At 37.3% G+C, this 72,089-nt stretch overlaps 2 protein-coding genes across 2 annotated transcripts; both read right to left on the reverse strand.

Annotated features, from left to right (window-relative positions):
• Positions 1–18,321: 18,321 nt before the first annotated feature.
• LOC113724337 (uncharacterized) lies at positions 18,322–20,445 on the reverse strand. The gene has a single exon (XM_027247246.2). The coding sequence runs from the start codon at positions 20,443–20,445 to the stop codon at positions 18,322–18,324; it is 2,124 nt and encodes a 707-aa protein (XP_027103047.2).
• Positions 20,446–22,703: 2,258 nt separating this feature from the next.
• On the reverse strand, positions 22,704–28,970 carry LOC113727288 (peroxidase 12-like). The gene is made up of 3 exons (XM_027251357.2): positions 28,694–28,970; positions 28,059–28,253; positions 22,704–23,541 (listed from the first exon to the last, which is right to left on the reverse strand). Exons 1-3 carry the CDS (start codon positions 28,949–28,951, stop codon positions 22,924–22,926), a joined length of 1,071 nt encoding a protein of 356 aa, XP_027107158.1. The 5' UTR covers positions 28,952–28,970; the 3' UTR covers positions 22,704–22,923.
• Between the last annotated feature and the right edge of the window lie 43,119 nt (positions 28,971–72,089).

The raw sequence follows: 72,089 nt of genomic DNA on the forward strand, positions 1-72,089 counted from the left end.
ACATGCGCTCATAGCAAATTAACAAGACAAGAAAATCACAAATGTCATTCACTTATTCTCATGTCATTCAAAGGAGAGCACTTAAGCAAATAATAGCATTTTCTCAAGTCATGCATAATCAAATAACATGCATTGGAACACTCATCAATCAATTGCAACCTTTCACTTTAACCCTGGTTTGTCTTCTTGAACTCTCTTGAGTCCTGTGGTCATATATTATGTGAGGACTCGTAAATTATTTTACTTTTATTTATTTTATCGATTTATTCACTTATTTATTGATTTACCCAAAAGAGTTATTTTTATGTTTAAGTACTCAAGTATTAGTTAGTAATACTATTATTACAAGAATTTCTTAGAAATTTCACTTTATCACGCACAAATCGGAAGTACGCGTTTTCGCGCGCTCGATTAATTGAGGGACTTTGGACATTTATTTTTAGACTATTAATAATGAATAATAATAGTGTTAATGGAAGTGCATTAGAGGTTTAGTGCACAAGTGAAACAAACCCGAGAGGAAACGGGCACGAAACGCACGCGCACGCGCACTATTGGAGAGTTGACTTTTGTGCACCTTAGAACCAACTACCAAGCTTACTCTAGAAGCTTTTGATCAGCTCAACACTCTCTCTTTTCTCTCTCAAACAGCCAGCCACACCAAGGAGGAGAAGGAACCAAAACTTCTTCATCATCTCACTCAATCTTTCACCAAATCACTTCAAATTCATACCACAACTTGTAAACAACTTGGAGATCATCTTGGACTAGGAGAGGAGCTTCATTCTCACGGTTTTCTTGGAGCTCTAAGGACCGAAAATTCTGAGTTCATCATCTAAGGAGGTAGCAAATCATCTAACCCTTGAAACTTGATTATTGTAAGTTAGATTAGACTTAGGAGTTTGTATCTTCATGTGGATAGCTTTAGATGGTTGAAAATCACTTGAGTGGGCTCTATGAAATCCCACAATGGACTTGATGATCTGATTTGAGGAGTCTGGATGTTATTTGTGTTGATTAAGTGTTAATCCAGCAGAGATAAGTGGAAAAAGTAAAAAGAAAATCAAAGTGATGCATGAAGAAGGGCCGAATCTGCCCTGTTCTTGTCCAACCTTTGGTGCGATTTTTTTGTGGTTAAATTGACTTGATTTTGATGTAGATATGTTGCATAGGTTGTATGGAAAGTTCCATCAAAAATCACGTGATTGGTTGGCCAAAAGTTGAAATTTCGAAATGGTTTCAAAGCTGGAAAATGTGTCCAGAGTTACTCTGGCAGCGAAATTCAAACGGTCATAACTCTTTGCTCCAACGTCAAAATCGAGTGCTGTTGCGGCATTTGAAACTAGATATTTTCAATTTTATAATGGTACGAAATACATCCCCTAATTCGAGTTGAGTGAGCCATACTAGCTCTTCAAAGTTACCTGTCCTGTTTCACGGGTGTGTTAGAGAGACGGTGAGGTGCTGGAACTTGTTGCTTGAATTTGAGCTAGCTATGGACTGAATCTTAAAACATTTTCTCCTGAAAAATTGTATCCCTATAAATGTAGTTTCCAACACAACCAACCACACCCAATTCCAAGTTGAATTGAGTGAGTTGTGGCTGAATTACAGACCTACTTTAAAGAAAGAAAACCCTAATTTTGGGCTAGCCAATGGCTTATCTTGAATGGGACTTGTTATTTTGAAACTCTTGGTGTTAATTGCCTGTCAAACATATTTTTGATATTTTTTAGACCTTGTCTTCATAAATGAAACAGATTTGAGTCGATTCCATTGGCCAAAAGTTAGAAAATAAAAAGGGGGGAAAACGGAAGTACAAGGCAGATTTGCCTTGGAAATTCTTAGAACTTTAGTGGCTTTATTAACTGATCTTCCATGAGAATTTTTGCATGAAATTTGACATAGGAATATCCCTTATATGGTAGGGTAATACCACCAAATTTGGTGCCATTCCAAGTCCATTTCAATGCCCAACTGAAATCCCAAATTTTATGTTTCAAATCTGGAAGATCCTTGTTCAGTGAGAAATTTTCAGCAACTTTGAGCTGCTATATCATGGCGCTCAAAACTCCAATTCTCATTTCCTTTGTTGTGTTTTAAACTTTGATTATAACTCTAATTGAGTTCCAAATTTCAGAGGCTAGTTCGCATTTTGTGAATTTTTCCGAATTTCCAAAGTTTGCCAAAAAAACCAACCCCGAATCTGTCCGGGGAGTCCATATCAGCAAATTTAAGCTGAATTTTGAGTGTCTTCCATTTTGAATCATGAAAAAGTGCCTTCTAGGAACTTTTAGTACTTTGAAAGTAATTTCTAACGGTACCAAGTTTTTCAATTTTGGACCTACAGAGAGTGAGACGTGATTTTTCAAAGATCGCATCTCAAATCTGAAATGTCCGAACTTAAAGGAAATTGAGTTTTAGAACTCTCTATTTTCCTTCGAGATTGCTTGACCGTTTACACTTGATTTTAAAGATGAAAATCATTTTTTTCTTGTATTATTAAACCCCACTTTTGAGTCTCGATTTATGAGTAATTAAGGCTCATTTTCATGATATTTTTCTAGATTGTATAAGTGTGCAACCTTCCATGATAATTGGGGTTTTTAAGTGATAGTTTATTATTAATTGCTCAGGCATTCAAGAGAACCTTCAAGAGGATCCCACGGTGGACGTCTGAACCCTCAAGTGGGTACTACTTCTTTGTTTTTGATTGGTAAGTGTCAAGTGCGTGAAATACGTGTTACGTGTTAATTGTTATTGATAATCGAATATTTTGAAAATGTTGAGTCAAGTGTGTACTTTACCGCACTTGTTATCATTTGAATGAATCATAATTGAATTGATTGAAATGTACTGAATGAATTGAATGGAATGAATGATTGAAATATATTGAATCATTGAATGAATGAAATGGTATGCTATGGCTGCATACGTCATTAGAGTGAATCTTTTCGACTCATAAACGTTAATTGGGGGACGCCCAAATTCTCATTGGCCAACCTTGGACTCGAGCCGGCACGGGTTTGGTCGGGCTCCTTGGCGAGCCATGAGAAAATATAAGCTTGACCTATTGAGAGACATACTCGAGCAGTTTCACCTCAAATAAATGATAGCGGGCCCGGTACAGGGGTATGTAACGGTGAACGGGGACATGACAAGTGAAGTTCTACGGACTATAACTTACCTGATTGATGGAGTGTCAACTCGTGGAGGTTTTTTTTTATCATACAAGTGAAAAATAGCTCCTGAGAGCTCCTATATTCTTGAATTGTTTCTATTTACTTTTCTAACTCGAATTATTATTTACTTAAATATTGTTGTTTTACTCGTTAAATGGAATTGTTACTTGAACAACGTGCTTGCATGTGTGTTTTCTTGATCTCACGAGCAATTGCTTACCCCGTAGATTTGTTTTCCTTAACAGGAATGTACATGGAATGAAACTTGGAGAAACCCTTTGGATGCACTTTTATATTAGGGTTTCCAATGGAACTGACTAGACATTTTGGCTGTCATATATTTTGAGAATTGATGTACCTTTTGGGAATCTGATGTAAGAATTGGATAATTGTTGTATTTTGAACTGGTGGTGTAAGACTTGGACATTCAGTTATGGAAGCGACTTTTCTTTATTAGACTTGTATTAATTGTTATGCATCGTTAAGTTGGAATCGATTGGTTTTGAATCCTGGCGAGAGTTGGCCAGGCGTTCCGCGGATACCCTTTGTGATGTGTGCACGGACCTTGGCCCACGCAATGGCCCAATCCGAGTTCCATTGGGCCCAGCCACATGTGCACGAGCCAAGCAATTCAGGGAATCACTCCAAGCCCTTGTACGGAATGTTCAAGACCAACAAGGAGTTCATCGAGACATTGAAGGCTTAGAAGGTGATAACCCAATTGTCTACACGATGATCCAAGCCCATGAAGAGAGCCCGTGAAGAGCCAAGTGGGCTATGGCCGATTAGGCCTTAGTGTTAGGAGTCTTAAGTTTAGATTAGTCCTTTTGTTAGCCATGGATTCGGCCCACCTTTGTCTAAGGATGGCCGAACCACTAGGCCCTTCTTTATTGAGTCCATGGATCGGCCCACCTTGTCCAAGGAGTGGCCGACCATCTAGCTTTTCGATATTAGGGTTTAGGGTTTCATTAGTATTTGCCTATATAAAGGCTTGCTTTGTAAGGTTTAAGGAAGCCGTTTATGATAATAAACTTGTTCTTGTTTCTCTTGGATGGAGAGTACAATTCCGTTACTTGCATTGGCAAGGGTTCTTGAGCAATCTCGTGATCGTCCTTGATTGTTCCACCGACCTATTCCCCTGGAGTATTCACCTTCATCGGAGTGTCGTCTACCACCTACGTCAAATCGTGTTGTCCGTTTGACTCTAGGTTCCGCAACCCAAGCGTTGGACAACCTCGCTAGATCCTTGGGCAAACGTGCTACGTGTCTCGAACCGTGGATCGAGGAACGTATCAGTTGGTATCAGAGCTTTGGTGGAGGTATCTTCCGTTATATCCGTAGTTTTTGTCTTAGTTTTCCTTATTTCCGCTGCACTTGTTTCAAAAAAAAAAAAAATTCTGGTCATTGTTTGTTGTTGAAGTCGAGTCCAAATCTGTCCGTTTGTGCTTGCCTTGTTAAAAAAAAAAAAAAAAAGTCACTGTTCATCATACTGTTCACAGTCACTGTTCATCGTACTGTTCACCGCACTGTTCATCGTACTGTTCACCGCACTGTTCACGGTACTGTTCATCCGAACACAAAATCTTTTGGTGTGTTATCTCCTTTGTGTTTGTGTCTAGTTTGTTGATAATTTCTGTCCACAACTTGTTCTTGCGTTGGAGTCGTTGGTTGTTGTGTCATTGGTTCTATCCGTTGTGTGTCACGTCGTTGCTCGAAAATCTGTCCGAACTTGGTTGTGTCTTGCATCTTCATTTCTGCCGTGCATGTTTCTTTGTTGTGTCAAATCTGCCCGGAATTTTGTTGGTCTTCGTGAGTCCAATTTCTATCCATTCATCCGTAGTTGTTGTGAACAATCTGTCCGCAAGTTGTTTCGTGGGATTGAGTCGTTTGTTGCATCGAAATTTCTGGTCGTTGGTGTTCCAACATTGCTACCAAATTCTGTCCAAGTCGTTAGTCATAGCCGAAGGCAACAAGAAAACAAGAGGGCGACGGCTAGGGTTTCCTTGTGGCGGCTAGGGCTCCCTTTGTGCGGCTAGGATTCATTTGTGCGGCTAGGGTTTCATTTGCGCTAGGGTTTCTTTGTTTTCACTAGGAACACTCTCCTACATTCTCTTATCCATTTTAGGAACACTCTCCTATATTCTCTCCTATATTTTGGGGCACTCTCCTACATTCTCTCCTACATTTTAGGAACACTTTCCTAAATTCTCTCATCCATTTTTAGGAAACTTTCCTAATTTTTTTTGAAACTTTCCTAAACTCTCTCATCCATTTTTTTTGGATACTTTCCTAAATTCTCTCATCCACTTTTAGGAAATCTTCCTAAACTCTCCCATCCATTTTTAGGAAATTTGCCTAAAATTCTCTCATCCATTTTTAGGACCTTTCCTATATTCTCTCATCCACTTTAGGAACCTTTCCTATATTCTCTCATCCACTTTAGGAAACTCTCCTATATTTTCTCCTAGTTGTAGGAACACTTCCCTACACTTTCTCCTACATCTTCGTGATTACTCTTGAGGAAGAAGTTGGTGCCAATTACTGGATTTTTACGGCATTTCTCAATTACTCGGTCCAACAAGTAAGGAATTTTGGTAAGCTTATTTGAGTGCTTTGAGTGATATACGAGTGATGAGCACATACACGAGAGCTTGTGTGTTGTGAGGAAAATTCCTTTGCTCTACTAACCGTTTTGCAGGTCACATAGTCATGCCCACCGGAGTTGCATCTCGCTCATACAATCAAGAATTCGTGGAGACCGAACCTTTCAAGAGGAGATGTCCCAAGCGAAGTACCTCCAGGTATAAACAAGATTGTGATGAGTATGAGAAGGAGCAAAGAAGTTTGCGCCGAACGTCTAAATCAAGGTCAACCTCAAGCAAACAAGCTTCATCTCCAAAGTGCCTTGACAATCAAGGCAAGGCGTTCGAGAACTCTCAAATTGAGGCAAAGCTTCGTGAATCAAAGGATAAATTCCTAAGTCAGACTAAAGCATTGATTGATGATATGATGGAAAGACTTAGCCAAGTGCTGGATTCACACCTGGAGCAACTTAACCATGTGCCAACTAGTGGTAATAAAGGGAAAATTCATCCTAGTCCCTCGTTGATTGGAGAGCCAAATATGAATGAGTTACAACTGAGCCATGAACATGAGCTAGACAATGAAGATCAAACCTCATGTACAATGCGTGAGCAATGGTCTGAGAAGAATGGAGTGGAAAAAGACAAGAATAATTTGGCCTTAGTGAAGAGTAAAAAGGAGAAGTTGGCCGTGTTTACAAAGGCTGAAAGTGTGACCATTTTGTTTGCTAACCAGCTAACATGTGTTTTGTTTAGTACCTCTTCTTTTGTGCAGGTTACACAAAGTCAAGTACAGTTGGTCATGGCATGTTCCATTCCGAAGTCACTTGGACACTTTGCGAGCTTCCATGGAGTTTGTCTCCTAGGAGCTAAATCTCTTTGGTATCAATCCATGGAACAACCTGCATTCAAACCTGTCCGCGTCATTGGAGGAGTCATTCAAGCCCATTATTTTGATGAGAAGTATTGTAAAACTGTCCAAAATGTTCCCACAACGACTAAAGAGTTGCAACCTGATTTCATGCTTGTTCCAGCTACGTGTTGCACGAATGCATGTGATTCGTATGGGGTAGACTTCACTTCATTCCTGCTGCTCATGTTGGGTGATGCCCGCAAGGGTGTCAATCAAGATCCGAGTGCTGTTCTTACCTCACTGGTTCGTGTTTCTATGGATGTACAACACGGGTGGCTCAGTGTCCCACCTCCAAAGTGGCAAGTTGCGCCGATTCAGTGCCTAGGGCTGAATTACACCACCTTGCACAACCAGGTTCGAGGCTTTTCTAGTTTCAATGAACATCGTTATGAAGTGCATGTGAATGTCCGGGTGCGAAGGCTAATTAGCGAGCTTTGGGTTGCAACCTGGAACGTTAACAAGCCTTATACACGTTCCTTCCTACCTTGGAGAATGTCTTTGTTTGAGAACCCCTTGAAGCTAACTAAGAGACATGTGCACCAAATTATCTTAATCATAACATATGCAGGTATCCTTCAATCTAAGAGGGCCAATATGTGGAGACTTAGGTGTCACACTACCCAGTCTCATTAGTATCATTCATCTCCATCCAGATTTGAGGACAAATCCTTCTCAAGAGGAGGGGACTGATGTGTGCACGGACCTTGGCCCACGCAATGGCCAATCCGAGTTCCATTGGGCCCAGTCACATGTGCACGAGCCAAGCAATTCAGGGAATCACTCCAAGCCCTTGTACGGAATGTTCAAGACCAACAAGGAGTTCATCGAGACATTGAAGGCTTAGAAGGTGATAACCCAATTGTCTACACGATGATCCAAGCCCATGAAGAGAGCCCGTGAAGAGCCAAGTGGGCTATGGCCGATTAGGCCTTAGTGTTAGGAGTCTTAAGTTTAGATTAGTCCTTTTGTTAGCCATGGATTCGGCCCACCTTTGTCTAAGGATGGCCGAACCACTAGGCCCTTCTTTATTGAGTCCATGGATCGGCCCACCTTGTCCAAGGAGTGGCCGACCATCTAGCTTTTCGATATTAGGGTTTAGGGTTTCATTAGTATTTGCCTATATAAAGGCTTGCTTTGTAAGGTTTAAGGAAGCCGTTTTATGATAATAAACTTGTTCTTGTTTCTCTTGGATGGAGAGTACAATTCCGTTACTTGCATTGGCAAGGGTTCTTGAGCAATCTCGTGATCGTCCTTGATTGTTCCACCGACCTATTCCCCTGGAGTATTCACCTTCATCGGAGTGTCGTCTACCACCTACGTCAAATCGTGTTGTCCGTTTGACTCTAGGTTCCGCAACCCAAGCGTTGGACAACCTCGCTAGATCCTTGGGCAAACGTGCTACGTGTCTCGAACCGTGGATCGAGGAACGTATCACTTTGGTTCGCCTTAGAGAGAAGTGGGGGCGTCACATATTATATTAAAAGACTAGCAATACAAAGTCAAAATACATGAAGAAATTGTGGTTTCAAAACTTCATTTAGAAAATGCATCAATTTACAAGTTTTATATCCGTATAACCTATCAAAATATAATATTTTCTTGTTGCAATCGAGGAGAAAACCTCATGTGCTTACTAAATCAACGTTGCAAAAGTCATTTGGAGCACAAGAGCATCGATTATAGTCAAACATATGAAGAAATTAGAACAAGACTTTCAAAATACAAAGTTGGAAATTGTCTGACCTAAAATGATTTGAAGAAAGTCATTTCCTTTCATTTAAACCTCAATTCCACTCATAAAATCAAGCTCAAAATGGTTTAACAACTCCAACTTATAGTTGGAAATAGAAGCAAGAACAAGTTTAGAAAACAGAATTTTCTCCAGTTTTACGCGACACTATTTGAGAAATCGGATCGCAAGCTTCTTAAGTCCAAAATTTATAAATTTTATACCATTCGAAAATAGACTCAAAGGACTACAATTTTTTGGAATACATATTTGTAAGATTCTGTCCATAAATCAGTCAAATTCTAGTCTCAAGTTGTTGCTTCATCAAGTAGAAAAACAGAGCAGGTGTGAAAATTCAGTCAACTTTGGAAAATCTTAGATATTCATATCAAATGAAAAAATTCTAAAATTTTCACGGTAGAATGTACTCCGAATCTAGTTTCAAACGCAATAAGAAGAACTCAATTTGGATTTTTTTACACTAAGATATAACAGATTTTTCAAGACTGCTCAGAGTCTCCTGCAGGAAAATTTTCAGCAACACTTCTCCTTATTTTCTTAACTTTTCCATCCAAACTCAACACCAATATTTATAGCAATCCAATCTCAAACACAACCACAAGTTATAGGATCTAAAGTACACTTGTTTAAGGCCACAAAACCATCCAATATAGCCAATTTCTAGTTCAAGAATCAACCACAACAAAGCTGGAATTTATAACCCTAGGTTGAAATTTTCCTCTACAATTGAAATTTTCTATAATCAAGCCTAAATAACATATAAAAGCTAGCAAATTCACATAGCAAAACTATTAGATCATGGCCAAGCTCAAAACATCATACCAAAGCTGAAATTTAACCATTAAAGCAGAAATTTCCAAACCACTACACAAACTATGAAATTTTCCATAGAATCCACCAAAAATCAAGCCTTAAATCCACTCAAATGCAAGTTAGAAGAGAAGAAATGGTTTCAAGCCATGATTACCTTTAATCCTATGAAGAAGAGCAACCAAAACTTTCTTTTTTCGCCAAATTCCTCCACCCAAGGTCTTTCTCCTTCTTTAAAGTTACTTCCTATGGATTGGATTGCAAACTTACGGTGAAATCTCAAGATTCAAGTAAGAATTTCTAGGTTGGAAATGGAGTTTATTTTCTCTCCTTTTCTTCTCCAAGATGTCGGCCAAGAGGAAAGAAAGGGAATGAAATTTTTGGTCAATTTTTTTTCCAAGATGAAGACTAAAACTAGTCTTAGTCAAAGATAAAGGTCCAAAGCCTTAATGACAAATGGCATCCAAGGATTAATTCTCATCCTATTGTCTTCCAATCACTAAAATATCTAGTCAACCTCTAATTATCCCTTAACACCTTATAAAATAATATCCGTTTGCACAATACTCCTTCTAATCTTCAAAAATTTATCGCACGTACCTCACTAGTGGGTTCTACTTCCATAACACATTAGGAACTTAACATGTACTAACTTATACAAGAAAAATGATTTAAAAACTTGACTCACTTATAAAAATATCTAGGAAATGAAGGTAATATGGTAAAGTAATGAAAATGTATTCAAAGAAATAAAATAAAATAAGAAAATTTTTCGGATTCTCACAGTTTGTGCACTGAGACTAGTTTGAGTGCTGGGGAGCAGTCTTGATTGCGTAATTTGGAAAGCCAGGCTGAATTGCAGATTGTACTTCCACCTGCCATTCCTTCTGTTAAATCCACTTTGATATCTCCAACTGCTTCTATTTTGGCTGGAGAAGTTGTTGCTACTATTACTAATTTTTCAGGTTGTTAATCATGATATAGTGATCTCGACATCTCTTGCCTTGCACAAGGACGTTGAGTCTGTTGAGTATGTGGATGGGGAGTTAGTTTCTAATTCCGACGAAGAATGCAATGATTTTCAAGAGAGGAAGGGTAACTTATCGGCAACTGAAGCGGAATGTTCTGGAGTAGATGCTTATAATTTGGATCCCATAGTGGGTTTTTCAATGCAAAAGGATGGGGATGTGGATTGTGCTTTCCAACCGGTCACGCAAGGGAAGAAGAAGGGGGTACGGGTTATAGCTCCATCGGATCGTGAGCTTCGTTCAAAGGTAAATTCATCCAAGAACTCTTTCTCAGTCTTGTTCAATGAATAAATTTTTTTTTGGAATATTAGGGGCATCTCTAGAGGCCCTAACTTCCGTAGATTGAAGAAGTTGATTCGATTGCATAAGCTTCACTTGGTGGCTATTTGTTAGTCGAAAGTTTCAGTGGATGAATTGCATAATTTTCAAATTCGTCTAGGTATAGATTCAGCTCTTGCTAATAATGATGGGTCCGTTTGGGTTTTTTTCAATAGTTTGGTGACATTTAATGTTGTTGGGTAGTCTGGGCAACATGTATCTTTGTATGTTTAGTGCTATTTATTTCCTTCCTCGTTTATCATGTCTTTTGTTCATGCTAGTTGCTCTGATGACGATCGTCTGATTTTATGGAATTTGTTGTTAGTTGATAATCTCTCTAATGTTCCTTGCATTGTAGGGGGGAGGGGGAGCAGATTTTAATGTTATCGTTGATTCGGAGGAAAAAGAAGGGGTTGCCTTTTTCATCCATTAGAGGGAGTGTATTTTTTGTCATATATGTCAGAGGCTGGTTTGTTTGATATTGGTTTCATAGGCTCCCATTTTACATGGTGTAATAATCGCTTGGGACGTGCACGCATTTGGAAGAGATTAGACAGATTTTTATGTAATTAGTCTACGTGTTTGTTGAATTTGTCTTTTGAGGTGCAGCATTTGGAGAGAGATCCTTCTTATTACTCTCCTTTATTGCTTTCAGCGACTACACCCCTTGATAACTGATGCGACTGCCAAAAACCAGATCCGAGCTGAGCGGTAGCGTCCCGAGCTGATTAGGCGTAGCCGACCTGAGAGGGAGCCGAGCTAATGCTCCTGCAAAGAAAGGTCAAAGGCGGGACGGGTGTCCCCGGAGTATCTCCGACGGCCAAGTCAGTGAAACTTGTATTGGAGTGTAATAGTTTAGATTACTTCTGAAAGCGTACCTTCTGTTATCTTTTAGGTGTGGTTTATATAGAGCAGAATGAGTTGTAGTTTCCTTGTGGGAGTCAGAGTCCCCTTAGAGTTTGGAGTCTTCTTAGGGTTTTGGGCGGCGGCTCCTACAAGTTCGGAGACGGCAGCACATGAGGCCCACCATAGGGAACAACTGGTATGGCCGAGCTGGTATCTCCCTGCCGGGCTGACGTGTGCGCGACGTGAGGCTTCTCTCTGGTCGACCTGATATGTGTAGTTTGCCGAGCTGACACGTGTCACGCGTGGATTTGCCCTACTACACTAGCCCCCCTTGAGTCTAGAGTTACTGAGGATTGCGTGAGTCTGGACCAAAGTACGAAGCGCTAGGTCGGCCTCATGGGGGACCCACGATCCCACGATCACGAACCTTGTCCTGATGTCCGCCACGTATGCCATCGTAACCATCACTTCAAGGGTCACGTCCTCCATGATGGCGGTTGTCAGCTCAAACGTCTTCCAAGGTAACCGTCCCTTCGCCATAAATTCGAATTTCTAACTCGGGACTCTTCAGCTTCCCGCCCAGGGGGCCTATAAACAGGTCCTACCAAACGTCACTTTCAAGCCTTCATTCTCATTTCCTCTTCTTCCCAGTCTTCTTCAGCTCGCTCCGCATCCTGTGAGGTCGTCCGAGAGTAGGATTTCCTTCTAAGCACACCTCCGTTCTTCCCCTTCATCCACCAGTAAGCCCTCTTTTCCTTTTATGTCGTCTTCTTCCACACACTCAGACCTCACCAGCTCAGCACCTAGGCGTAGAGTTACCTAACCTGCACTTATAGAAATACCATCCTCCAGCCCTTCCTCTTCCAGCTCGTCCGAGTCTGAATATCTTCCTCCCCCAGCCCCGACTCTTGCTATAGCCATGAACCAACCGGGTCCATCTGCCCAGCCCGAGGCTGGAGCAGCTATCCCGGGGATTCCTCTGGAGGTAGCTCCAGCTCACGCTAGGGTAGGACCAGCTAGGGGGCCAGACATCGACTTTGGGGAAGTTGAAGTTATCCCCCCTTCCTTGACTAGGGGGACGTGGACGAACTGGTGGGGAGGTACAATATTCTCCCCCAGTTCGAGACTAAGGCAGCCCGGTCAGGGGAGTACGCTTGCCGACCTCCCTTTGGGTTCGTGGCTATATACAAGGATCAACTCATTGCTGGTCTCCGCCTTCCAATTCCCCAATTTCTTTATGATATCCTAACCTTTTGGGGTATCCGAATTACCCAACTCGTTCCAAATGCCATTCGGTCCATTCTCGGCTTCTTTATTTTGTGCCGAGCTATGGAAATTCCTTTCACCTTGGACCTATTCAGGTCATTTTTTCAAATGAAGGTGAGCGGCCCGGTTCATGGATGGTTCTATTTCGCTCGCAGGAGCGGAGGGGAACTCCCTACCCGCGAGCTGTTCTCGCATATGCCTTCCTCCATCAAGGGTTGGAAGGCACAATTCTTCTTTGTGAAAAACACTGGGTTCCCTCCTCTGACCTGGAGGGAGGAGACCCAAGTATCCGATCCCCTTCCCTCACCTCTGCCTGAGGCTGAGCTGGACCGCCTGGTCAGCTCGGAAGCCAGGCTGAAGGTTAAAGAGTTCAATAATGCACAGCTCTGGTCGGCGGGGCTGATTCGAGCAGAGGTGAATGACCATGCCCCCGATCTCCGACCCCTTCTTCCAGAGGAGCTGACAGCTCGTAACTTCTTGGCTTCATTTCCTCTCTTTTCTCTTGTGGGTTTGGTCGCACCACCCAAATTGACCTATCCTTTTCCTCTGTAGTGAAGAGATTCTCCCAGTTGCTGAACATCGGAAGATCCAGCAACCTGAGCACGCCCACTCCTGCGCCTTCCACCGCGCCGAGCAGCACGACGCCTCTTCCTCCACCAGTGCCTACTCCCCCAACTGCAACTCAATCATCACTGGGGGAGGGACCAAAGAAGAAGAGGAAGAAATCAATGGCCAAGAAGGCCAGGACCGAGGCGACCTCCCCCCAATCCCAGGAGGAGCCCTCCACTGCTGTTGCCTCTCACTATGGGGTGAGTACTGCTGAACAGCAGGCCTCGTCAGAGTCACCCCAGCTATGTGGCGCATGAGGAATGTGATCCCCATGAAACCCCCCGCCGAACTGAACTCACACCCCCACCCCTTGCACTTCTGCCCGAAGTGGGGCCTGTCGGTGAATGACCGAGCTCAGTTCCCTGAAGCTGCCCGGGAGCTCGTCAAGGGCGCAGTACTCCCACGCGATCATCACTTCATCCAACTTGCCTCCAACGCCGAGCTGCTGGAGCACTTTTACCTCAGTACCGCCCAGGTGACTTCTTAACTAGTACTTCCCTGACATCCCTTCAAGTTTGCTGTCTTCTTACCTGGCGCTTGATCTGCAGCTCAACGTTGCTGGGGCCGAGCTGGCGCAGCGGTACGAGAATATGGGGGTCAACTTGTCCCAGACCGATGCTGCCAAGGAAAGGCTGTCGACCCAACTCGAGGCAGCCGAGGCCGAGCTAGAGTCCTTGAAGAAACAGCTTGAGGACACCAAATCCTCCTGCGAGTTGGAAAAGAAGAAGGCAGCTGACCTTGCCGTGACCCTGGAGGCCGAACAGAAGAAGTCTACCGAGCTGGTGGAAGCGGCGAAGGAGGAGGGGCGTCAGCTAGGCGTCCAGGAGTTTAAGAAATCTGACCGCTTCATGAACGACCTGGCCATCCTGAATGGACCTGTCCTGCAGCTCGGCTACACGAAAGCCTTAATTGATGTGAAGTCCCTGAATTTGCCGGGCTTTGACCTGAGCAAATGGCCTGATTACAATCCCCAAGCCACCAACCAAATTGACAGGCTTGTGACAGGCTACTCCAATGGGCGCGATCTGGCTGTCTTGGTCGTTGACCCCACTCTTCCCGCCCTCTCTCCCAAACCAGAGCAAGAACAGCAAGGGGAGAGCTAGGCGGGTAGTACATAGCATAGGACTGTAGGATTAAGGCTAGAGTAGGGACCGAGCTGGCCAGCTCGCTTTTGTATGGCCCCCCTCTTGTACATGCCTTTTTGAAATGGAATGCATGGCCTTTTGTCTCACCCAATACTTGTAAAAATTTCCTTTTATTTCAAAACTTTGAATACATTTATAATCCCAGATGCCGAACTACTAAAATAAAAAGCAGACCTGTCCAGCTGACCATTTTCAGCTCGAGCAGGATACTAAAGGAAAAGCCTTAAATTTGAGTTGTGCCAGGTGCGCGGGACTTCGCCTCCATCCAGACGAGCTAGCTTGCAGTAACCAGCTCGGCCAGCTTCCTCTACCACATAGGGGCCTTCCCAGTTTGGGTCAAACTTGTCTGTGCCCACAGCTCGGCTTACGGAATTTTTGCGCAATACCAGGTCCCCTGGCTTGAAAGAAAGGTGCCTTACCCTGGCATTGTAGTAACTTGCGACCTGGTCCTTATACTTAGCCATTCTTATAGCCGCCTCTTCCCTTCGCTGCTCGAGCAGGTCTAGGTCGAGTCGCATCCCTTCCTCGTTGCTCTGGGCCACGAAGTGTTGCACCCTGGCCGAAGACATCCCAATTTTCGCAGGGATCACTGCTTCCACTCCATACGTTAGAGCAAACGGAGTTTCTTGTGTAGCCGTTCGAGGCGTAGTCCGGTAAGCCCATAATATAGTGGGTAGCTCGTCCAGCCAACCCGTCCGAGCAGATTCTATCCTTGTCTTCAAGCCGTGCAGGATGGTTCTGTTAACATTTTCGACCTGTCCATTGGCTTGGGGGTGCCCTACTGAGGTGAAGTGCTGCTGGATACCGAGCTCGGTGCACCACTCCTGAAGCGATTGATCCGCGAACTGTCGGCCATTATCCGAAATGAGAACCCTAGGTATGCCAAATCGGCAGACTACGTTCCTCCAAAGGAACTTGTGTATCGACCTGCTGCTGATCGTACTGAACGGCTCAGCTTTTACCCACTTGGTGAAGTAATCAATCGCTACTACCAAGTATTCATAACCACCAGGAACTCGGGGGAAAGGTCCTAACAAGTCAATTCCCCACTGGAAGAACGGCCACGGGTTATGAAGAGGGATCATTTCCTGAGTTGGGGCGTGATGAACTGGGGCATGCAACTGGCATGATTTACACCTGGCCACCAGTTCGGCAGAGTCCCTGAAGATGGTCGGCCAATAGTATCCAGCCAGCATCCCCTTTTTAGCCAATACTCTGGGACCAACATGGTTGCCGCAGATGCCGTCATGCAGCTCGCGCAGGACATAGCTCCCTTCTTCGGACGTTACACACTTCAACCAGGGCTGTAAGTACGACTTCCTGTACAGGACTCCGTGTGTGAGCACGTATTTCTGTGATTTTAGGAGAATCTTGCGAGCCTCTGTTCTACTCAGTGGGAGCTCACCCTGAGCCAAATATCGAACAATAGGATCCATCCAAGAGCTTACCACCTGGATGACCGCAGCACTGACCTGGTCATACGCCCGACTTCTGACGATCTCCACCACTATCTCCCGACCTAAGATGCCAGCTGAGGTGGAGGCTAGTTTGGACAGGGCATCAGCTCTCTTGTTCTGACTCCGCGGAATCTGCTCAAGCGCGAACTGTTCGAACAGGCCCTTCAGCTCATGCGCCTTGGCCACATATCTTCTCAGTGTCCCCTCCTTGACCTCGTAGCTTCCCCCTACCTGGTTCACTATCAGTTGCGAGTCGCTATAGACTTGTATCGATCTTGCCCCTAACTTCCGGGCCATTTCCATCCCTGCAATCAGAGCCTCATATTCTGATTCATTGTTAGAAGCTCTAAAATCGAACCTTAGTGCATAGGATAGCTCCTCCCCAGTAGGGCTGATTAGGAGGAGCCCGGCACCACATCCTTCTTTACTTGACACGCCATCCACGTACAACGTCCAGGCGGGATCAGCTCGTCCCGCAGCCTCAGCAACCTTCCCGGCTTGAGCAGTCTCTCTGGCCAGTTCAGCCTTGACTGCTTTTCCAGAATGCTTGGCCTCGGCAGCGTCTAATGCCTGTTCGACCTTTGCTGCCTCTTCGGCCTGTCTGACCTCGGCAGTTCCTTGGGTCTGCTTGGCCTCTGCTGCTTCTCTGGCCTGCCTACCCTCAGCAGTTTCTTCGGCCAGCTCGGCCTCAACTGCCTTTTTGGGCCTACCGACCTCTGTTACCTGGATGGCCTTAGTGACCTCGGCAGCGTCCCCAGCCTGTAAGACCTCTGCTGCTTCTTGGGCCTGGGTGGCCTTGGTAATTTTTGGGGTCTGCAAGGGTTTGGCCGCTTGCCTGATAGGCGCGTCTTTAGCTTCTCTGCCTTTCCCGACCTGTACGTCCTTGGCCTGACCGTCCTCCGTTTCGAGCGACCCAAAAGAGACACCATCCGCTATGAACTCCGCTAGTGCTTGGGCTTTGATAGCCGTCCGGGGCTGATATCCCATGTCGTATTCTGACAACTCCACAGCCCACTTCACCATCCGCTCTGAGGACTCAGGCTTGGAAAGGATCTGCTTCAGGGGCTGGTCCGTCGTGACCACCACGGGGTGGGTTTGGAAGTATGTCCTGAGCTTCCGAGCTGCATGTACTAATGCCAAAACATATCGCTCCACCGTCGAGTATCTTACCTCGGCCCCTTGTAGGGCACGACTGACATAATATACTGGTTTCTGCACTTTGTTCTCCTCTCGTACCAGCACAGCGCTAATGGCCCCTTCCCCCACCGCTAAGTAGAGGAACAGAGTCTCCCCCAGCTCGGGGGAGGTCAAGGCGGGTAACCGAGTGAGGTGTGCCTTCAGTTCATCGAACGTCCTCTGGCACTCAGGGCTCCACTCGAACTGCCGCCCTCCTTTCAAGGCCTTGAAGAAAGGCGACCCCCGAACTGCTGATTTGGACAGGAACCTGTTCAAGGCTGCCATCCTTCCTGTCAGACGTTGCACCTCTTTAATATTCCGAGGTGGAGCCATGTCCATGATAGCCTTGATCTTGTCTGGGTTGGCTCTCACCCCTTCTTTAGAAATCATGTAGCCCAGGAACTTTCCCGACCTGACCCCAAAGGTACACTTCTTTGGGTTTAGCTGCATTCGTGAGCTCCGGAGAACCTCAAAAACTTCTCTCAAGTCAGAGATGAACTGCTCCTGGGTTCGACTTTTCACCAGCATATCGTCCACATAGACCTCCAGGTTTCGACCGATCTGATTTTTGAACAGCTTGTTTACCAACCTCTGATAGGTTGCCCCTGCGTTCTTTAGCCCGAAGGGCATGGTAACGTAATAATATGTTCCGTCCTCGGTGATAAACGAGGTCTTCTCTTGATCCTTCTCATCCAGGGCTATCTGATGATACCCCTTGAAAGCGTCCAAGAAACAAAAGATCTCATAACCAGCTGTCGAATCCACGAGATGGTCAATCCGTGCAAGTGGATAACAATCCTTTGGGCAAGCCTTATTTAAATCAGTGAAATTCACACACATCCTCCAGGCTTTCTCCTCCTTCTTGACCAGCACCGGATTGGCCAGCCAGGTCGGGTAGTAGACTTTCTTAACGATCTTGGCCTCCAGCAGCTTACCCACCTCACTTTTGACGACCTCCTTTCGCTCAGGAGCAAAGTTCCTCTTCTTCTGTTTCACAGGTCGGACGCTGGGATCCACCTGTAGCCTATGAACTGCCAGCTCGGTGGGGATTCCTGGCATCTCATCAGCACTCCAAGCGAAGATCTCAGCATATTCCTCCACGAGAGATTCCAAAGAACTCCTGACCAGCTCGGCTAGGCCAGTGCCGACCTTCACTGTGCGCTCAGGTCGGCCAGGCTGGACGGGTAGCTCGGCTAACCCCTCGTCTGTCTCCAATCTTTCTCCTTTCTCCATGGGCTCTCAGGGCTCTAAGCAAACTGTTTGAGCTACCAACTTCTCCTTGCCCTTGAGGGTGGCAATGTAGCATGCCCTGGCCACCTCTGGATCCCCGAGCACCTCAGCCACCCCCTCAGGAGTAGGAAACTTCATGCTGAGGTGCAACGTGGAGCAAACAGCTCGGAGGGCATTCAGTGTGGGCCGTCCCAGAATCATATTGTACGACGACGGCTCCTTAACCACCGCGAAGTTTACCGGAACAATTCGGCACTTCGGGGATACTCCCACCGTAACCATGAGAGTGATCATTCCTTCCGGCCTCACGGGAGGGCCTGCAAACCCGATCAATGGAGTCCGAATCGGGACGAGCTGTCTATCCTCCAGCTGCAGCTCCTTAAAAGTCTTGTAATACAGCACGTCTATAGCACTTCCGTTGTCTATGTATAACTTCCTCACTTTGTAATTACAGGTGATAACTTCTATCACAATAGCTTCATGATTGTTGGAGGCCAGAGGGACTGCGTCCTCAGGTCCGTAGATAATTTCCTCGTACATCTTCAATCGCTTGGCCGAACTCTCCCCCGCGGGGGAAGGTCGATTGTGCCGCCGAGCTGTGTGACTATCCCCGCCAGCCGGTCCTCCTGCAATAGTATTAATCACCCCTGCTAGATTCTGTGCTTCCTGCTCAGGAGTTCGACCATGAGGCCCCTGAGGTCGATCCCGGTGGTAGCTCGGACGTTCCGACCTGGGTCTCCCTCGTGGCTGGTCAGCTCGGTCATCTCGTATGAACTGCCCGAGGTGGCCCCGTTTGATCAGTTTTTCAATATCTTTCTTAAGGTGGCGGCAGTCCTCTGTGTCGTGCCCCACATCTCGATGATAAGCGCAAAACAGACCTTGGTCCCGTCTACTTTTGTCCCCAGCCAAAGGTCGAGGAGGTCGGGAGAGCCCCTCCTGTTCCATCACTGCGAGCACCCGAGCTCGAGGTGCCGTGAGGCTGGTCCAGGATTTGTCTCCTCCCATTGGACGGCTCCTGGGGAGGCGGTCATAAGCGTTTTTCCTTCCCGAGCCAGGCCGTGCCTCCCCCTGGTCGGCGCCCCTCCTGCGCTTGTCATCCCTTAATCTTTCCTGGGCACTTTTAAGACGGTTGGCTTCCTCCGCATTGGCCTTCTCATGAGCTCGGTCTAGCATTTCCTGCACTGACTTGGGAGGTTTCTCCACGAGCTCGATGTAGAGCTTCTGTTTGCGCAGCCCATTGATGAAGGCAGCCATGACCACCTTGTCATCGCGATCTCGAACCTGAAGGGACTCGTTATTGAAACGCACCATGTACTCACGTAAGGATTCCTCAGGCCTTTGCTGGATAGTCATCAGGTGCGCCGTGCTTTTGGAGAAGGCTTGCGATGAGACGAACTGGGCCGCAAACAGTCGAGCGAGCTGGACAAAGGACCGAATGGACCTGGGGGGAAGTCCCTGGAACCATTGACGTGCCTTACCCTCCAAAAACATTGGGAAAGTCTTGCACCTGACCGCATTTGCAGCAGTTTGCAGACGCATTTGGGTCAGGAAGGCAAACAAGCGATCCTCCGGATCCGTGGTCGCATCGTAAGACTTCATGCTAGGTATCTTGAACTTCGCAGGCAACGGATAGTCCTCAATATCGGGCACGAAAGGGGAAGCGATGTACTTATCCGCCTCTGTGTCCAAGAGCAGGTCCAGCTCGTCCTGCACCTGGAGCTGCTCTTTCCGAGGCGAGAGCTCATCCTTAGAGTACCTCCGGACAGGCTCCGGATGCTCAGTTCGGGAGTGCTTGTGAGAGGGCTCCCCGATGTCAATGTGTTCGCGCGTGGGCTCCCGGCGCACTCGCTTGAGCTGGGGGTTAGGGCTCCCAGTCCTGGACTCGGTTGGACCCTCCTCCGAGTTCTTTGGCCCCTGGCCCAGATGTCCTCCCGTCTGCCCCCTGAGGTAATTCACAATGGCCTCAAAAGTGGGCAGGTTCCCTGCTACCGCCTGAACCAATTGCTCAGGCGGGATCCGTAAGGGTCCCGCACCCTCGCCTCCAGGGGTCGGACTCCGGGCAGACTGATGGGGACCGCTTCCTCCATTTCCCTTGGATCCATCGGCATTCCTCTGAGACCTCGTTTTTGGCATGATTCGCAAGGAATGAATTACGTGTTCCCACAGACGGCGCCAATTGATGTGACTGCCAAAAACCAGATCCGAGCTGAGCAGTAGCGTCCCGAGCTGATCAGGCGTAGTCGACCTGAGAGGGAGCCGAGCTAATGTTCCTGCAAAGAAAGGTCAAAGGCGGGACGGGTATCCCCGGAGTATCTCCGACGGCCAAGTCAGTGAAACTTGTATCGGAATGTAATAGTTTAGATTACTTCTGAAAGCGTACCTTCTGTTATCTTTTAGGTGTGGTTTATATAGAGCAGAATGAGTTGTAGTTTCCTTGTGGGAGTCAGAGTCCCCTTAGGGTTTGGAGTCTTCTTAGGGTTTTGGGCGGCGGCTCCTACAAGTTCGGAGACGGCAGCACATGAGGCCCACCATAGGGAACAACTGGTATGGCCGAGCTGGTATCTCCCTGCCGGGCTGACGTGTGCGCGACGTGAGGCTTCTCTCTGGTCGACCTGATATGTGTAGTTTGCCGAGCTGACACGTGTCACGCGTGGATTTGCCCTACTACAATAACAAACCTAAAGCCTTTTGCTTTCTTAATTTCTGGACATCTAATTCTAATTTCGAGGGCATTGGAGTAGTTCTTTTTTAGTACTTCCTTTGGGCAGCGAAGCTACGTAGTTTGAAGAACGTATTGCAGTTGTGGTCCAAGACAACCTATGGTGACATTTTTCAAGCTGTTAAAGACACGGAGGCAGCTCCTGTACAAGCTGAGGCTAGGTTTGATTTAGGAGATGTTTTTGTTTATGAGCTTAATGAGGTGAGGGCCAAGCTTCGCTATACTTCGAGCATTGAGGAAAAGTTATGGCAGCAAAAGGCTAGAATTAAGTGGCTGCGTGATGGGGACAAGAATACTAAATTTTTCCACTCAACTATTGCAGAACGCCGAAGCAGATCGGTTATTCACCGTATCAAGAACTCAGGTGAAACTTGGATTTTGACAGGTTGAAATCTGTACAATAAAAAATAACCACTCAAGAAAAAAATATAACTTTAATATATAGCGATGAGCAGGGTCAAATTTACAGGGATTGGAGATAATTTATTTCTTTTCTAGCTGAGATAAAAAAGGGGGGGTTTTGGAGAAACTTAAAATTAACCAACTAAATTCAGTAAAATCAAATTAACACAAATAAAATAAAATTGAATCAATAATAGCAAAACTCTAGCTAGAGAAATAACTATCAGACAAAGTTCATAAATCGATCATAGATGCAATGATGAATTCAATTATTTATTGATAAATTAGTTCCAGCATAAAAGCCAACCCTTCCTTATTTTGTCGAATAGTTAAGGTACGACCGTTGATTATTTCTCTAATCAGGAAATAACCCTAGATATGACCATAGAAGTTTAATTTTCCAATTGCATGAGTAATTAGAAGAGTCTAATTCTAACCAATCGACACGCTACGGGGGTCTCTTTAAGTTAGATTATTCGTTTCCCTAACACAAACCTAGTTATGCCAGTTGCTACTAGAATTAAAACAATCTAACAATTACGGATCAAATCGCTTCAATTAGCAATCGACTATCAAGTCAATTCAAATACCGGGCCCTTTGATATTCGAATAACATAATAGTCATAAATACCAAAGAACAAATAAATACTAACAAATAAAAAAATAGTGTAATTGATTCGGTCTCACAGTTTGTAGAACAAAGTCTTCAAGCTATCCTCAAGCTAGAAAAAGAATTTAGCTACGCATTCTTGAGAGAAATCCGCAAGACTCCATTGATAGCAATTGCGTATCGTTTTTTTTCTCTAAAACTAACGAAAGACGAGAAGGTAAGAAAAAAGTGGCGGTCGTGTCTGATACTTCAAAGAGTCCACCCAAAATTGTTGTTGGGCAACTCCTAATCAAATGGGGATCCGACTTTCCTAATTCCTCTTGTTTCCTACATAACCTCAACTACTAATAATAAGATATGTTCTCCAAAATAGAAAAAGACTAAAGATAATATTTCAAGTTTCTTAATCCAATACTAAGACTAATAATGAAAATTACGATCTTCAAAATCTTCCTCCAAAAACTGCCTTGAATTCGATTCAGATTTGGAAATCGATCCCTAACGCATCACCATCAAGGTAATTTTTAGAATGCTGAAAAGTTGCTCCATTTAATCACGTCTCACATAATTCCCTACAATTAACACAATTAACCAAATATAATGTTTGATGGTGACGGGTTTATAATGTGTTTGTAATACAAATTAATGTTTGATGGTGACTTGAACAAAAAATCGAGAGCATTAAAAGTTCAAGAAGATTACAGATCCATAGTGTAATTTCTTAAGAAAAATTAGACAGTCAACTTTTGTGATTATTCAACGGACTGCAGGTTTTCAAACTCAAAACCTTGTTATTACAGATACCTTCGTGCCTAAGGTCCTAAACATGTCAACAGAAACTCACAAACAACCAAACAAGATTCACAAACATCTTCATAATTTAAGATTGTGCCAAGCCTATTTCTCCCATTTCAACCCCGGTAGACAGGAATGAGTTATCTGAATTCCTAACCGAGCAATTTGCTCGAATTTCACCTCGAGTCCCAGTCAATACGTTCAGCTGCCCCATCTTTATCATTGCATCCACAAACTTCTCAAAAAAGAGTGACTGATTAACTGCAAAACTCGTAACAAGTCCTCTCGTCCTACCATCAGTGTACAAGTCCTGGTCCGATGTGAAGAGACCTTGACGGTTCATAAGATCAACATAGTACTTATTATCAAACTTGTTTGGACTTCTAATGTCCATAATAGTTGTGTTATTTGAATCTTTGGTGGGACAAACCCCTTTAAGGTTGTTAGCAAAGGTTTTGTCCATTGTTGGATCTTGATTTGGATATAGCCTAGCAGTGAAGGAAGTGCAATGGCCCCTTCCGATCGTGTGTGCACCAGAAAGAGCCACAGCATCAGTTGCATCAAAATTTTTGGTTGCAAGAGATGTTAGGATGGTACTTGCATTAGCAAAGGGTGGAATAAGATTAGCTATGGTTGCATTTGCTGTAGCAAAGTTGAGTCCGTCCCTTCTTCCTAATGGAACATCATACTCAGGGCCACCAGTCTGCAATAACAAGAAAATTGACAACAATTGTTAGATGCAAAGCTCAAATTTTCAAGTGCACTCCTAAGGAGGTAATAGTACAGTATGTTACTCTGATTTTGTAAATTAGTTCTTTTGTTGTGTAGTCTAAATAGTGCCAGTTTTAGAATATCATATGAGCTCGCCAATATGTTTTAGCAACGAATATGCCTCAATTTTTTCATCATAATCTACAAACAATTTTTAAAATTTTATTTTATCAATTTGCTTTTGCAACTCTCCTTTTCATGTAGTTGTAGATCGATCAACAAATCTAAAATATGAAGAAGACTTTTTAGTTGTTTGCGGTCAGCTACAACTACTTTTCCAGATCACCATATTTTTGTATGCTTATTTTCTGTACTATTTTCTGGGTTGCGTCTATGGTGGAAAGCTGAGTCAGCTTTGTACCGTAGGCAGAACAAATGGAATCAGGACAGCACATGAGCATGGGCCAGGCAAAGGACAGCGACCGTGAAATAGCTACCGAAACTGGGCAGAAGGAGTTGTAAAGATGGGACCCACTTTAGTATATGAACTGTATTATTGTAAATAAACATGCACCCGCACAAGTTGTGGGCATGTTTTATGAATCCCAAAACAAACTACGGTTACCTGATGATGATTAACATCAGGTAAGCATTTATAGTTTAAGATTGGAGTACACGTGGCTTAATTAGATGATTTATTAGAAACATAATTAGCACAGTACTTCAAGAAATTAGAATCGTGACATAATTGACCCAGTAGATTTTAATTTAAATTTAGAAATTAGATAAATAATCTTATATGTAACATGGTGACTTTTAAATTAATATCGAATTTGTAGATGGTAATCATAAACTTAATTAACATAGCACTTCAAGAAACTATAATTGAGATTGTAGATAAAATAATCATAAATTTTAGAAGAAAATACTCTCCTCTTTGAATAATAAAAAATTTAGAGTGGCAAGTATTAATCTCTTTTTCTTGGTAATCTTATTAATATTGAAAAATATATATAAAGAGAGAGAGAGAGAGAGAGAGAGAGAGAGTGTGAGAGTGAGAGAGAGAGACCTAGAATTTGTCTTATGCACTAATATAATATTAAGTACCAATCATTCATTGACTTTTCTTTCTCTTTACTTACAATTGATCATTAATTCATTTTGCATACTCTCAAAACATTAAGTTTAAAAAAATTACTCATGGTTTGGGGATTGCATCACATATTTCATGAATTTTCACAACAAAATGATCTACACAAATTATGGCATGCATCTAGGTAGTTAGTTATACACTATCAATTTATTTTAGATTAATCTTTTTTTATACCATCCATCCAATATTTGGAATTTCCGATTTCAATTTCGTTTTATAATATATATATTAATATTTATTTATTTATTTATAGATATAATAATATTTTTTATTTCAATTTCATTTTATAATATGTATATTTATGTATATTTATATATATAATAATATTTTTATAATATTTTTATATATAATAATATTTTTATAATATATTTATATATAATAATATTTTTTATAATATATGCAATATAAAATTTATATTATATAACAACACATCTAACAAAAAAGAAAAAAAAGGTTTCCGAATTCGGTGAATTAAAAATTTACCAAATTCCGAATCGAATTTGGAATCGAAATCGAAATCGGAATTGGTGAATTCGAAATTGAAATCGATCGGTAATTCCTATGCCAAAATTCCAAAAAATTTCGAATTCAAACTTCTGAATTACCGAATTCGAATTCGATGCACACCCCTACCAAGAAACTAGAATTGAGATTATAGATAAAAAGTTCATAAACATAAATCACATAATACAAAAGTTTCAAAGATTGAACGTTTGAACTATTGAAATAACTAGATAGTTACCAACTTAAGTTCTAACTCTGCAACTAGTTGTACTGGACATGACAAACTATAAATCACAAAATTGACTAGTAAAATAGTGTCAAAATTTGAGAATTTTTAAATATTAACATTATCTAATGATAAGGATAACCAATTATAGCAAAAATCAAAATTTACTCTTAAAAGTAAGTACTGAATTAAAAGATTTTGTTGTGATAAGGATTATCTAATGAGAGCAAATCCATTGAAACAAACAAACAATGACATCTATATAAATGTCAATTACAATCTCGTATTCAAATTAATATACATATCCAAACAATGCACTTGACGATAAAATAAAGAGGTGAGATCCAACACATTATTTAAAACACCAACATTGTTTAGAGTAGTTACAGTAGTTATATTGGCAAAATGTGATTAAGTAGTCAGAGTAAAAATTAGTTTTTCTTTAAGGATAAAATAGAAAGTTTGAAAAATGACATAAAAATGTTTACACTAACTACGATCTCTCTAACTTTATATGTTGAATAGATAGTAGCTTTTTAATTAGAATCAAAATTATAGATGATTTATTAGAAACATAATTAACACAATACTTCAAGTAACTATAATCGTGACATAATTAACCTAGAAGATTTTAATTTAAATTTAGAAATTAGATAAGTAATCTTATATGTAACATGGTGACTTTTAAATTAATATCGAATTTGTAGATGAGTAATCATAAACTTAATTAACATAGTACTTCAAGAAACTAGAATTGAGCTTGTAGATAAAATAATCATAAATTTTAGAAGAAAATACTCTTCTCTTTGAATAATAAAAAATTTAGAGTAGCAAGTATTAATCTCTTTTCCTTGGTAATCTTATTAATATTGAAAATATATATATATATATATATATATATATATATATATATAAAGATTAGAATGGAGAGAGAGAGAGAGAGAGACCTAGAATGTGTCTTTTGCGCTAATATAATATTAAGTATCAATCATTCATTGACTTTTCTTTTTCTTTACTTACAATTGATCATTAATTCATTTTGCATACTCTCAAAACATTAAACTCGTGGTTTGGGATTGCATCGTATATTTCATGAATTTTCACAAAAAAAATGATCTACACAAATTATGGCATGCATCTAGGTATTTAGTGTATACACTATCAATTTAATTTAGATTAATATTTTTTTATACCATCCATCCAATATTTGGGAGCATCACTAAGTGTTGTTAATACACATTTTTCATCTATTAAATTGCTTTTGTGTCTTACTATTAAGAGTATTTAATATTTCCTCACATATATAAAAGTTACGGTTTCTTGAGTAGTTTTGTTAATTAATTATTTACCAATTACTCACCCTCCTTTCTGTGCCTTTCTTTTGTTTTTAAGCACTTCATTTGTAAATTTTCAGTTAATGTTAGTAATTACCAAATAAGTAAATACCGTACAAAAATCACCATATCATAAAAATTCTTTTACAAATTAAATTTCAAATTGAAAAACCAATTTTCATGAAAAAATACATTTTTAAATGACCATAAAATTAATTATTTCTACATACATAGGGAAACTTAATGCAACAGTGGTAGAATTTAAGTGATTCTTTGACTTTGTTCTTTTATTTATTTATTTATTTATTGCTTAAGTTTATCAATTATTGATCCATTTTTCACTCTCTTATAATATTAAGTTTAAAAAAATTAGCATCTACACCAACCAATTTATATCAATGTTGCTGTCCACTGCTTCAGGTAATATAAACTTTGCCGGTTACCTTTGGGACCCAAACAAATAGACAAAGATGCCTATGCTGAGTTGTCATCTTAGCAATAGTTCTGCCTACGGTGCATAGTTGATCCGACTTTCCACCATAGAAGCAACCCTATTTTCTGATGGCTCGTTATTTATAGCATGCTGCATGCTACCAGATGATCTTTCATGATGAGCACATTGGTTATAGCATTCTAACGATTAAAAAGAGTGTAAAATTAAAAGGAAAATAACAAAGTAAAGGCAAGCGCATGTCATGATTAGGTTTTAGTCCCACTTGGTCGTCATGTATTAATTTCTTATATCCATTTTTGTAATTTACCATCCATTCGTTGTATGATAATTATTAATTGAGATCATTAATGCCATATCCTCCCAGACGTACATCGCTTTACGTCCTGACCAACTCCTTTGATGTTTGGACTAAAAACTGAAGTCAACTTTATTTTTCATGGTGGTCATCATTCATTCAGGAATTTATGTTAAATTTAAAACTTTGGTCATTATCACCGGGGACCTAAATCACATGGCATTATCAGTGTCTTTTTTTCAGCGATAACTCAGTGCTACCTTTATATTTATGTTTAGTGTCATATTTATTTAATATATCATATATGCTTTTTTTTTTTATTCTTAAGTGATAAGTAAAATTGACACTGAACAGTGTCACATAGGATTTCAACCGGGTCTGAATTGATTCCATCTGCCTATGATTACTAATTCTTAGTGTATATATGTTACTGTGCGTGTATAAGAGGGCATATAGGTGAAGTGAATTTGGCCCCTCAACCAAAAAAGAAAAAAGAAAAGAAAAAAGGGAAAAGTGCATATGGATGAAAGTAGGATTATTTACCAGGTAAACAGCGTCCCGGGCAGCTAGAGCTGTTATATCAGAACAGGATACCACCGTACCACACTCTTTCTGCACTCGACTACGAAGGTCATTGATGATTTTGAATGACTCAAGTCTCAAGGTCAAGTTTGGAATCGCTTGCTGTTCACTCGGCTTACCTGCCGATCCATCCAGCAACACTGAACCATCACAACCCTTACAAATTCATCAAAAGAAAACCATAGATTCAGTACATCACAACCAAAGCAGAATTAATTATATAAACAATTTCATTGTTGTTACAGCATGAATTTTGGAGAATATAGAAATATTATACCACAATGGATGTATATGAAATTCTGCCATAAAACTGTTTTTGTTAATCAAAGTGCATTTGATCACTGTTATAGTTCTTTCTTTCCTTGTTTACAAACTTGACATATAACATTAAAGACAAGTTTGACTTAACATTTGTTAAAGACATTTGCTAAAGGGGATTCTCCAAGATTAGTGAATGGAGAATATAATCTACCAAAGCTGGGGGGAGTGACCTTTTGACAAATAGTGAGTGAAATTTCATGGCGCATGAACCATGCTAAGATTAACAATCCAAGCTTACACCAAACTGGCCTAAGCGTTGTTTCTTGCTTGATTACCTGGACAAAGCAGTCATGGAAATGGAGGCGAAGCAAGCCAGCAGCTTGGCCAACATCGTCTTTGAATACCTTCTGGAGGCGCTTTCTGACTATAGACTCCAGCTTGGGGCAGCTGGAATCATAGAAAGTCCATGAAAGTCCATTCACTACCGGTGGGGTGCTTTGAGCTTTTGTACCATGAAAACAGCCAAGAAGCAAAAGTAAAGATGAGGTGATAAAAAGAAGAGAGGTCAAAGAATTGGTGCTAACTAAAGCCATAATCGAGTTAGATTTGTCTCCCAGACGGATGAACGAGACTCTATTTATAGAGTAGATAAAGTCACAGCATAATTTAAAAAAAGAAAAGAAAAAAGAAGAAGAAACGAATTAATGGACTATTTCTCGAGCAAGCTAGGCTAGTTATTTCGAGGGACCACGTGAAGGCCATATCTACTTTTGGTGTTCTCTCGTACTTCGATATAAACTCTCAGATGCCATTTTTGTAATTGAATCGTGTGTTCCTCATCTTAGCATGTTTGGTTTATGTCGTTATTTCTGAATAATTTTTTCCTTCTTGTAACTGAAAAAAGAAAAAAAGAAAAAAAAGAGAGATTCGCAAAAGAGCTGATTCATCCGTTCGAATTGCTATTTTTTTTTGTGGAAAATTATAATCCATTCAAGCAGTTTTTGCCCAGAATATTGTAAAACAAAATTTACTCAAAATGTATTGCGAGGAATCTTTTTACAATTAAAGATAGAAAGTTCGGATGTGTTTGTACTAAAAGTGCGCAAAAATGAAAAAGAAAAAGTGTTTGTACTAAAAGTAGATGTGAGAGAAAAATGTGAAGACCTAATAAAGAAAATGCTTTTCACTATAATGTGTGATCTGACACGGGAATGGAAACCACTGAATTATCTTCTGGAAACTATAAGACTATTTGCGTCCCAATGAAAGACAGAAGACGAGAGGTTAGCCCATAATTTCCCAGAAATTGCATCAACCAAATGCAGTACCCATTGCATTGGAGTCTTGAGTGGGGTTCATCATTTCGAGCTTGAAAAGCTCAAACAATTGCAATTCCCCGTGCAAATGTAACATGATTACAAGACATGGGCTAGAGTTCACAGTAGAGGGCGCGGTATGAACTCAGCTGTACAATCTTGAAAGTGCTTCTTTCCACTGGAAAGGGGAAGGTGACGGAATACTCCGCATTTTCCACCGTAAAACCATTGGCGCCAATAATATGATGGACATTTTTAGCTCAAACTTGCTATATGTTTAAAAGTGGCTGTGAGAAGACGGAAATTCCGAGTATTATTCCTATTCTGCAACCAGCGACGTTTGCAAATTGATAATTGCAAAGTTATTCCGACACAGATTAACATATCCATGCATCGATTTGTCCTAAGCACTTGGCAATGGTTGCTTCAACGTGTTCCTCTTAGTTGATACCTAATTCTGCCAAAATCGAGATGTGGTCGTACCTTGTTGGCTTATTGCATAGAATATGCAGTAGCACAACTGGCTATAGTGGATTGTGTTTAGATGATAAGCAACTTGTTGAAAAGTAACACATTTATGAAATATCTTACTCTTAACATCTGGCCACTTTGTCGCCTTCACTACCAAAAGAAAGAGAAAAAAGGTTAGAGAGTGTGGCTTAATGCTATCGGCAATTCAATCCCTAGCAGGATATACCGGTATTTAAGTACAGGAAGAGAAAACAAAATGGGAAAAAAGTGAGGAAAAGAGAAAAGATAAAAACATTAAGATGAAAAGGGTACATTTTATACAAATAGGTTTCACGGGTAAAATGCCTACTAAAAAAGTACAAGGGGCTAAAATGTAATTATATACCCCCTATAGTTTGAAAACCTGTATATAACCCTCATAGCTTGGATTTACGGGTCACTGTTAGTTTTTTTGTTAAAACTAAAGGTTTTATAGTAAAAGGTCAAAATCAAATTAATAAACTGACAAATGTATACATTTTCACTATTTTATTCTTTTTTTCTTTAACACACACACGGTCTCTCTCTCTCTCTCTCTCTCTCTCTCTCTCTCTCTCTCTCTCTCTCTCTCTCTCTCTCTCTCTCTCTCTCTCTCTCTCTCTCTCTCTCTCGCGGGAAGAGAAGAGATGATTTTGAAAATTTATACTTTGGCTTACAAAATCTTAATTTTCTCCAAATATGAAAAAGATGGAAGGAAAATAAAAAAAAATAAATAAGAAACAAAAAAAAAATGGAAGGGAAATGTAAAACAAATAAATAAGAAACAAAAAATATCAAATGTTTTTTGGCTACAAATATCATTATGGGTTTCTAAACCAAATATTTAATGGTATTTTCTAATTCTAATTTATCTATTTTTAATTCATTTTCTTCTTTTTTATGTTTGGGGGAAAAGGGGATGTAATAAAATGGTATATTTGTCAATTTATTTGTTTTATTTCGATTTTTATTATTGATCATAAGTTTTAACGGAAAAACATTACCAAACCACATGGGATAAAAGGTAATTTATCCTATATATATACATATACATACATATATATACACGCATATATATATAGACACACACACATATATGTACATATATATATGTGTGTATACCTATACATATCTATATGCATATATACATACATATATATATACACACACATAGATATATCTATATATATATATGCGCCAATATATGTATATATACACATATATAACTATATATATACATATACATAATATACACACAAACATATATATAGACACACACACATATATGTACACATATATATATGTGTATACCTATACATATCTATATGCATATATACATACATATATACACACACACATAGATATATCTATATATATATGCGCCAATATATGTATATATACATATATAAACATATATATATATATATATATATACGTACACACACACGTATACTCGCATGCAAATTAAAAAAATTAGTTTTCTCATGAATTCACTTTTAGTTTAAGAATTCAAAACTGAGCATGTTGAGTTTGCTGAGCGGTGGTTGAAACCTCATCACATCCCTTGATTTGTTTTGGCTCTTTACCGCATTGAACAGCTGAAGATGACTCGTAAAGAGATTTATAACTACTTACTGCCATAAATTTCCAAGTTGATCACGTGAATTACTCTAGAATACGAAGATGGTGTTGACTATTGAGTGGCATTTTCTCACTCGTTCATGAAATTTTAAATAGATCAACGAGATGTCAATACATTAAGGGTTAGTAGCCATGACATACGAAATCAAAAAATTGACTTGCTAATACATTTTCCTGGTTTAAACCCATGAAAGTTGACCTTTGTTTATTTTGGTTACCTACTACATTTTCTTTTTCGCTGCAAGCTTCTGGTCTTTACATGTGTTAAAGTTTCAACCATTGACGAAGACAAACCCCGTCAGTCTTCCGCAAGGTTGCTTTGTCCTATTTCAGATTTGCCACACTTAAACTTATCAGCTTATTTATCAATTACATAAATGCAATCCAATATTTTTTGTATACCATATTTGTTACACCAGCGGTGACCCGAAAAAAAAAAAAGAACTAATTAGTAGTAACCCAAAATGTTCAGTTTTTTTTTTTTTTTTGTGGGAAATGATATTAGCACTTAAAAATTTTCAAATACTTCTGAAACTTCATCTAATGCAAAAGAAGGGAAGGAGTGCTTGAAATTTTTTAAGTAGTGCTAATATCGAGTGTGTTTGGACAGCCAATTATTTGGCCAAATATATTTGCTGACATCACCATTACAATTTCCAATACACCTTTTTATCTTTCCAATTACCTTTTTATCTCACATACATCACATCACAAAAAGTGCTACAGTAAAAATATTTCAAATAACTTACAATCCAAACACACTCATCATTTTCTGTTTTTCCTGAATACTTTCCCTTTCGTGATTTCGATGTATTATTCTCTTCTACATAAACTATTCAACATGGAACCGTGGTTCGTAAATTATGTCATCCGGTTTCGCTGCATTTGCCTTTATTCAGACCATAACATTTCCCCTGGTCCCATATTTGTAGCGAGTTAAAAAGTTCTCCCCCTCATGATCTTGGACAATTCCTGTGACAAGTTGCCATTTCTTTTCAAAATTTTAAAAGCACTGCTTTAATATAATTGTGATTCTTTTTTTTTTCCTTCTCCTTCTATTCGTTATAATTTGACAAGCAATTAAAAAAATCTAAATATTTCTTAAACAATTCAAACTACTAGAACAATTTGAATGAATTTCAAATATTTCATCATATTCCTCAATCCAAACGAAGCTCAAAGTTATTTTCAGTTGTTTTTCCCAGTATGCCCATAGATTCAATGATAGAATCAGTCTTTTACATATATTTTCTTAATCTAAATAAAGTAATACTGGAATTAGTAACTAAGTAATACTAGTACCGGGTGTGTTTGGATTACAAGATTTTTTGAAAAAAATTTTAAATTTTGTTTTGCTTACGTCATACATACAATTTTCAATCATCTTTTTATTTCACATACATTACATCATAAAATAAATGTTACATTATTTTAAATAAATATTTCAAATAACCTCAAATCCAAACAAAACTGCTTGTCATGCGTGTTTCTTGCTGATTTTTTTCAGCAGAAATTGGAGGTACTTCATTTATATGGCTAAACTATGCTTAGAAATTATATTTGAAGTGATATATATATACACACATACATACACGCAAATATATAGCATGCATATATAAAATAATTAATTGGAGCAGTTGAATAGATATTTAGCAACCATTGGTCCAGTGGTCACCAGGAAGGGACTTAAGTCTCTCATTGGGCTGCACTCTTTTGGTTTAGTTGGATCTGTATACCCACTAATTTCTATAACAGCCTCTTTAGGCTCTCCCTTCCTCTAAATTAGAATAGAGTAGATTATACAAATGTATCATTACTCGTAAAAAAAGGAATAGATATTTAGCATTGGTCTTCGACACTTGGAAACTAGTTCTCTGCTTTTTAATCGTCAAAAGTGAGCTACTGTACTGAGTTGAAAAGTTTACAACCCCTACACTTTCTAGAAAAGTTAGACCAATACTAGTAGATGAAGTGTGAACACGGATACCAACACCATCTAGGCCCCGCAAAATTAACACGCCCGTGACGGCATCAAAGACTGACAGAGTTGGTGGAAGTAGACATCAATAGCTATTTCGGGTCGATGGAATCGAAGACTGACAGAGTGGGTGAAAATAGATATCAATCCGTATTTTGGACTGAATTTTCTCACCCTCATTGATTTTTTTTGGTTTTTTTGAACTGTGGATTTTGTGAATTCCCGATTTATGTATTTCAAAAATGACCCAGGAAAATGTCCCGGCTCATCACACAGTAACACAGTAAGACGCCCATGGAAAATGACCCTGCTCGTCTCATATGTGTTTGGATGGAAGATTATTTTAAATAATTTAAAAAATTATTGTAACATTTTTTTGATATAATATATACAAAATAAAAGAATAATTAACAAAATATGTTTATGATACAAATAGATAAATTTGTGTACATAATTTACTATCTAATGCTATTTTAAGTTTTTTTTTCGACTACTTTTGTGTCTTTCTTAGTGAGAACGGTATGTTTCATCAAGTAGGCTTTGTCAAAGCATTATTAGAGAGACAAAAATAATTATTAGCTGAGATAATCCAAACTGTACCTTGTTTGTTAGAATAAAAATTAGATGCCATCTTTTCTCCCAAAATGTTCAGGAAACCAAACTCATTGCTTAATCCATCACTTAATTGAGGTTGTTCGAGTCCATCCATACTTTATGAATTAATGTTTTCTACAAAACATGAATAAATATATATGTATGTATGTATCTTCGGTAGAAAAAATGGATGAAGGGTACAATTTTTCAAAAAATAAAAGGAAAAAGGAGCTAAATGGCTACGTAAGAAGTACGAGGAGCTAATGTACAAACCAACACTGAGCTAAAGTAATCGTTGCATGATGAAATCTGAAAAGGTTGAAGTTTTCTATTCACTTATTTATTGATTTAGTTATTCATTTTTGCTAATAATCAACATTCAGCAATAAGCTCAAGTCCCCTTGTGATCTTGAACTGACCTATTTTCGGTGACAACTTAAGAACTCATTTTATTTAATTATGATACATTCCCTCGTTTTCTTTATAATTTCTACTTTTTTTATGATAACGATAATATTTTTATAATTTAATATATTCTAATCTACAAGGAGGGAGTCTAAAGAGGTTTATAATTTCTGCTTAGTTATATCTTATTTTGTCTTTCCCGATGTGTCTACACAGTCAAGCATGGATATGGTTATGGTTTACTGCAGAAAGTGTTAATGGGATTAGTTTGCATAAGACTGCCAGTCATGCGTGACTGCTAATTGTGAGATATCTAACAAAAATTGCAGAATTCCAATTAAATGATTGAACTCTATTTTGGATTGTTAGAACTTAGAACTATAGTTGGTACAGTATCACAGAAAATAGTTGTCTTGCCCCACGAATGCAGGCACTATCCTTTACTTTTGAATTGTTAGAGGTACTCACTCCATTGAAGAATTCTATACATGCCCCTTTTCTAGAGAAAAGTTAGTCAAATACAATATGAAGTACCATGAACGCCATCCAGGAACTTACCTCCAAAGAAGTTTTTCTCATCTTCTAACCCTCCAACTTGAATGTTAAATTGACAGAATAGTTGAAGGTAGACATCGTTCCAAATTCCGGATTCAAGTACCCAATTGATTGATGGTTCGTGTTTCAATCATTACCTATTGGTTTCACCATCTCCTTATTCTTTATTCCAAGGCTTTATATTTGGGTAAAGATTTATGCATTTATGAATGCTAAATTCATCTCAAAATGCCGAATATAAGCAAGCAATCCCAAGGCTTTACCTATTTTAGTGCCTTCCTCAGTGGTGATGCGCAATTTTCATCAAGTAGGCTATATCCAAGAAGTACTTCTAACATGTCTTGTTTGTTTTGTAAAATGATGGAGCCATCATCTCCCCCAAACTGTTCAGTGTCGAAAAAAAGAATAAGAAAAAACAAAGAAGATAAAAATTTATAGCCTTATGCATACCAAAAAAATTAGGTTAATTAACTAAAAATTCCATCAACTTTCGTGGTACTTCTTTTTTTTTTTTTTTTTTTGGTGTTTTGGTGGTTGTGTATTTTATAAGATGAATTATGCAATTAACAACTAAATAAAACTTCTTCGAACGAGAAGCCATTGGTCTAAGGGCTAAAAATGATATCCAAAAATTGGAGGTCTTGAATTTAATTTTCCATTTTTCTCTCTATTTCTTAAATTTCATCATTACTAAAAAAGATAAAACAACATAAAACCTCCCCTGCCTCTGCTCCAGTGGTGCAGTTATACCTAAAAGATTAAAGATGCTTGTTAATTTTTGCCGTCCATTGCGTTGACTTGATCGGCATGTTATGGTTAATATACTATAATGCACAAAAGCTGAGGGTGATGCTGGATTGATATATATGATACCAAAACTTTTGCAAATAGATCTGCAAGTCATCAATGCTGGAAGCGTAGAATGATGATAGACATGTCCGATGTTGCTATCCTGTTGTTGTATTCTATAAAGCTACTTCATTTTTAATGCTAATTTTCTCCTTCTTTTGAGGGGAAATTTTTTTTTTTTCAAGTTTACCTTTTTAGAAGATTTCATAAGTTTGATCATAATGATGAGTGAGAAATGGATGAGCTACTTGTTTAAACTTTAAACAAGTTATTAAAGGGCTACTAATTACTTTTAAGACGACTTTAATAGGAATGCGTTTTTGTGGCAATTGGACGTTGTACTTAATAATTCAGGTCCCCAATTTGTGTTCCATATTCTAAAGCATTTTTGTTAGAAAAAAGGACAAAGGGGAGGAAAGATTAATAGAATATTCTTTGAGGCACTTAATGGAATGCCAAGCCATCTAGCTTATGAAAATGAATTTGATAGTTTAGTCATTGATACGGATCAAGCTAATTAATTGAGCACATATAATTTATTTATACTATACCTGCTACTTATTTTCCTCAGGGAAAAAAATCATGCTCCTTTCTACGAAATTGTTTTCATAGAAATTTGTTATACAGCTTGAAACATCTAGAGCTGTGTTATCAGTCACTTCAAGAAAAACAGGGACAACAGTTAATTTTGTCTCTGTTACAGTACTCACAAAAATGTAATTAAAACTCCAAAGAAGAACCAGGTGGAATATACTCTACTAATTTTTTCAAAAGAAACTAAAGGAAAAAATTTGGTCATCATATATATATCCTTATACTATATAAGATTGAGTTTTGGTGAAAGAGGGGGTTGCATTTCAACCGCATAGACAGGGACTTTTTGGGAATGTGAAATATTCTGTAGTGTTTTATAAGCTATAGGTACAAGTGAGGGAAACTTGTGGTTAGATATATTAACCGAAATACCCTTATTTATAGACATTTAAAACTTTATGTTGTTGAAACATATGGATATTTATGGAATGTGCAATTAATTTGCAACCATTTGTTGCTTTTGGTACAACACACATAAGCTTGTGGGTTTGTGAAATTACTTAAATAGCCTTCACACATTATAAGTGTGAACATTACAAAAAGAAAAAGTCATGACCATAAATACGGCAATTGAATCACATGGTCATTACTGAAATGGCCTTCACACATCATAAGTGCGCCGTTTGACTAATGATCACTAAACTTGAAAATCAATTATATAGGGAGCCCACAAGTGAAAGGGAATAAGAAAGGCCAACCTTGCTCAACCGTCACCGTGGTTAGAGCTCAGGTGTGGAAGCACCTCCTTTTAGACCTCCTTCTCTATCATTTATATCTGAATTTAATGGCAAAAAATGTGGGCCTACTAATGGCTCCTGAGTTTCGGGGATTGGGTTTTCTCTTGCAACCTTTGTCTGAAACAGAATGCCGCATCGTTTCCCCTCTCACCCAAGCTTATGGCCGAAACACTCCATTTCTTTCTCATTATAGCCTCAATTAAATAGCCACACGTTGGTAAGTTAATACCCAACAGCTGTGTCGGTTATATGATTGTTTCCATGCCTCCTCTTCACCTTCTTCAGTTTCAACCTTTTCATATTTTGGGATTGGGGTATTTTTTTATGCTCTTATACTGCATAAATCCTAGGTATGGAAACAATCACCGCCCACTGAAGCAAGAAGTTGCAGAGGGCCCGACCGACAATCTTTATGAGGCTCATTAACTTAATTTGGGATTTGATGAGGCTTTCACTTGGCCTCTGCTTCATTTTAGTCCCATGGTTTCTTCATTCTGCTACAGTTTGTCCTTAATCACCTTCTATTAGTAAGTTAATAACTCACTCACTTGAAAACCGACTGAATGTGAACATTAGCAACGCGTAGTCCTTCACCACATAATTCCTTCAGCTTACTTGCTTCCTTAAGCCAAAAGCATCAAGAATAGCTACTCCGACAAGAAAAAGCACCAACATCCCTACGTTGCCTCCACTTTCAACTTCAGCAGTCAAAGTAGTTAAAACAGGAAGTTGCGGAGGGCCCTCGATCATGTATGCTCTACACTCATCATGTAGATGTTGAAGCTAGGACTAAAATGAAGAAACCACCAAGAAGCAACGCATCTGATTGCTGTCTATTACAACATTTACGTGAGTTTACTACTATTCGTATCACTAAATAAGTAGACATATATGATGTCTTATTTAACATACTCTGCTATCTATCTCGTAGTTTTTACCTGAAACAATTTCATAAATATTTGTCCATACACCTTTGGAAACTTGCTGCATCTAATTATTTGTGTTCGGAAACTTCCTAATTCTAATATTGGAAGACTCTTATGTTGTTTGTCTTATAATCATACATGTTTCTAATTATTTATCGTAACGTACTATCCTCACAATGTATTATTATTTGTCCAACCAAAAAACCTTCTTCAACCACAGGCACCACACACCCGCGTGATGCGCGGGCACTCCTCCCCTAGTATATATATATATAAACCTTCTGGGAGTTGATAGACAAAAGAACATTCCACCACTAGCTCATTTCCTACAGAACAGAAGTAAATAAAGAACTTCTCTAGATTGTCCACATTTATATGTTCCTTTTGCTTTAGAATATGTAGTACATTTAACCGCGTGCTTTTGCACCCAGTATTCTAAATTCTTTTCTTTTCATAGGTGAATAAAATTGAATAGAATAGATCAATTTTGTCAAAAGAAAAAAAAAAGTAGTTCAACATTAGGTTCTCGTTTTTCAACTTTATGATAAAATTGCTTATGTTCTCATTTTTCAACTTATGATACAATTGCTATCATAGCTTTTCCTTTTAGATCTAGGTGAAAACATCGACAATGATGGCATGAAACTCAAAAGAACGTAATTTGAACTTTGAAGTCATAAATTAACCACTCTTCATCCATAATTTTAGAGGAAAGGAGCCCATGTTTGTACGTCCCTGTTAAAACCATGTAGTAAATTAATCTTTTTTATATGAAATAGGCCACCTCGTGATGGTCGTCTTGGCAAAAAGATTGATTAAAATGGAAGTGGAAAAAAACGAACCACTCTTTTAACTACAATCGAAGTCATACTTCGGGTAAACGTTGAGATTGCTGGAGGAAATGATTGATGGAATATGTAGATGAAAACACAGATCATTTTAATGTTTTAGACACATGCCCGATTAAAAGGCCAGCATTCATGTGGAAAAAAAATACGCTCACGCAAGCAGCTAAATAATGATTCCACAAATTGAACACTAGGAGTCTAATCTCATCATTACTTCAATAATCCAAATTGACTCACAATATGGAGAATTTAAAACACGGAAGGTTCGACTGTTCGCTGCTACCTGAACTAGAGGCAAAGTTGATGAAGTTCCTCCTCTGCTGCATTTCACTTGCAAAAAATCCAAGTCGGCTGACTTGCCCTAATTCTTGTGAGACCTTTTCTCTCAATTTTTTTGAGGCTGTTGGAGTTAATCACATATTTGCCTGTGTTATAATCCCTATAATTAGACAATCCAATCCGGCATTCCAATTACACCCGTCCGGCCTTGCAAAATACATAAAATATGGTGGCGCCAGCGTATAATTCCTACATTGAAACTGATAAATTGTTTGAGGAATAAATTAGTGAAAAAAAAAGTCATGTAGAACTGTAGACACCAAATTTATTTAAAAATTTTGTTAATTTTTATTATGTCTTTAGCATTGTTTAAATAATCATTTTATTTTATTTTGTAGGAGCAAAGAAAAGAAAAATGGAATTTTCAAAATTAGAAGAATAGTAGAGATTTCCTTTATTTTTAACCCAATAAAAACTCAAAACCCAACCAAAAATCCCCAAAATCCAAATAAAACCCATGCCAAAAACACCAAAAAACCCAGCCAAAACCCAAAGAACCAAGTCAAAATTCACAAGAGCCTAGGGCCAAACCCAACCAAAAGCCTAGAAAGAAAGAAATAAGAAGAGGCCCAATTGGCCCATTTCTAATTTCATTTAAAAAAAAAAAGTTTCAGCCTCACACCCCGCGTGCGATACACGCACACATTTCTTCTTCTTCCATTTGCAACGAACAAGCAATAATAAGAAATAGCTGGATTTTTTTTAGCAACCAAAATTTGTTTTTGCTTCCTGTTTTCCTTCCCCCTAAGATTAATTCATACCGTGGACACCTCACCACTCAAAAATCTCAAATAGCAGCTGTCAAAAATCAATCAAAGGGATGTGATGTAACTATAAGGATCGAAATCAGCCTAAGAGAGGGGTGAATTAGGTAATTTAAAAACTAGTCAAGTTATGAATCACTTTTTGAGTATTTGTCCTCTTTTTCTAAAAGACCATACAATGGAGCAATTGATGAGAAAGCACAAGTGCTTGTGAGTAAAAGAGATGAGTAATTTATATATCAAGACAGTAAGTAAAAGAGATAGAATATCAAACCAAATGCCAAACTCCTCTTGAATTTGAATATCACTTTATAGAGCAAGTTTTTTCAAGTTGATCAACTTACAACCAATCTCTTATGTACAAAAGAAGGATTACTTCCTCCTTGCACCAAGTTACACTTGATCAAGTAAGAAAGTTTTACTATCACTCGCATACCGCTCACAAAGGTACACTATTGAAATAATTGAATTATACTAGAAAAATTTTTCGAAAATTATACAACTAAAAGTACAAATCCTCTTTGAAAAGTATTTTACCATTAAAAACACTCTTGATTTGATGTAGTCTCAATGTGCAAAGTTGCTTTGAAGTGGTTGACTTTGTTCTATTTATATTTGACCAAAAAGTTTCTCAATTAATGCTTTCAACGGATAGAAGGCAGTTGAAGAGTCAACTAGCCGTTGGTAGTGTTAGACGTCTGGTAAACCAATTTCTTTCATCCGAACATAGGCAGTGAGCTCAAGAAATTTTTTTGAATTATTTCGGACGTCCGGTACCTTCAATCTGTGCGTTCGAAGGTAGGAGGTGAAATTGAAAATTCTTCTTTAATTCTTTTCGGACGTTCAGTGCCTTCAAAGTTTTACGTTCGAAGTGTTGCAACGCTTGTCGGACGTCCGGTGATCTGATGATGTGTGTTTGATCGAGGTCAGTGAGTTTAGAGGGGGTGACTCAATATCTTCGGATGTCCGAGGGTGTAATTCTTCATGCGTCCGAAGATGCATAAAGGTTGTCGGATGTCTGATCCAGTCTTCTTGTGCGTCCGACAGCAGCTTCAGTATCCTTTGTGCTTATTCTTTTGATCCTGTTGCTGCATTTCTAAAAAAGCCTATTTAGAGAACATTAGTAACATCCATTTATTTTTTCATTATCAAAAGTTACGAATTGAGATAGACAATCTCCCCCTTTTTGATGATAACAAAACAATGGATGGAGGACAAATAATTGAGGCACAGCTCCCCCTTACTTAATGCATCAAGGAGAGAATACTCCCCCTCAGAATGACTTCCTTTTATTGACATTATTAGAAAGCTCGTATCCATTTCTCCTCTTTTTTGTCATCATTAAATCAACCAGATGCTAGAATTCAACTAGCAATACTATCAACAATTATCAATCATTATAAGAAAAAATCAGAATCCAAAACATAGCATCAGCAATATTGGCAACAGCCAGCAATTTGTCAACAGCAGTCAATATCAGAAATTTGAAGCCAAACAAAGTTAAGCAACATTCATCCAAAACAAAGAGATAATCCATAAAAAAAACATTAATTCAAAACACAAACGATAACCAAATAGTTTTACAGACCAGTAAAGGAAGAAAAATAGAATCCTATGTGCAGAACACACGAAATGTTTAAAATACAAAAAAGATGCTAAAAGTCTATTATGAACTACTATCCTAGTCATGAAGTGCATTTGCCTAGAAGAGTCTAAATGGTAATTTTTGGCGATCCAGGCCTCCTCCTTGCTAGGCGAAACTAAGCAGTATTCACTTCTTCCTCTTCTGTATCTTCATCATCATCATCATCCTCTTCAGTTTCTTCTTTAGTTGTTGGAGCCTTTCCCTTGTCCTATGGCTGAGAACTGGAGGCATGATACTCTGGAGTAATTTCAGTAGTTGGCTCAATTCTAGGCTCCTTTTGATGTGCATTGACATTGTCTTGAGGAATAGGAGGCACAAGCAGATTTCTTTTGTCAATGAAGGTGGCTTGTTGTTCGGATGACATGGTCATCATCATACCATCTTCAAGGAGTAGAATGTGTTGTTTGAGGTCCTCAAGCAAAGAAATGAACTCAGAGTTGGATGAAGAGAACTTAGTGGCTGACTTTCTAGAATGGATAGTAAATGGTGAGACAAACATGGACTGATCTCGAGAAGTTCTAGGGGTAACAGGAGTTTCATAAAAATTCTTTTTCCTAAACTCCAAAACAGTTTCCTTGTAGTACCAGTGACTTTAAAAAAATTTCAGATTTTTTCTTTCAAAATAAATCTTGGAAAAAACAGTTGATGCACTTTCTATTGGTGATTTTTCAGTAAAGAGAATTTCAAGATGAGCAAAGATAGGAATAAAAAATTTTCCATAAGGAAGTTTCCTACAGCTATCAGTGTTAATTTTGAGCAGGAATTTGCACATAATAAAACTAAAATCAATTTTGATTTTTTCAAGAAAGCAATAGAACAGGTAAAGTTCCATTTTATTGGCATCAGTCCTATGACAATCAGTAGAGACCAACAGATGCAAAATTATGAAAAAGATGATCAAGTTTTGAGGGATGAGATCCTCTAATCTCGCCTCAGCAGGAGTATTAAAATGAGTTTGAAAATAGGTCATCAATTTAACAACATGAAAATGATGATATGCAGAAGGAAATTCTTCATATGAAAAGAAGTTTACAATTTTTTCTTTAAAACCATTTTCAATCCTGATTTCCAGAACAGTATTAACAATGTCAGAGTTCAACTCTATGTTAACAGAATTGACGTGTGAAACAAGATCAGTATGTGATCTACCCTTCCTAAGATTGGAAAAGAATTATGTAAGGGATAATAGTCATCTGAGTGATGAAACCTTTCTACGAGATCCATTCGAACCTCTCCCTGACCTCATCATCAATGAACTTAGGCAAGGGAGTAGGTTTCTCTGCAGTTTGAGCCTCAAGTTGCACATTGGCAGGACGCTTTTTCGTTCCACTGCATTGAGTAGTTGGCACAGTATTTTGGACACCAGACCTTGTTCTTGGTGACTTCCTGGTAGATGGTTCAGCAGTTTGCTGTTCCCCAGCATTTTTCTCTACAGGCTGCTGATCCCCGGAAGGTTTAGCTGTTTGCTTTTCCTTAGGTTGAGCCATCCTCTTCCTTTTGATGGTCCTTTTTCCCTTCCTGGGCGATTTCGTGACGGATGCATCTGCATTGGTGAGCCGCTCCAGTTCCTCTTCACTGCCACTGACTGGATACTCTTCAGTTTGATGCTCCTCCATCTGTTCAACAGATGGCTCTCTAGTTCGAGCAGTCTACTTTTTCTTTGCACACTGCTTCGTTTTTTCACCACAAGTTCCAAATCCCTTTTTGGGTGATTTGGTGGAAGGTTCGACAACCTGAACGTTTTCATCCTCTTCATCTCTAAGCCTGAAGGTGCGTCGGACACTCACAGACCCTCCTCTAATTCTCACCATGATTGCAATGCAGTGTGTTTTTTGTTGTAGAGTGCAATGCAAATAAGTATCAGAAGATGGAAAGTGCAGTATGAACTACAATGGATGCTTGAACCGTCCATAGAGAGTGAATTTGAGTGGTTAGGGTTTCGGGTGAGAATTGAAATTTATAGTGCAGTTGGCAGTTGAGAGAAGTTATGATAAGCAATAAACGCGCAATAGGAATATAACGGTGTTGATCAGAGTTCTTAAAACTTGTTCCGAAGAGAGATGAATTTGAATTTTGAACGCGAGAGAATATGAAGAGTTGCGTTCGAGACAAAGGGTAAGAATGAACTGAAAGACGCACAGGACTTCCTTATAAGACGCAATTTTTGAGTGTCGGATGACCGAACGAAGTAGAGCATTCGACACATTCGTCCGAACCAGAACTTTCTGAAAAAATGATCATGAACACTGTCGACGTCTGTTCTAGCACATCAGACGTTCGATAAAGAGTGACCAGAGAATTTTTTAGAGTATTTTTTCTGAAACGTCCAATTTTATTCTCAAAGACACAAATTGATCCAGTGGTAATGCTTTTGTGAGAATATCTTGAATTTGATCTTTTGAATAGACATATTAAACACAAATTTCACCCTTATGGACAAGATCACGAATAAAATGATGCTTTATGTCTATATGCTTTGTTCTAGAATGTTGGATGGAATTTTTGATCAAATTTATGGCACTAGTGTTATCACAATACATAGGTACATAATCATACATCAATTCAAAATCATTCAATGTATTTTTTATCCATAATAATTGAGCACAACAAGCACCGGCGGCAACATATTTCGCTTCGGTTGTAGACAAGAAAATAGTATTTTGCTTCTTACTAAACCAAGATACTAAGCAATTTTCAAGAAAACTACATATACCCATTATACTTTTTCTATCTATCCTACAACTACCAAAATTAGCATCCGAGAATCCACATAAAGGAAATTCATGACACTTAGGATACCATAGGCCAAAATTCAAAATTCCTTTTAGATATCTAAGAATTCTTTTTACTGCATTCAAGTGAGATTCCTTTGGACAGGACTGAAAACGAACACACAAACACGCAACAAACATGATATCAAGTCTACTGGCAGTTAAGTAAAGAAGCTACCAATCATACCTCTATATTTCTTTTCATCAACCTTTATACCTTTTTTATCGTTGTCAAACTTAGTAGATGTGCACATAGGTGTTCCAACTTACTTTGAGTTTTCCATTCCAAATCTTTTGAGCAACTCATTGGTATATTTGGCTTGATTAATAAATGTTCATTCTTGGGTTTGAACCACTTGGAGTCCAAGGAAGAAATTTAACTCTCCTATCATACTCATTTCAAACTCTTTTTGCATAATTGTGAAAAAATCCTTGCACAAACTCTCATTAGTAGCACCAAATATAATATCATTCACATATATTTTCACAATTAAAAGATCACGTGAATTTTATTTAGTGAAAATAGTAGTATCTACAATGCCCCTTTTAAAGTCATTTTCAATCAAAAAATCACTTAAATGTTCATACCATGCCCTTGGAGTTTGTTTTAATCCATACAAAACTTTTGAGAGTTTAAACACATGATTTGGATAAATCTCATTTTCAAAAACCAGGAGGTTGATCAACATACACTTCTTGATCAATAAAGCCATTTAAGAAAGCATTTTTAACATCCATTTGAAATAGTTTAAAATTCTTGAAACATGCAAAAACAAAAAACATTCTAATAGATTCAAGCCTAGTCACGAGTGCAAATGTTTCATCAAAATTTATTCTTTCTTCTTGAACATATCCTTTAGCAACAAGTCTGACCTTATTCCTTACTACCTCACCGTTGTCATTCATTTTGTTTCTAAAAATCTATTTTGTGCCAATGATAGGATGATTTTGAGGTCTTTCAACTAATGTCCAAATTTTGTTTCTTTCAAATTGATTTAGTTCCTTTTCCATAGCTAAAATTCAATTCTCATCTTTTAAGGCATCAACAACATTTTTGGGTTTGAAATGTGAGACTAATGCAAAATTATCCATCAATTGTTTAAAGAAGGAACGAGTTCTGACCTTCTCTGATGGACCACCAATGATGAGCTCCTTAGGATGGTTTTGAGCAAATTTTCAGACTCTTGGAAGATTGTTAGGTGTACTAACGTCTTTGTCATTGTCTTCCAGTGCTGGACTGTCTTGGGTATCATCTTCTTTTGAGTCATTTTCTGGTGAAGCAGTGTCTTGGTCATTGATTGTGAGCTTCTTTAGTCCTTCTTGAGCACCTGCATTATCATCCTCATCACAACTTTTGAAAATATCACTATTAGATTCATCAAAAGTAATATGTATAGTTTCCTCTATAACCAGAGTCTTTCGATTATGAACTTTAAAACCTCTCTTATTCTCTCAATACCTTAAGAAAATTCTTTCATCAGATTTTTTTTATCAAACTTACCAAGATGTTTCTTGATGTTTAAAATGAAGCATTTGTAATCAAAGACTTTGAAGTATCCAGCAACAGATTTTTTATCAAACATCAACTCATAAGAGGTTTCGTTCAAAATTGGTTTTAAAAGAATTCTATTCATAGTATAGCAAACTGTATTTATGGTTTCAACCCAAAAATATTTTGATAAATTGCACTCACTTAATATGGTTTTAGCAGTCTCTTGAAGTGTTCTATATTTTCGTTCAACAACCCCATTTTGTTGGGAAACTTTTGCAATTGAAAATTCATATGTAATTCCGTTGTTATCACAAAATTTTGGAAAGCTACAAAAATGAAATTCTGAGCCATTATCACTTCCGATCTTGATGATTTTCAATCCAATCAGATTTTGAATCTTTGCAAATAATGAAACAAACTTATTGAAAGAATCATCTTTGTGTGCAAAAAATATCATCCAAGTGTATCTAGAATAATCATCAACAACAACAACGCAATATCTTTTGTCACATAAACTGGTAGTTTGTGTAGGACCAAATAAATCAAAATGTAAAAATTTCAAAGGTTTTGTGGTAGAAACACATTTTTTGGGTTTAAAATAAATTTTAACTTGTTTTCTAAATTGATAAGCATCACATATTTTATCCTTTTCAAATTTGATTTTTGGCAACTTTCTAACAAGTTCTTTTTTGGAAATCTCTTTTAGCAAATCTATGTTGAAATAACAAAGTCTTCTATGTCAAAACCAAGGGTCTTCATTTGCAATTTTAAAACATTTAAGATTATGAGAGTCAACATTTTTCAGAATAACTACGTAAATGTCATTAATTTTTTTTCTTTAAAAATAGTGTTGAACTTTGAGTCAATGACAAGACATTCATACTTTTTAAATAACACAAACAGATTTTTGTCACACAATTGACTAACACTTAACAAATTATAACTCCAATTGTCAACTAAAAGAACATTGTGAACAAAGATTTGACCATTCTTACCAACATCAACAATTCCAACAGTTTTGGCTTTGTTATCGTCTCCAAAAGTTACTTTTTCACTTGCTTTTGGTTTGAATTTGATGAATTGTGATGGATCACCAGTCACATGCCTTGAGCATCCATTATCTATAAACTATTTTGATTCCTTGATAATATTCACCAAGTTCACCTACACAAAAGTTCACAAGATAATATTTGGCATTCTTTACATTTTGGCTCCTTGAGAGTTAGTATTATGCTTAATTATCCACATACATTTCATACCATTTTTTATATTTTTCCTCACATAATAATTACTCTTCATGTGACCAATTTGACAACAAAAACTGCACATAGTCGGTGAGTTACTCGCATGGACAGGTTTAACAAATTTGATTTGCCTTCTATTATAAACGATAAATTTATTTGTACTAGAATTCAACCTTTTCTCATGAATGCCAAAATGAGGTTTTGTATCATTCATTTGAAAATAGTTTTGTTTCTTATGTTGAAGCAGCTGATTAAGATTATCCATTCTTCTTTTTAAACTGTCTTGTTCCTTTTTGAACATGTCACAGAAATTTATTTTTCTATCGAGTTCAACATGTAGATTATTTTCAATTCTTCTCAGGTTTTCATTTTCATTTTCCAGACTCTTGTTTTGTCGAAAAAGATTTGTATTGTCTTGAATCAGAAAATTAATCTTTTGTTTTAATTCCTTATTTCTAACATAAAATTCTTTCAAGTTATTATGCATTCTTTCCATAAAAGAATTAATATCATCATCAGATTTATTATCACTATCAGTTTGAGAGTTACAAGTAATTACCTCTTTATCACCAATGGCCATGAAAGCCATTTTGGCAGATTCCTCTTCTTCTTCGACTTCATCTTCTGAGTTGCAGTCATTCCAGGTGATCTGGAAGTTGTTGAATTTTGGTTTTCATTCAATTTTTCCTTCTTTTTTTCTTCATTGGACACTCACTCGCATAGTATCCAGGTTGGCCGCACTCGAAGCATTTGTCAGTTTGCTTCTTATTGAACTCTTGCTTCCCTTTGTTCCTTGAGTTGTTAAACTGATTTGGGAATGGATTGTTAGGTCTTCCTTTTTTGAATCTTCTTTTGTTAAGAATTCTTTTGAAACTTCTTGTGATGAGTGTAATGTCACTGTCATCACCTTCCATATCATCTCTATCCAAGGAAGCTGAGTTATCTTCATCTTGCGAGACCTTTAGAACAATGCTCTTTCTCACCTTTGCATCTTCTTTCTCCTGCACCTTGGACTTGAGTTTCAGCTCATAAGAGATTAGAAAATTAATTAGAGATTCAATAGGCGTGAAATTTAGATCTCTAGTTTCTTCAATGGCAGTCACCTTACTCTCATAATCCTTAGATAATGCATTCAGAATTTTTCTATTTTTCTCACCTAGAGAGTATTCCTTTTCCAACACTTCTAAATCCTTAATGAGATTATTGAATCTATAGTACATCTTATCAACGTTTTCATGAGGTTTCATCTTAAAAGAATCGTACTTAGTGACCAAAATCGACTTCTTTTGTTCTCTTACATTCTCACTCCCTTCATGGATTTCTCTAAATTTATCCCAAATCTCTTTTACGGATCTACAGCCCTTGACTCTAATAGACTCATTTGAATCTAGAGTAATGTATAACACATTCATAGTCATGGCATTCAAAGTGAGGTGGGTTCTATCATCACCAGTCAATTCATTTCTAGTTTTTTGTTTTGGTCTATGAGTGACTTTATCAACTATTGAGGCATCATATGGAACTTCATTGACAATAAATCACAGCTCGATATCAATAGATTGTAAGAAGATAATCATCCTTTTCTTTCAACTTACATAATTTAATTCATTGAACATTGGGGGTCTAGTGACGGATTGTCCCTAAAAAAATATGACATTATTGGTTGTCATTTTACTTCAAAATCGATTGAGGTTAATCTCTAGAAGACCAAACTCTAATACTAATTGTAAGGATCGAAGACAACCTAAAAAGGGGGTTGAATTAGGTAGTTTAAAAACTGGCTAAGTTATGAGTCATTTTTTGAGTATTTACCTTCTTTTTCTAAAAAACCATACAATGGAGTAATTGATGAGAAAGTACAAGTGCTTGTGAGTAGAAGAGATGAGCAATTTATATATCAAGATAGTAAGTAAAAGAGATAGAATATTAAACCAAATGCCAAACTCCTTTTGAGTTTGAATATCACTTTATAGAGCAAGCTTTTTCAAGTTGATCAATTTACAACCAATCTCTTGTGTACAAGTGAAGGATCACTTCCTCCTTGTCCCAAGTTACACTTGGTCAAGCAAGGAAGTTTTACTATCACTTGGATAACGCTCACAAAGGTACACTATTGAAATAATTGAATCACATTAGAAAAGCTTTTTGAAAATTACACAACTAAGAGTACAAATCCTCTTTGAAGGGTATTTTACCACTAAAAACACTCTTGATCTGATGTAGTCTCAATGTGCAAAGTTGCTTTGAACTGGTTGACTTTGTTCTATTTATATGGGACCAAAAAGTTCTTCAATTAATGCTTTCAAGGGATAGAAGGCAACTAAAGAGTCAACTAGCCGTTGGTAGTGTCGGATGTCTGGTAGACCAATTTCTTTATTCCGAACGTAGGCAGTGAGCTCAAGAAATTTTCTTGAATTATTTCAGATGTCCGGTACCTTCAATCTTTGCGTCCGAAGGTACAAGGTGAAACTGAGAATTCTTCTTTAATTCTTTTCGGACGTCCAGTGCCTTCAAGGTTTTGCGTCCGAAGTGTCGCAACGCTTGTTGGACGTCCGATGCTCTGATGATGTGCGTCCGATCGAGGTTAATGAGTTTAGAGGGAGTGACTCAATATCTTCGGACGTCTGAGGGTGAAGTTCTTCATGCATCCGAAGATGCGCAAAGGTTGTCAGACGTCCGATTCAGTTTTCTTGTGCGTCCGACAGTAGTTTCAGTATCCTTTGTGCTTATTCTTTTGATCCTGTTGCTCCATTTCTGAAAAAGCCTATTTAGATAACATTATTAACATCCATTTGTTTTGTCATTATCAAAAGCTACGGACTGAGATAGACAGTAACCCACAAAAACTTGGCTTCATCCAAGCCTTTATTCTTAGGGTTTTAATCGGTTTTGTTTCATTTAAAAGGCTAAGAGAGGGTCTTTAGGATCAAAGGAGAAAGTGAGGAAAGCCAGCTAGGCATGAGAGAGAGAGAAAAAGAGAAAAAAGGAAGAAAAGAAATTTTTGCTGGAAACAAAAAAACTGAGCTAGGGCTGATCGAACAGCCCTATTCGTCACCTTATTCCAGCCAATTTTGATCTCCTTTTGATGATATTATTTTTTCTGCACTATCTCCAGTTGTAGGAGAACAGCTTTTGTTTTGAAAATTTCCTGAAAAAACATCATTAAACCCTCAAATTCAAGCTCGAAATTGCAGCTTCGTCAGCACTTGGACCTCTGCAACAAGAACTTGTTTGATTTGTTTTCCGCATTTGGTAGCATTTTTCTTGAGTTTCTTCTCGTTGGTTCGAGTCCTCAAACATCGTTAGGTAATTACAACCCTTTCTCTTGGTTGATTTAACGTTTTTCATGAGATTTTAAGCAATTACATGAGTTTTAATAGGTTTTGCACCTTAGATTTCATTTTTCTCTTGATTTGTAGTGTTTAATGGTCTTGTTTGATGTTTAAATTAACTCATGAGGCTGTAAGGAGCGTATTTATATCAAAATCTAGCCTTAAATGCCCTTAAAAATGGATTCCGACAAGATTCTGGCACGGTTTTCATCTTCATTCTTCTATTTTTTTCTCATTTTTTGCTTTATTTTGTTGTGGTTTGATCTTCCAAAGTTAGTTGGGCTGAAGTTATTGTATTTGTGGACTAAAAATTGGATCAAAATTTTATTTTGTGTTGGGTTTCATGTTGGGTTTGTCCATGGGTTTTGATGTTCAAACTCAACATTTTTATTAGGTTTAGTTTAGTAAAAATAAGTTGAGCTGATCTGTTTTATTCTAACAAAAAAATTCATTTATTTTCCCTGGGCAGAAGGGTTATGGCCCAAATATATGGAAATGGCCCAAATGTCATTTTTCCTTGTGAAATCAGAAACAAATTTTGCAATCTGGCCCCTGATCTTTCAAGTAATATTACTGTAGCACTAAAATTTTGGATTTCTTTCACTTAGATAATTAATTTAATTATATTTTAATCCCTGAACTTTATTTTTACTTGATTTTGACCCTAATATTTTTAAAAATTATAATCTAATCCCAAAACCTTTAAATTTTTTTTTGCAATTGAGTCCCTAATGGTTTTGATTTCTTAATTACAATTGTTCATCTTTTTAAATTGTTAATCATGCTTCATTTAAATGCATTTAATTAGTAAATTTTAGGGATTTTATGTTTATTCATGTATTTTTTTAAAATAATAAAGTGAATTTGCCATATGTTCACATTTTCTTTTAAATTGTTAATTAAATTGGTGCCTTGACCATTTTGTTGGTTTTGAGTATAAATAGAACAAACTCTACCTCATTTAACCATTATTTCAAGAGAGGTGCCCTCTATTGTCTTTAAGTTTTTTTTATGTACCCTTATGTGTTTTTATTTATGTATGATTGCATGTTTTAAATGCCTTTTCTTTTATTTTATTCATTTTTTAGCTTTCATTTATTTTATTTAATTTTTGATGATTATTTGGGAGGCATTTGAATGCCAAATTGTAATAGATAGGTTTCACCATTTTGTCCAAGAAAATGTATTTAGATAGGCTATGTAATAGATATATTTTAATTTTGCTAAAAATGTAATTAATTAGATAAACGTAATAGATAGGTGTATTATTTTCAAAATCTCCCTTTGAGATTGTAGTTAGGGCTCTCAAATGTAATAATTAGATTTTATTTGCTAGCATACTTGTGTGTTTGTGTGCTTATGTATTTTTTCACTTTTTTAGAGTTTTGTATCTAGATATTATGCTTACGTGTTATGCGTTCTATATGCTTTTATGTGTTATTTGCTTTATTTATGCTTTATATGCTTTATTTATTTATTTATAATGAGTGCATGATGTCACCACACTAGTCCAACTCTAGTTGTGATTTTTCTCCCAATTTCTCACTAGTCCAATGCTAGTGAGAAATTATAGAAATAGGTTAGTCCAATACTAGACCCTTTAGGCCATTCGCGTGCTAGATTCATAATTTGTATGATATTTGTTGCATTTCATACATTTTTTTCATTTGCATGGAATATCCTCTATATTAATCCCTTTATTCTTATATGTGCAAATCATACCATTTAGACTTGCATTTCATTTAGATCATGTAGTTCATTTGCTTGATTGGATTAGGAGAGTCATCCTCCGAATATGGAGAATGAATAAGTATGACTTTTTAACATTAACACGCTCTTGTCCCCCTCTGTAAGAAGGAAAATTGTGTCACCAATTTTAACTCCTCGTACCCGTTATGTTGCATACTTCCCTTCTAGGATATATATATATATATATATATATATATATATATATATATATATATATCATAATTTTCTTTTTCGAGTCTCATATTTTGCATTTCTTGTGACCTCTTCAAAGAATCGTTCTTAAATTTCACAATTAATGTGATTAGTACCAATTAAGTTTTGAAGAGATATTTCATCCCTCCCGATAACCCCTTGGTCTAGGTTTGCATTCATATAGAAGTATTCGAATGTGATAAGTTTAGAGGTTAGATTAGGAAAATTTTTTGACTAAATCACGCAACTAACCTTGGTTAGGTTGAAATGGTGCTTTAGATTTGATTCGATCAAATTTTTGCCTTTCCATATTCAAATGTGACTCCCGAATCATTTTCTCTTGTTTTCGAAGACCTTGAGTCATCTAAAAGGGTTTTATTTATTTTTTAGTTTTTAGAAAAAAATATATTTTAGGTGACTTGGTACATCTAAATTCAATACCAAATGACGATTCTCTTTTTCTAAAATATCCTTTTTAGACTATTATTTTGGGACCAAACTGTCGCATTTTCTAAGTACCATTTAAGGCATTTTTTCTTCATTTTCTAAAATAAAAAAACTTATTTTTTTAAATTTATTTAAAAAATGGGGTGTGACAAGAACAAAATTGATTTTAGTAATAAAGTTCAGGACCAATTTGGCAAATTATCCTAATTTCAATGCTTGCTTTGTGATCTACTTGCAATCTAATGCTGATTAAGTTTAGCTCCTATCCAAAATTAACTTTGGTTCGTTACATAAGGCTTCCTCGTGATTTTGGATTAATCAAAGTGCATTTTGAGTGAATAGTGGCTAATTCTTTTTTTTTTTTTCAGGACGAGATCATTTTATGCATATGACTTATTAGTCTTTTCAAATATATCTTTTCTGGGCGTATAATGAATGATAACTTTAACAATAACTTAATAGTAAGTTTTACAAACTTGTACGCTGCTTCTAAAGAAAGTCTTTCATACATGTATACTATAAATTGCTATAAATGACAAATTCTTTTTATTTGGTACTAGTGACTAGGGATCCTGTAAATTTCTATGAGCAATGCACATTATCTCATTTTTTGTGCGAAGTTAATTATTTTTATTATTGTGAATAGCGGTATTAGCATTCTGAATTTTTATGACTTTTTCAACATTTTGGAGAAGAACATTCCAACTAGTAAAAGAACCGCTCATTTGTTGGTTCCCATTGTTTTATTTTATCATAAGTTTTTGGCTATTCGAGCATATTTTATCCAATTAGCATACTTTTTCAAATAAGCATTTAACATGTAATCTATTAGTTTGAATAGGAGGAGAGATGGGTGAGTGGAACAGGGGGACGGAGTGTAAGTGAGCAGTCCTGGATTCGAAATCTTTGAATAGATCTTGATCAAAGTGGATTTGAGATCTGCAGATGAAATTAACTTATTTGGAACTACAGAAATGAGTCATGAGGGAAATTGTCTATTTCAAAATGTTATGATTTTTCATTGTTTTGTATTTTTTTCTTATTTTATAGATAGTTTTGAGTTTCTTCTTCATCAATTTTTTTTTGTTTGTATTATATATTTTTGCATTAATCAACTAATTGACTACTTGTTGCACAGAGCCAATGATGCAAATATAAAATGTTATCCAAAACTTATAGGGGTATATTTTAAATAACTTACCTTGTGATATGATGATCCTATTACTATATTAAAAGTAAGATGAGTCTTGGTATTGTAAGTTGTATGCACTTTTTGAACTTATTTTTTGTTGTGTCATATTACCCATCTTTCAATTAGAGTTATTGCATTTTAATTGTAGTTGTAATTGAAAATATGAAACCATCCACATGATTAAATCCCAATAATAATGGCACTTAAAATAAAAAACTCCAGATTAAAACTATTTAGCGACCCTTATGCTCCATCCTCAATGCTTATGTGCATCAAAGTTTCTTATATGAAGCAATTTCTTACTTGAAATAGTGTGATCAATTGTATTAGCCACAATTTTAAGATTGTAAAAAAATTTAGTATAAAAAAATAGATGCTCTTAGAAGAAAAGAAAAATATATAAGAAGAAAATAGTTCATATTCATCTGGAGAATCTTGGTATGAATATTACGAGATAGATGTATAATTATGCATTTTTTATCAGTATGAAGAAATACTAAAAGAAAAGTAAAAATAAAAGAATCTAACCATTTTTATCAATTGAATGCCAATTGACAACTAAATAAGCCCATCTAAGATAATTAAACAATATAAATCATTTATATTCTTTACTAACCTCAATAACACTTTGTTTCTGGTCTTAGTTACAGAAGTATTTCATCAACATTTACTTTGGATTGAAATTCATATTTGTACCATGAAACATGAGGTTTTTAGAATATTAATACTACTAGAGAGTTGAGCTGTAATATCGTTTTTTGGTCCGATGGATAATTGTTGAATTGTACCGCCATTTACGTTGTCTGTCGGTAGCTATCTTATTGGACCACTGATGCTTGATGTTCCAAATTTCCAATTGGTTTCGGGGAGGAATCTATATATAGCTTTAAGGTGAATAGTTAAGTTCCAGCATTTGAAGTGTCTTTTGGGTTGATGTATAAAAACTAATATATTGTTGTTACTATTAAGTTTAGAATTGATTAAATGGTGCAAATTAATTGATTTTTGCGTGCTTTTCATGCCTGTTTTTTCTTATGATGAGTGCTAATTGAATCTTGGCTCTGCTTGCTTTGATCAAATATAATATAGAGTTGTCAGTCCAAATTCACTTTTGTGTTACATTGCACTTATTTTATTATGCTAAGTACTTACACATAACTTGCAGTAATTTTTAACTGAATGTTGGATAATACGAATGTGAGATGATTTTAAAATGAATTGGTTTGTGCTTTTTGCATCATTTATTTTCTTGAGAAGACTACATATCTATCCAGATTCATGGTTAAACTTTTGCTTTCCCATTACTAATACCACTTCAAATTAATAGCAATAATGAAGTTTAAGTGCTGATATTACAATTTTGAAGTTTTGGAGTTGTACCAATGTTTGTTTATTCAATTTGTCCCTTTTTTTCTTGTAAAAATTAGTGAATAATGCAAACTGAAAATTATTTCTGAAGAACAAAGTACAAAGCACCTCCTTCCCAAAAACCACCATCTTGAGACCATGTTTGCATAAAGTCTAACGCTTGCCTATATGCTTGTCATTTTTGGAGTTTTTGTTCTGATTGTTCTGTTTCTGAAGAACATGTCACATGATGATGTTGGAATTTTCATTTAGCTTGCGATTGGCTATTTGATATCCCGCTTTGATGTAGGTTGCATTCTAAAATCCTCTTACTTGACTCCCGAGACCTGTTCTCCCCAAACCTGCGGCTTTTCTGTATTAAATGTGCATATTCTTGCCCAAATCAATATGATTGAAATCAGTTCAATTTGTCAAGTGTCTGGATGCCTTGCCTTTCATGAAGACTATTAGTCTAGATAGATTCTTACTAAAAGTCCTTTGAATTGATAATGTGTACATGACTACCATGACATCATTATATGTTTTGCACGCTTGTGGTAAAAACATGCATTAGTTATTCACAAATATTTAGAATAGCTTGAACACCAATCTGCTTGAGCACTGTAAGCTAGTATACTGGTTTTCTACTAATTATTGAACCAAGAAAAGCATCTATGGAAACTTGATTTGGTAGGACAATAGATAGAAGATGAGAACATCTATGTATATGAAATATGTGCCATTGAACATCAAGGGAATTTTTGAAGTGGAAAGCACAAGCTATCCTTTGCTTGTTTAATTGGGGTCAGGGTCACTGTCGAAGTCTTTATCTCGAAGTCCCAATTTTGTCAGTGATTGGCTTCTTATGATCAGCTATTGCAAAACTTGAGATCTCATTAAAAAAACTGATATCGCATGAGTTATTTAATTTAGGAACTAATGCATCCGAGCTTAATTATTGTCATTTGTTTATAATTAGGCCTTCTATTCACCCCTTTTGCTTATTGTTCAGTTTGGCTAATTTTAGTGAGAAATTTTGGGCTTACTGGTTCGTTGCATGTTTTTTGATTTTAATCATTAGATAATTTCATCATATGGAACATTTCTTAGTGATCATGCTCAACAGTATGACTACTATCCCTTGCAGATTGTCAAAAATGATCAGGAATAAGATATTTGACAAATGTATTCATTCCTAAGAAAATTCACTCATTGCTAACATTAAAGCTAGAAGTCAGCATAAGTTTCTTCATTTGACATACGTATGGATTTTTCTGGTGCATATTGAGTGGCTGTTGAATCTGTTCTTAAGAACATAACATTGTGATATTTCTTTGGTTCATATTTGCCTCAGATATGGCATCTGAAGCAACATCTCGGTCAAAACGGAAAGGCAAAGGGTATTTCACTTGGACTCCTGAAATGGATTGCATAAGGGGCACCTGTTTTATTGACCAAATGAACCAAGGAAACAAATTGGATGGCAAATGTGCATGGAAGATAGGAGCCTACACTGCAATATTGAACGCTTTATCCGATAAGCTTAATATATCTGTGACAAAGGCTAATATTAATCTCGTTTCAAGACATGGGAGAAACACTATGACATCCTATACCCTCCAATAATGTAACTTTGGGTCTGAGATAATATGGGACTACTCTACAGATGGAATGCTAGAGTAAGTGAGAATCAAAAAATTCTTCCTTATAAAAATAATTGTGGTTGAAAATTGGGAGGATATCTGCACACTATTTTCACAAAATCGTGTAAATGGAGAGGGTGCCCAAACTACTTTTGAGGCCAATGCTGAAATTGAGGTTGAAAAGTCTACTAATGTAGAGGAATCATATGAGACTGGTTCACGATCTTTGGAAGATGAAGTAATGAAGCATTGCTAACTCAACAATGGTCAAAATCAAAAGTTTCATCTTCAACAAATGATTGTGGCACAAAAAGGAAACTAACAAGCTTTCAAGCACTTTACAAGGTGTTGGGATGAATGACAGATTCACTGGATAAGTATTTAAATTCAGAATGCTCAAAAGTTACAACTAAAATGGCGGAAGACGAGTTATCTAAAATTGAATTGGATAGATTTGAATTGTTGAAGGGTATTGATTTACTTATGAATGACAGGACAAAGTATGACACTTTTTCTGGTCTCCGAGATGACTTAAAAAAGGATTTGCTGTTGATGCACATTGGTAATTGATTTTTTTTGGTAACCTGTGAGACCCCAAAATTTTACTTTTCTTTATAACCCTTATGTGAACTCACTTACCTTTGATTCTTGGTTATTTTAATGGTTGAATTTGAGTCAAAGGAGTGAATTTTGTTAAGAAAAGTTTCATAATCTCAAGTTGTTAGAAAATCTAGGAATTTTCGCAGGAGGCTCTGCGCAGCCTTGGGAAATTGGATATAACTTTATATAGGAAAGTCGGAATTGAGTTCCGTTTGTTGCTTTGAAACTAGACTCAGAGGGCTTCTTACGGTGTAAAATTAAGAGTTTGATTCAATGTCTATAAATTCTAGGAAATTGGCAAATTTGAATGAAAATTCTGCCATGCACAAGTAAACAAAGGAATGTTGTAGTAATTTATGGCTCAATTTGGACTAACTTATGAACTAAATCTCTTTGAGATGTCTGGTAAAGATTCTTAGTATTTGAAATCTAGTTTTTAACAAGCCAAGTTGTATAAATTTTTGATAGTTATAACTCAAGTTATGATTTTTCTAAAGGAAGAGCATAAGTTAGGGTTTTGTGCATACTAGGGTTTTGGTGTGTGTTTTTGTGTGCATTTTGGTAGTGTGATTGTGAGGACTTGTAAAATCCCTTATATTTTCCTTAAAAATCCCCTTTTATTTGGAAATTATTACTTTATAATAGCCTTACTACCCAATCACCCCACAATAAGTGCAAATGAACATAGAATTAAGGGTTTTCCCTTTCGTTTTTAAGTTATCGCAAATTAGGGTTTTTACGCCTTTTCGTAGTGTGACTATTCAGTATGGAGTATGTATCAAATTTCATAATTAAGAATGAGTTTTAGATGATATTAAATGTGTGATTAGAAGTGATAATAATAAGTTAATGAATTATAAGATAAAACCCTAGTATACGCGATTTAAGGAAAATCGGTTTGAATTGACGGGTATTGTTCACTACCGATTGAACACACCACTTGACCACTACTTTCTTACCATAAAATATCATTGATATTAGTGCAAAATATCAGCCCCTTACTCAGTTCATCTTGGCCGAAATTATTGACTAGAAAAAGCCAAGGAAAAGAAAAATTGAGAGTTAATCTCATGGCGACAAGTGGCGGTCATCCAAAGGTTGTTGACCAACAAATTTCTTCCATATTTATCACCAAAAATCACTCAAATTGCTCTTCATTTTCAGCCATTCCATCCGTGAGCCTTGAGAGAAAAACAAGAGGAAGAAAACTTCAATTCCATCTTGAGCTTAGCTTGATTGAGTGAGAAATCAAGAAAACTAAGCCGATTAACTTCTAATTTGAGAGTTTAGGAAGCTTGGGGAGCTAAAATTTTACAAGGAGTGGTGAAGGATATCCCTTGCAATCCTTTTATTGAGGTATTATGGCTGTCCATCTTCTCCCTTTCCCTTGGTCTTGTTTAAGTTATGGAGCAACTTGTATTCTTGCCTTGTGATACCTAATTTAAGTGAATTTAATGATTGTGGTGATGGAATTTTGAGTTAGGATTTTGAATTGTTCACTTATATTTCTTGTTGTTTGGATGGTATATGGTGTATATAATTTTGTATAGGAAGTTGTAGTAGTGGTTTAAGCTAGAAAGGTGAAGTTTACACTTTAAAATCACTAAATTCCAGATTTGTGTTTTCATCTTACCCTGTTCTTCCCAGTTTCAGTCGGCCGTGATGGAGGCCAAATCAGTCTTAGGTTAAAACATGAAAGTTGTAGAAAATGATGTTTTGTAGCTACCTAGAAAAGTTTAGCTCAATCAAGGCACTGTAGCATGTGAAAAGACAAAAATACCCTTGACTGCCATAGTTAGATTTCTGTGGACAGTTTTGACATTTTGCCATTCTGGCTGCATTTTTCACCTTGATCCGTAACAAATTAGCCTTTGGTCAAAACATGAAACTTTTAACCCTATGTTTCAGCTTTCCAACACAACGGAAAACACCTCAAACGGAATTGTGTACCCTAAGTTATTGTCATTTGAATTCAATACTGGCAACTGTACTGACAAGGACATTTTGGTTCTGTAATCTGTACTTTTGACCTAGATCAATTGTGAACTAGATTGAGTGGTCTTCATGAAATTGTAGGCCTTTGTCTTAGCTTCGAGCCAGTATAAAGTTTACACCAATCCGATAAATGTAACTTTAGTTGTGAGTAAAATGTTATAAGATGTCGAATCTGCCATTTAGCCTTTTGCCTTCAAAACATGATTTCCGATTGGATTATTATACTTGTGTTGTACTTAGATGATTGTTGAGCCTATTGAACGGATATTGTAATGAGATTATCTTTGTGTGACTTTGGGACTGATTGAGGAAAATAATGAAGCCATAAATGACTAGAAAATAGGTAAATACAATGGGCGTGCTGCCCAAATTTACACTCGAGAAGTAGGTAAGGATTTGAGGATGAATACCACTTGAACCATCTAGGATATTTGCGTCTTCTTTTGTCAAGGTATATAAGTTAGAATTCGGCCGAAACTTGTACCCTTGGAAAAATGAAATTTACGACTAATAGAAATACGTTTTTTTTGTCATTTCGACTCAAATGGAGATTTCAAAGTTTTACGAGCGAGCATATGTTTTACAAATATTTTACTCATGTCCTTTGGTTTAAATGTACTCTATTCACTTCCAAAACCATATTTATACTTTGTATCAAATTTTCTTTGGTTCATCTAAACTTTGGATGGTTTAACTGTAATACTTTTCCTTGGTTATTATTAGGGTTCTTTGGTGATTGAGGGTATTATCCGAAAGGATACTTTGGACGTTATTTTACTTAAATAGGTAAGTGTTCTTTGTTTGTTATATTTCCATTAACTATATGATTAGTTGTGGTGGATATTTGATTACATGATAAATGTTTGTTAAAAATGAATTTTGTTAGGTGAGTGTGTACTTTATCGCACTTAACCTAAATGAAATGTGACATTTTCAATGTTTAAATGATTAAATGTTAGTTGTGCATGAATGTAAGCCTTTTGGCTGAACTAGGCCCTTGCCCTTCATTGCCTGTCGACTCGAGGCAAAAACAGATTCGATCCGGTGATTTGGTGACCCTAGGTGAAAATTTGTAATACTCAAGTATTACCACATTGTCGGGTGGAGTCTGGCCAATGTCCAGAAGGAGGAAGAATGAAATGAATGAACGAGTGACAATGTCAATGGATGGGTTTTCACTTACAAAATGCATTTTAAAATGATTGGAGGAATAAAAAAATGAAAAGTGAATGAAAGAACGAAAGGACGATTTGCTCTTGTGTCTGTTTCATTCTCACCTTCATATTCAATCCATTCCTGTTGTGCTTTGTCCACTATCAGTTTTGCATGCACATTCTCAGTCTGGAATGTCATCTTGTTTCTAGCTTTCCAGATTTGCCATAATATGTTCACTATAAGTTTGATTCTGTCTATTCCTTGCTCCTCCATGGCTGATTGCATCACAGCATCCCACCATCTCCATATGTTACATTGCAGCTCAGTTATCCCTTACCACCTCACAGGAGCTAACCTCCACACCACTTGAGCTTTTGGACAAAATAAGAATATGTGCTCAGTGGTTTCAGTATCCTCACCATAGCAATTACATAGGCTGCTTCCCTTCCCAATTCTCTTATAGAGTGATTCATTAGCTGGTAATCCATTTAGTAGGCACTTCCATAAAAAATGTTTCAGCTTCGTCTTAATGTTAAAGCTCCACAGATTTTTCCACACCATATGTTTCCAAACTTCCTAGCTAATTTCTGAGCTAGGTGCTAACCTTCGATTCTTGGTGTCATCTTCCATTTTTGCTGCAACATAACTGTGTATACCCCAGGCTTGCTGTGTTTCTAGAACAGTCTGTCTTTTCTTCCATATAAGCTGAGGGGTATACTAGTTATGGGTTCCGCATCTTCTGCATTAACCCAATACTGCAAACAATCAGTCTTCCACTTCTCTTCCTCTATCAATTCATGAACATAATCTAGCTGACAATCTGCTGGTCTTGCAGTTGATACTCTTCCATTAACCGAACCAGGTATCCATCTATCTTGTCAGATCTTCACGGTCCTTCCATCTCTCACTCGCTTCCATAAACCCTGTTGAAGTAGTTCTCCCCCCTTGTGAATGCTTTTCTAGCACCAAGATGCAGTATTAGGAGGCCTTTGTCCTAGCCAATCTTCCTCTTTCATATACTTAGCTCTCAAAACTTTGCTTACTAACAAATTTGGATAAAGTTAAGTTGAAAGCTTCCAGGTCTCTAAAACCCAACCCCTCTTTCCCTTTTACTTTTGATAGCTTACTCCATCTTACCCAATGCACTTTATTTTCTTTTTCCCCACCCCTACCAGAATCTGGCAATTCTAGCACTAATTTCCTGACACATACCTTTAGGAAGTTTAAAACAAGACATGATGTATGTAGGCATTGCCATGATAACTGATTTGATCAAAACCTCTTTCCCTCCTTGACTAAGCATCTTCTGTTTCTATCCTTGTAACTTGCTATTTATTTTATTTTTCAAATAACCAAACACCTAGTTCTTAGCTCTCCCTATAGTCATAGGTAGGCCTAGATATTTCCCACTGTGTGCCTCCCACATGTTGTCTAACACCTCACTTATGTACCCTTTTAATATGTTGGGAGTGTTTCTACTAAAAAACATTGCAGATTTATCAAAGTTAACTACCTGTCCTGTAGCTAGTCCATATTGCTACATAATCTCCTTTATCTTCAGAGCTTCCTATTTGCTTGCTTTGCAGCACAAAAATGAATCATCTGCAAAAAATAAATGAGAAACCGTGGGGCTGTCTTTGCAGATTTTGATGCCAGTTAATTGCTTTCCTTCCACAGCTTTCTTGAGTAAGTTAGACAGTCCTTCAATACAAATAATGAATAGGTAAAGAGATAATGGATCTCCTTGTCAGATTCCTCTGGAAGGCTTAATATATCCCACATTTTGTGCATTAAGGTTAAAAGAATATGAAACTGTGGAGATGCAAGCCATGATCTAGTGAACAAAGGTAAGACAAAAACCCAGGTGCATCATAATTCTTTCTAGAAATTTCCACTCCACCCTATCATATGCGTTAGACATATCAAGCTTAAGGGTCATGAAACCTACTTTACCAGTCCTCTTGCTTTTCAGCAAATGCAAAATCTCATGAGCTATAATAACATTGTCTAGGATTTGTCTCCTTGGGACAAAAGCAGATTGAGAGGGGCTAATGCAGTGCTGAAGAACTTTTTTCAGTCTAGTAGCCAATAACTTAGAGATGGTTTTATACAACACTGTGCATAAGCTAATAGGTCTGAAATTGGTAAGCATCACAGGATTATCAACATTTGGGATTAGGGAGATGATGGTCTCATTAATAATTCTAAGTAAATTACCAGTATGAAAGAATCTGGTAATGGCATTTACAATATCAACTTTAATGATGTTCCAGTATGTTTGGAAAAATAATGGAGACATACCATCAACTCCAGGAGCTTTGTTAGGAAACATTGAGAAGATGGCTTGTTTGATTTCCATCTCGTCCACAGGTTTAATCAACTGTGCATTCATGAGATTGGAAATAGTGCAAGGTATACCCTGCAATACATCATCGAATTCCTTAGGATCAGTAGAGGTGAAGAGCTCCATATAGTGCTTGCACAATTCATCTTCAATTTCTTGTTCACTCCTACACCACTCCCCATTTGTCTTCTGTAGCATGCTGATCCTGTTTCGCTTCCTTTTTGCCATTACACTTAGATGAAAAAAAGCTGTATTTTGTCCCCCTCTTTGAGTCGCCTACTTCTTTATTTCTGGCTTCAGTATTGCTCCTTATCCTTATATGCTTTGCTTAATTGTAGCTTCAAGGATGCAATGACTCCTTTATTGCATAGATCAGCTTCCTCTCGTGCGACCTTTAGTTGCTCCTTGATCTCCTGGATTTTTACCTTTGCATTTCCTTTTACTTTCCTATTCCACTCAATCAATGCTATTCTACACTCCTTTATTCTTCTCACCACTCTAAACATTCTTGAGCCATGTTGTTCCACCCCCATGCTCTTTTGATTACTGCATCAGATTCTTTGTCTTTTGCCCATCATTGGTCAAAGAAGAATCTCCTTTTCACTCTCCTTTGCTGCGGGTTTGTGTCCAGAATTAGAAGGCAATGATCAGATACCTCCTTTTCAATATGTTCACAAGTTGCTTTCTCAAATGTCTGCACCCACCCAACACTACCTAAACATCTATCTAACCTCTCCTTAATCTCCCCCTCCTTCTCCCATGTATTACTCCAGGTCCATGGTACCCCCACATACCCTATATCCACCAACTCATTTCCTATAATAAAATTATTAAAGGCCCTAAAACTACCCTCTAACACCTCTCTCCCTCCCTATTTCTCCCCATTGGAGTAGATATCATTAAAGTCTCCCACTAACACCCATTTCTCACCGCATTCCCTCTTTTTTTTCCTCTATAGTCTTCCATTGTTGCTTTCTTACACTGTCCTCCGTACTTGAATAAATTCCTACCAGCTACCAGTGTTTATTAGTATCTTGGTCTACCACCCTTGCTGCAATGTACCAATCAGTACCTTGTACATCCAGTAGGCTCACTTCCTCCTTCCAAAGCAAAGCTAGACCCCCTGCTCTACCCTTTGAGCTCACTACAAAGCTATTTTCAAACTTAACTCTTTTTTGCACCTGTTGCAAACTACAAAGCTATTCCACTATACACTAATTAGAATATCTGAGTTTTGTTGGTATCTTATTTGGCCCCTCTCCCCTCCTAGATATGTAATTCTGTCCATTATCTGAAGAAGAAAAATATAAAGAGGCTTTTGTAATAGTTTCTCTATGTTTTGGTTTGATGAAGTAGGATGTTACTTGGTTTTTCTAGTCAAGTCTCTTCTTTTACACATAGATTTGTAAAGCTCACAATGTAAACACCTTGTAGCAAGTTGTATTACAAAGATACAACTCAAGATGGTTTTTTTTTCCTTTCATTTTTTTGTTACAGGAATTTGTCGTGGAATTTAGGAGCCCATATCATGAATTATTCATGTACTCACAAGAAATAAACAAGAAAAGGAATTGCATGTAAGTAATTCCAAAAAAAAGAGAAAAAAACTTACAAGGCCGGCATGACAGGGCAATCAATATTCTGTTATACATTTTGCAAAAAAGGAAGCAATTTGTTTTTTCTTTAAAGCTTTAGTAACAATTAGCTAAATGCAAGAAAAAATAAATTATTAAAGGTACAATTGGTTTTTTTCTTTTAAATCTTTAGTAAAAATTAGCTAAATGTAAGGCAAAAAGAATTTTTTTTAACTCAATGGTCACCTTTTATTAAAATTCCAAAAACAATCCCCCTAGAGAGGAGGCATACATAGGCATCCTATCAATCTGTGAAAAGAGGGAAACCCTAATTTATCCATCATTGTGACGCCCGAAGGAAAAGAAAATGGGAAAATTTTCTTTATTTATTTTATTTTCCGCGTGCATTTTCCTACTTTATTTTATTATCAAAATTTTCTAGAGACTTTGATAAGTGAATATAGTTTTCCAATCCTTTTTTTTAGTATAAGTTAGTTCATAAGAAATACAGAGTGTATATCGGACGTGGGACCCGCTAGTGGCGTTAAGTGCGATAAATTCGACCGATTAGGTTACGTTTTGTATACCGGGATTAATATACTAGGTGCTAAGAGATAATTAGAGATTACTTAGATGGTTTAATTTTGGAGAGACAAAAGGATAAGCTTGAACCATTAAAGGTGCCAAGTGTCGCAACCCGATTGGATGGTTGACTTACCTAACTTTCTTACCTTTACTAATAAGAACAATTTTGACCCAAAATCATCTCCAATTTCCCCTCTCTTGGCCGAACTCCTTAGGGAGAGAAAAGAAAGAAACCATCAACTTTTATTCTTCATTTCTTGCTTAGATCTTGCAAACCAACCGATTAAATCTTGAATTTGTCCACAAAGGTGACTTGCTAAGGGAGTTTGAAGGTCTTGGTGGAGTTGGTTTGGAAGAAAAACCATTAACTTACTACCTTTCTTGAGGGGTTCGGGTATTTTGTTTGGAAACTTACTTTTGTTCCTAATAATGGTCAATTAGTGGTTTGTAGTGGCTAAGTATGTTATTTTATGGAAGATTTTGTAGTTTGAGGGAGAATTAGTTAAATTTCAGATTTTATTGGGAATTTTTCTGATTTTATATGATCATTAGTGGTTGGCCATGAATAATGGTTTGATATGGTGTAAAATTAGGCTTTTATATGTTAGTTGTAATTGGTTGTGGAAAATTTCAGTTTTGTGCGGAAATTCCAGATTTAGGGTTTCAAATTTGTCTGTTCTGACCGAAATTATTTGGGCATGTTAGAGACCGAATCATCCTTTGCCCAAATCATGAACGTTGTTGGTAATTGAGTTAGCTAGCTACCTGCAAAATTTCAGCTCAATCGGAGTATTATAGCATGTAAAATGACCAAAATACCCTTGACTGCCCATGAGCCCTGTTTCGCGCCCAGATTTCTATTTTCGTGGAAATTTCCATTTTTGACCATGAAAATGCATGATTTGGCTTTGGAGGTCTTCATAAGAAATGTAGGGTTATGTCTTGTATTCGAAACTCCATAAGATTCATTTCAATCTGATAAGTGTAGCTTCAGTTATAGTTATTGTGCCGAAAGGTGTATTTGATAGTTAATGATGTGTATGAGGTTAATTTGAGATGAATTAGTGTTGCTTGTAGGATGGAAAAGTAAGGAAATTAAGGGGAAATGCTGTCCGATCTTTGAAAGCATTTGATTGCTTTGAGTTTGAGTTGAAGGCCTTGGACTTGATCAAGGAAACTGTCTATGATGGATGAGGATTATGAGCCGTGGTTGGTGAGTGACCCTAAACTATTTCCAAAGCTACTTATGAACTGTTTCCTGCATTCTTTATTCAATTGCATATCATGCGTGCTTGCATGGGAGTTGATGGCATGTTTTGGTTTCAATGAGTTCTTGGGGAGTCTTGTGCTGAACACCAACGTCTCCACCACTTGTTTATGTTCATCTGGAGCTCAAAAAGGGGCTCTCTCTTACTGTTCAATGTTATATGATCTATTTGAGCATTGGATGTTTAAGTGCAATGATTTCACTGGCTCACCAGAGCAAAAATACGTACATTTGGTCTCGGAATCATGACATCATCGAAATGCATTATTGTGAAATATATTTGATTACTGATTTTACTGGTTACTCGCTGAGCGTTAGCTCACTCCAAACTATTTGATTCCCCTCCACAGGGCTCGAGGTGAAGGAAGTGTTTGTAGTACTTATTCATGTGGCTGGATGGATTATCTCCTGTATAGTTTGAGTTTTAGATTTCTCTTGTGTAATAGTTGGGTTTGTATGAATGTTTGGACTTGAATGGATGTACGTGTACGTTCCACGTTTGGGAATTAGTTTCCGCTGCGTATGTGATAAGTAATTCTTGAAGAATTTGATGTAAATTTGAGATATATCCTGTAATTTAATTCAGGACTTTAGTGAACGACTGAGTCCCGGCGAGAGTTGGGCAGGCGGTTCGCCGAACCCTTTGGTTCGCCTTAGGGGGAGGTGGGGCTGTCACAATCCTAATGTCCCCCCTGACCAACCTAGGCAGCTCCGAGAATTTGCTAAAGACCCTTCTTGTGTTGGCATCAGCACCAAGATTTACAAGCCGATCAGCCAGTTTATTAGCCTCTCTGTAGCAATGCGTAATTATTTAAAAATGTTGTTTAAACGAGGGTAACTCATCTAGCTCCCTTTGCAATTTCCAGGGGCAAGCACACGCTCCTTGAAGAAGCAGAATGAGAAGTAGAGAATCAGCCTATATATGAGACCCCGAAATTGTAGTTGTCTTTATAACCCTTATGTGAACTCACTTACCTTTGATTCTTGATTGCTTTAATGGTTGAATTTGAGCCAAGAGAGTGAATTTTGTTAAGAAAAGTTTCATATTATCAAGTTGTTAGAAAATCTAGAAATTTTCGCAGAAGGCTCTGCGCAACTTTGGAAAATTGGCCATAACTGCGTATAGGAAAGTCGGAATTGAGTTCTATTTATTGCATTTAAAACTAGACTCATAGGGCTTCCTATGATATAAAATTTAGTGTTTTATTCAATTTCTATAAATACTAGAAAATTTGCAAAGTTAATTGAAAAATTCTGCCCTGTACAAGTAAAAATAGGAATGTTATAGTAGTTTACGGCTTAATTTGGACCAACTTATGAATTGAATCTCTTCAAAGTGTCTTCTAAAAATTATTAGTATTTGAATTCTAGTTTTTAACAGGCCAAGTTTTATGAATTTTTGACATTTATAACTCAAGTTATGATTTTTCTAAAGGAATAGCGTAAGTTGGGTAAACTAGGATTTTTTGCGTATTTTGGTCGTGTGATTAATTGATGAGCTGTGTGTACCAAATTTGATGGATAAGAATGAGTTTTGTGATGCCCCCACTTCTCTCTAGGGTATCCGCGAAATACCTGCCCAACTCTCGCCGAGACTCACTACAATCTATAATTCAAAAGCTCGAAATACTTCAAATATTCTCACTATATAATCAAAGTACTCCAAAATATTTCATACTTACAATTAGTTAGCTTTCAAGTTTAATACAATGATTTTTCTAAAGGAATAGCGTAAGTTAGGGTAAACTAGGGTTTTTTTACGTATTTTGGTCTTGTGATTAATTGATGAGCTGTGTGTACCAAATTTGATGGATAAGAATGAGTTTTGTGACGCCCCCACTTCTCCCTAGGGCGAACCCTAGAGTATCTGCAGAACGCCTGCCCAACTCTCGCTGGGACTTACTACAATTTATTATTCAAAAGCTCAAAATACTTCAAATATTTTCACTATATAATTAAAGTACTCCAAAATATTTCATACTTATAATTAGTTAGCTTTCAAGCTTGATACAATCCAAAAGAATATGTACTACAACCATCCGTTATAATACAACTTAAGATCTTCAAAAGAAACAATCTAGTACTATTCACGAGTATCCTTGGTCTCGAACCCTGTTAAGGAAAACAAAAACGTGGAATGGACTAAACAGCCCAGTGAGATTCCAAGACACTAACAGTTCTAATAAATCATGTAAGTTAAGCATGATACATATACGATTCAAGATTTCACATTGGCATATTTACAATAAGGCAATTATCATGATATAAAAATAAACACATATTGAAGGATACGGTGTTCTAGTGGAACCATTTCGGTCAACTTCATCTTATAACTTCAAATCCCCTCGGTTTGTCTGGCCATCACCTTATCCCTCCAGTGGTAATACTCGAGTATACTGAAACGGTGGCCCAGGGTTCCAACCTACCCGACCGAACCCAGTCCTGACTCGAGCAGGTTAGTAACCAAGGGCAGGATCCAGTTCAGTTTAGAACTTACAACATGCACAAGTAATCAAGTAAGCAGGTAATGAAGTAAATTGGTAAACGGTAGATCGGTTGAACAGTAAATCGGTAAATCGGTTGAACGGTAGAAATTTGTCATTTTAGTAGGTCAAGTGAGATAAAGTACACACTCGCCTCAAAACGGTGGGAAATTTCATATGAGCAATCATCATTAACACTTAACACTTAAACATGTAAGAAATATGCGGTAGTTTCATATGAACATGTAATTTATGGTAATCAAATAATCAAGTAGTCAAGTAATTAAGTAAATCGGTAAACGATAAGTAATCAAATAGATCGGTAAAGGGTAAATAATCAAATAAATCGGTAAATGGTAAGTAGTTCATGGTTAACGGTAGAAATTTATCATTTTTGTAGGTCAAGTGAGATAAAGTACAAACTTGCCTTAAAATGGTGGAAAGGTTCATAGGAGCAATTATCGATAGCACTTAACAATTAAACACATAATGACCATGGAGTAAACATGTCATAAAACTATTCAAGTCACATACTCCTATATGGAACACTCACCAATCAAAATAAGTGAGTAAAGAAAGTCGTCAATGATCTACTTCGGGATTCTTTTCAAGACCTTCTTGATCGCTGAAGAAAAGTGACCAATAATCACCCTCACAATTTCATAAATTCCTTATCAAACAAGAAAGAATGCACACTTGCTTTAGAATTCAACTCAATGTCTTTATAAGGGTTTCATTTTATCGAAAATTAAGATTCAAAAGTGTGGATTTTAAAGTTACTGATGAAACTCATCTCCTCGACGAAATCGGGTTCAAAACGATAGATTAATATCAAGATAAGAAGTCAAATTTCCAAAATTTCATTTCCTAAGAAATCGGCAAATTTCAGCTTTGTGCATTAAGCTTAGAAAAATCATATCTTGCACTCAAGAGGTCCAAAAATGGAAAATCTTTTACCATTGGAATCAACGCTTTTTCAAGATTCTAAACGGAAGACAATCAAATTTCAGCTCAAAGTGGCAGACTTACACTCCTAAGACAGTTTCAGTCTTGGTTTTTGGTAAATTTTGAAAATTTGGCAAAATTCACAGAAACTGAACTAGCCTCTAAAATTCACAGAACTATTAGTGTTCCAATCAAAGTTTTAAACACAACAAACGAAACTAGAATTAGAGTTTTGAGCGCCAAGATATAGCAGCTCAAAGTTGGCCAAAAACAAGGATTGTTGGGTCAATTTTCCAGATTTGGAAAACAACTTTGGGATATCATTTACATATCAAAACGATCTTAGATTGACACAAAAAATGGTAAAATTCAACTTCCACATGAAAAATACTCTTCTATCAAATTTCATTTGAAAATTCGCACAGGAAGGTAGTTAACTAAACTACCAAATTTAAGGAAATCCCAGGACAAATCTGTCTTTTGCTTCTTTTTCTCTTTCCAAACTTTTTGCCCAATGAAATCAACTCAATTCTGGTTCAGTTGTGAAACAAAGGTCTAAGAAACATCTAATATATATTTTTTAGGTGATTGACACCAAAAGTTTCAAAACAACAAGTCCCAAGTCAAGCTAGACCATTGGGCTAGCAAAAATTAGGGTTTTCTATCACTGGTGCAGTTCGGTAATTTGATCACATCTCACTCAATTCAACCTGAAATTGAACATGGTTAGTGAAGTTAGAAACTACATTAAACAGGCTACAATTTATCAGAAGAAGTCACTTTGAAATTCGGTTTGCAAGTAAGAGAAAATGGAGCCACAATTTGCAGCTTCTACAATTTCCTCGGGTGAACAGTCATGCAGGGCAGCTGACTTTGATTAGTCACTGCCAGTGACTCAGTTCTAATTAGAAGGTGCATGATACACCCTTAGAAAACTACGGATGTCTAGTTTCAAATGCCACAAATGGCACTTGATGTTGACTTCTGAGCAGAGAGTTATGATCGTTCAAAGTTTACTGGCAGAGGGCCCCTGTTATACGATTTTCCAGTTTTGTTTTTGCCCAAAACTCATCTTTTTCTTAACCTAATCAAGCGATTTTTGGTGGAAACTTTCCACACATCCTATAAAACATATCTATATTAGATTCAAAGTCATTTGATCACCAAAAATTTGAATCAAAGGTTCGGTAAAAATAGGGCAGAATTGGTCATCAACCAACCGAAATTTTCCTCAACTTTCCTTTCAATTTTCCAACCAATCTCACCTTGTTTACCACTTAATTAGCACAAACCACACTTATAATCACCATATCAGTCCAATATATCCATTTTGGGATTTCATAGAGCCCACTCCAATCATTTACAACCAAATAACAACACCCACATGAAGCTACAAGCTCCAATGCCGAATTTAACCAACTAGAACTAAGATTAAGGGACCGAATGATTACCTCCTAATTCTTGATGAAAAATCAAAAATTTTGGTTACCAAAAGCTCCAAGAAACTCGGCTAGAAGACCTCCTTCTCCAAGCCAAGGTGAATCTCCAAGTAGTTTAGGTGTTGTGTGAAGATTTGTGAAAGATTTGGAAGCAAGATTGGAAATAAATGAAGAGAACTTTGCTTCTCTTCTTCCTTGGGGTTGCTGGTCGGCTGATACTAGGAGGAAGAAAGAGTGTTTTGTACTTTGAATCTT

The sequence above is a fragment of the Coffea arabica genome, chromosome 2c (genome assembly GCF_036785885.1).
Source record: "Coffea arabica cultivar ET-39 chromosome 2c, Coffea Arabica ET-39 HiFi, whole genome shotgun sequence".
Taxonomy (NCBI): Eukaryota; Viridiplantae; Streptophyta; class Magnoliopsida; order Gentianales; family Rubiaceae; genus Coffea; species Coffea arabica.

Excerpts from the sequence above, each read along its gene's own strand:
- LOC113724337 (XM_027247246.2), bottom strand. The coding sequence starts at position 20,445 with ATGCCAAAAACGAGGTCTCAGAGGAATGCCGATGGATCCAAGGGAAAT.
- LOC113727288 (XM_027251357.2), bottom strand. The coding sequence starts at position 28,951 with ATGGCTTTAGTTAGCACCAATTCTTTGACCTCTCTTCTTTTTATCACC. Across the intron at positions 28,254-28,693 it reads TCCATGACTGCTTTGTCCAG|GGTTGTGATGGTTCAGTGTT; the intron begins GTAATCAAGCAA and ends TGAATTTGTAAG. Across the intron at positions 23,542-28,058 it reads CCCGGGACGCTGTTTACCTG|ACTGGTGGCCCTGAGTATGA; the intron begins GTAAATAATCCT and ends TTGTTATTGCAG.